The sequence below is a fragment of the Armigeres subalbatus genome, chromosome 1 (genome assembly GCF_024139115.2).
Source record: "Armigeres subalbatus isolate Guangzhou_Male chromosome 1, GZ_Asu_2, whole genome shotgun sequence".
Taxonomy (NCBI): Eukaryota; Metazoa; Arthropoda; class Insecta; order Diptera; family Culicidae; genus Armigeres; species Armigeres subalbatus.
Genome location: NC_085139.1, coordinates 27541576 through 27613664, shown reverse-complemented (window position 1 = coordinate 27613664; position 72089 = coordinate 27541576). Strand labels below are relative to the sequence as shown.

The following is a 72089-nucleotide window of genomic DNA, read 5'->3' as shown; positions in this document are numbered from 1 at the left end:
AAAAAAAATTATCTATTTTTTTTTATATGATGGGCCACCCTATTTTTTAGTAGCACCATAATGATGGCCTTACTATTTCGAACAATTTTGTAGAACAACAGTTTTTTTTCTAAAAAAATATGGTTTTGGCGTAGAATGCATCTTTCCGCGGAAATCTGTATCCTGGACCATAGTGCACTGTATCTAGAGGAAAATACTATCAATCCTATAAAATATGGCAGACTAGCAGACACATCTAGTGTGTCGGAAGAAAGAATTGTGAAAACAACAAATAATCAAGGCTGGAAATAGATTATACTTGCTGAAAAAAATGAAAAAAAGATTGTCAGTAAAAATAAAAAAATATATCCAAAAACATATTTAAAAAAAACCCTGATTAATCCACCTAGCGGTGTTGGTGCCTTTCTCGTGTTAAAAAAGTACTAAAAACATGATTGATTGCTTTTTAACGTGTTTTGCGCACAGAAAATAGTATTGGCCACAACTTCTGATCCCATAGTCCAATTTGGCCAATTCTTTATAGCAAACAATGGGACAGGATTCGTCGAATAGAACTTGTTGCGAGTATTTCCGCCAATGACTTGTTTGAAGAAATCCTAACGTGCAATTTTATGACAAATGTTTAGCATCTGATTTTTAAGAACTAAGCGTTGAATCGCACATTGGCAATTATATTACTCAAATGTCCAGGAAAAAAAAAATAATAATATAATAAATTAGCATAATTTGTCATAAATTAAAGAATTTTGTAGAACAACGACTTTTATGGGAAACAGTGTTTTTATGCACCTAAAAGCCCGAAAATCACTTTTACATGGTCGAAACGTGAACAGAACGAATCGCAATGTTCACAAGACTTGTAGAGTACACCAGAAGCTTCCGTATAGAGGTTGTTGCGATAGTTTTCGATGTTTATATCTCTCGTTAGATTTTTTTCAAAATTGAAAATAGCCCAGAAACACTAAATCAACTTGAGCACCTCGAAATTTTATCCGAATTAGATGAAAATTTGACAGGAGGCTTATTTTTGCATAATAATTGTGATTCTGGGCTGACTGGTTGAATTTTTGAAACTTTTTGAAAACATGAAGAGGTCTAATGCACACACATACATACATACACACAAACAGGGCAGCAGGGACTTTGTCCAAGGGCTTGACAACCCCTCCCCATGGCCACTGCGAGTTAGACCGGGACCATCGTCCCTAACCCCTAATCCCAAGGCGTCAAGCGACCCGTGCCGAGGGAATGCATGGCCAGGGGGGTGAAATAATAAGCTAGGCCTTTAACGGAGCCTGTGGGGTACCTGGGCACCCTCCACAGTAATTGTCCCTTACCGCGTCATGCTGGGCTCTGGCGTGGTGGACCTCTTTTCCCGAGCAACTCGTGGAACCAAAATGGAAAACCAAGTCAATTCTTCAATTAGTGGTAGTAGTGTAGGCGACAACCCCTTCGTAAGAGGTGGGTTGTTCAGGTCTCCGCCTAGGAGGCCAGAGGCAATAGTCGGCAGCTCAGTGCGCAGCGCCAGCGTGGGTCACTCAACCTTCCTCTCGGCTAGAAAAACGCCGGTAGGGGTTATTGACGGCCCATGGCTTGTGGAGGCGATGAAACGCAAACGCGATGGGCTTTCGGCCTTCGAGGTGGCGACGGAACAGCTGGACGCCATCATCGACTTTGCGTCATCGAAGCATAATATCAGCAAGGACCTCAAGAGGAGCTTGCAGAAACTTCGAAAGTCGATGCTGGACGCCAAGCTGGAGAGGGCGGTCGGGACGGCCAAGTGTAAACCCGTGAAATCGGTGGAGTCGAGGACGGTTACTACCCCGAACAAGGGTAGTGGGGCTGGGAAGCTGAACCCCGGTCAGGTACCTCCAAAACCGGGGGAGGAAGGACCTGGAAAGGTCCGTCCACTCAGGAAAGACGGTGTTAAGGGGTTACGGCAGGCTGACAGTTCTCAGCCGCACCAGACCAGGGAAATAGAAGGGGATGACGCCTCCTGGACCCTGGTCAAGAACAAGAGGAAACAGAAGACGTCAAGGGCCGAAAAGAAGGCCCAGGCGAATGAGGGTAGCAAGAAGTCTAGGGTAGGCGCCAAAAGCTCCAGGGGCGATGCCCTAGTCATCACGGCGGACGAGGGTAAGTACTCGGATGTTTTGAAGGCGATGAGGAGTGACGTCAAGCTCGATGAACTCGGCGCCGACATACGTCGAATAAGACGTACCCGGATGGGCGAGATGATACTCGAGCTGAAGCGGGGCGTCTCGCAAAAGGGCGCCGCCTACAAGAAGTTGGTGGACGAGGTCCTAGGTGAGATGGTCAAGGTGAGGGCACTCACGACGAAGGTGAATCTAAGGGTTAAAGACCTGGACGAGATCACTGAAGTCGAAGAGCTCGTCACGGCACTGCGGCGACAGTGTGAAGTGGAGACGCCCAGCGCAGCCGTTCGGCTACGGAAAGGTCCGGCAGGGACACAGGTAGCATTGGTTCGGCTATCTGCAGCGGACGCCTCCAAGGTAGTCAAGTTAGGGAGCGTCAAGGTGGGATGGTCGGTATTCCCTGTGCGCATATACGAGCAACCCGAAGTTTGCTTCAAGTGCCTGGAACCGGGGCACAAGCAATGGGACTGCAAAGGCCCTGACAGAAGCAATCTCTGCCGACGCTGCGGATTGGAGGGACATAAGACACAATGCTGCACGAACCCTCTCAATTGTTTGATTTGTTCCAGCAAAGCTGTGAACAGCAAGCACCCCATGGGGGGTTCGATGTGCCCGGCGTTTAAGCGTGCTGCAAAATCAAAGTGCAGGTAACGCAGCTGGCTTGCTCGGCCTCGCCCGAGTGTTTGATGTGCGCAGGTTTAGAGGAAACGGCGGAACACGTGTTGTTCGTGTGCTCACGTTTTCGCGCAATGCGTGACCACATGCTTGCCACATGTGGTCTGGACACTACCCCGGACAACCTAGTTCGGAGGATGTGTAAAGATGAAGTTGGCTGGAACGCCGTTTTATCGGCTATCGCCCAAATCGTCTAGGAGCTACTCAGAAGGTGGCGCGTGGACTCAAGGATGGCTAGTTCAGGCGCAAATAAGAGGTGGTCCAAGGGATCGGAGTCGGCTTGATGGGTCATACCGGTGTTCATGCTCTGTGGTCGAACTCGATCCTTTTATCGAACAAGTGGCCGCGCGAAGAACAACATGGTATCGTCGCTTTCGCGGCGTCGGTCAACCGGGCGGGTTCCGAGCCCGAGGACGGAAAGGGGTCCTCGTCAAGGCTGGGGCAAGCGTAGGCCTCGCCTACCAGTCGTGCAGAGGGAAGCAGGCGCGAAGTCGACCCTGCCCACCTTCCGAGGACATAGGGCGTGGTAAGGCCACCTGGAAAGCCGACAATGCGCTGGCACGATACCATGGTGTTCTTCTAAAAAAGCGAGTTACGATGTTCGGTGCTGCAAGGACACGCAGCTAACCTCGAGGGTGCGTTGTGCACTGGCCCCCCTTTGAAGCATTACTTTCTGGTTGTACCGAAGGGACTATGGGCTTGGCGGCAATGGAAACGGTTTAGCGGGTCGGGGATGTAGTCCTGCCTCCCTCGGTGACCCCTAACCCCGCACTTCCTGGTCAACCCAGGATGTCTGTAGAGTAGATTCCCCTGCCATTGTTTAGGAAGAAAAAAAAATACACACAAACAGACATCACCTCAATTCGTCGAGCTGAGTCGATTGGTATGTAACACTATGGGTCTCCGAGCCTTCTATCAAAAGTTTGGTTTTGGAGTGATCACATAGTCTTTACCTATACTTAGTATACGAGAAAGGCAAAACGTTTAAATCAGAGAAAAATGTTTTTTTTCGAAATTTCAGGTCCATTTCTAGATAGGTTTTCTATACGAAAAGGCCACACATATATATATATTTCCATTTTGAGGGCTTACTACACTAATTAATCCATTGCTGAGTTATCAATTGACTTTTTATACGGTATATTGGGGAAGAAAACAATAAAAAGCGGGCTTGGTAGTCATATGGCTACTGCTTCTGCCTCATACGCAGGAGGTCGTGGGATCAATCCCAGGTCCGTTCCATTCTCCTACTTTGTATCTTTCTCTTTATTTCTCATGTTCTAGCAATCGCTAGAACTGGAAATGGACTTCCATACCGTTCCCATTACTATTCCTATACCTTCAACTTGAGTATTCTAACAGTAATCTGCTAGAATTGGAAATGAACTATAGAGCTCGTTTCCTACATCCAATTAGAAATTCCATCAGTTACCTTCTCCTATCTATCACATTGGCAGCTCGTTAACCAAGACGGACCTCTGCCTCTCCAACCTAACCCAGAAATTCCAACAAATTCCGCATGAACTCGTGGCAAGTGCAGAGGTATATTCGGCTTGCAGTGGGCGAGTGATTGCATCATCATTTCCTCCCCTTCCCTACATTGACTTGCATTCTGACGTGGCAGGCGCCAGTATGACCTAACAAATGAGATCACCAGTACTTGTACATTGAAGATGTGTGCTAGTCCCAAGCAAACATCTGTTGGTTCCCTGTGCAAGAACAGCTGATCTGGTCATAATGGAGTAGCAACTACGAGCAGTCAATCAAGCTCAAGCTCAAGCTCAAGGTATATTGGGGAAGAAAACAATAAAAATCACTTCACAAAAAAAAAATCGCCGATGAAATATTTTTAAACACCCCGTACCTCATTTCTAGTGACCTTGCCTAACTTACTGTGAAAAAAAATCAGAGGTACATGAAACTTCGATAATAATCCATTTTTTTACACCGTGGAGTTTAGACAGGCTATTGGGAAGTACAGCGTACACTAGCTGACGAACGAAAACGGCATACGACTAATTGATTTCGCCGTCTCCAAGAGTATGGCCATTTGCAGCACCTACTTCCAGCACAGCCTTCCGTATCGGTACACCTGGAGATCACCACTGCAGACAGAATCACAAATCGACCACAAATCGTTCTTATGATGGACGGCACTTCTCCGACATTATCGACGTCAGGACATATAGTGGCGCTAACATCGACTCTGACCACTATCTGGTGATGGTTAAACTGCGCCCAAAACTATCCGTCTGAAGCAACCTGATGTCGCTACTGCATACGCGCAGCATCTCGAGGCAGCGTTGCCGGAAGAGGTGAGCTCGATGGGGCCCCTCTTGAGGACTGCTGGAATACAGTCAAGCAGCCATTAACGAAGCACTGGAGAACAACGTCGGGTATATGGGACGAAGTCGACGGAACGATTGGTTCGACGAAGAGTGCAGACAGATTCTGGAGGTGAAGGACGCAGCGAAACATTTGAATGGTGCTGAGAGTACAGGCAGTGAATGTCAAGGCAGCGGAGGAGATGACTACGTCAGTTCAGCGGACGATGGAAGCCAACCAGCCCCCACCTTGAGGGAAGTTAAGGAAGCCATTCAACAGCTAAAGACCAATAAAGCAGCTGGTAAGGATGGTTTCGGAGCTGAGCTCATCAAGATGGGCCTGGAAAAGCTAGCCACTTGCCTGCACAAACTGATAGTCAGAATCTGGGCAACTGAACAGCTACCAGAGAAGTGGAAGGAAGGATTTATATGCCCCATCTACAAGAAAGGCGACAAGCTGGAGTGTGAGAACTTTCGAGCGATCACAATCCGTAATGCCGCCTACAAAGTGATATACCAGATCATCCGTCGTCTGTCGCCATTAGTGAATGAGTTTGTGGGAAGTTATCAAGCCGGCTTCGTTGACGGCCGCTCGACAACGGACCAGATCTTTACTGTAAGGCAAATCCTTCAAAAATGCCGTGAATACCAAGTCCCAACGAACCATCTTCGTTGATTTCAAGGCGGCATACGACAGTATAGACCGCGTAGAGCTATGGAAAATTATGGACCAGAACAGCTTCCCTGGTACGCTTACCAGTCTTATCGAAGCAACGGTGGATGGTGAGCAAAACTGTGTGAAGATTTCGGACGAACACTCCAGTTCGTTCGAATTGCGCCGGGGACTAAGACAAGGTGATGAACTTTCGTGTCTGTTGTTCAACATTGCGCTAGAAGGTGTCATGCAGAGAGCCGGGTGTAACAGCTGGGATATGATTTTCAACAGATCCAGTCAATTTATTTGTTTCGCGGATGACATGGACATTGTCGGCCGTACATTTGCATTATGGCAGAACTGTACACCCACCTGAAACGTGAAGCAACAAATGTTGGACTGGTGGTGTATGCGTCAAAGACGAACGGAGCGCGACAGTGCCCGCCTGGGAAGCAGTGTTACGATAGACGGGGATACCTTCGAGGTGGTCGAGGAATTCATCTACCTCGGATCCTTGCTAACGGCTGATTACAATGTTAGTCGTGAAATACGAAGGAGCTCCAGAAAAAACTGCGGTCAAAAAAGATTCGCCGCTGCACCAAATGTGTCATGTACAAGACGCTAATAAGACCGGTTGTCCTCTACGGACATGAAACATGGACAATGCTCGAGGAGGATTTGCAAGCACTCGGAGTATTCGAGAGACGGTGCTTAGGACCATCTTTGGCGGTGTACAAGAAGACGGTGTGTGGCGGCAAAGAATGAACCACGAGCTCGCCCAGCTCTACGGCGAACCCAGTATCCAGAAGGTAGCTAAAGCCGGAAGGGTACGATGGGCAGGGCATGTTGCCAGAATGCCAGACAGCAACCCTGCAAAAATGGTGTTCGCTTCCGATCCGGCAGGTACGAGACAACGTGAAGCGCAGCGAGCGAGTTGGGCAGACCAGGTGCAAAACGACTTGGCGAGCGTGGGGCGCATTCGAGGATGGAGAGATGCGGCCTCAAACCGTGTATTGTGGCGTCAAATTGTTGATTCAGTGTTATCTGTTTAGATGTAGACTAAATAAATGAAATGAATTCAGGATTTTGAAAAAAAAAATGTTGTAAAGATTTTGGTGGTACATAAATTGAAGTCACACGCAGACAGCTTTCTTCCATAATACCAATGCTGGCCACAATGGTGGGGGTTAGATTGAACTTGAACAAGTTTTTTTTTGTTCGCTCAAGTTTACTCGGTAGAAGATTTGCTAGATATTTCTGCAGCGATTTCTGTGCCGACTACAGCAAGAACAACGACTTGTTAGACCAGCCCACTGGCGGTGCCAGCCATTGACATTTTATGGAACACCTCTTGGTGCAAGAACGCTGCCTTTGAGAACAAATCTAGACCAACATTTGAAAAGGGCGTAACAGCCAAAATTTGTTCCTTCGGATTCCTTATCTACATACATAGCTAAATACATAGACAAAATACGGGAGAGATCAAATTTTGGCGGTTACGCCCTTTTAAAATGTTGGTCTAGAAATGACGATGAAATAAGGGAACAAACATGATGACCGTGACTGCAGCTTCCTCGATGAATCACCGGCAATCGCAATGACCCTCGGTGAGAGTCGGCTGACTTGCCGTCCGCGTGTCTCAGCCGGTACCAACTGGTGGCGAAAATGGTATCTTGGAGGTTCAGCAACGGTCAATAATAATAAATTTTGGTATTGAAAAATAACTTTGGTGTAGTCCCTTGGTGCCCAGAGAGCTGCAGTGGTGGAGATGGCTTTTTATACTAGCTTCGTGCAAAAATCAAAGAATTCTCGAAACGGAAGTGGCTTTAAGGGAGAATCGTCGATGATAGCATATTGGTCACATTGTTCGATTCACCCAAATATGTGTTTATAATCTGTGTTGAATGTTGATTATTGACCCAAAGAAATCATCTTTTGTCCATTACGTATAATGAATCACATCGTAACAAAGAGCATAATAATTTTTCTTTTTGACTAGTCATCACGATATCGCTCTTCTTGAAACTATTTTTTTGAACCACTTTTATACACGTGGCTGCTACCTACGTGCCGCTACTACGTCACGGAATTCCTTTCTTAATGGGGGCTACCCCATTCATTCAGTTCGACGTGTAGCGAAAAGTACAATGACATCAGTTCCAACGGTCGCCGCCACTCACCTGGTTAGCACCGGTAATGCCAACAGTATCAGCTGTGACTCATCATGAATACTTACAACGATGACGGCCGGATTCATATCTCGATTCGCTCACATTTATCAATTTGTTAAATATTCATTCAATTCATTCATGTTGCGGAATTTCCCTACCCACATACATTCTTGCACCGTTTGAGGTGAGAGAATGGCGTGAAAGGTGATGGTTAGATTGTTTGATAGCGTTCATCACTGCCGTCATCGCGGTAACCATAGAGTCAAAACAAAACAAAGCAAGCTACCAACTTTGACGCAGACGTAGCCAGGATTGGGAACAACCCGGCAGACGTTGCCCTGCATAGTAGGCGAAAACGTGCGTTGTGAACTTCCCATGCAAAATTTCATACAAATCCTAATTTAAGTTTTCTTTTAACTTCTCGCGATTTTCGAATGAGGAAATATCATATAATCCCGTCGGAAACTATAACGAACGTATCAGCTGAAGATGGCACGCAAATACTGGGTAAAGCGTACCATTGGTACTTCGCGTACCTGAAGGAATAAAATAGACCCCATCTCGCGGTCCTTAGTCCCTTACCCAGCAACTCCTATCCCTACCTCCCCGTGGTGCTGGCCGGGATACGTGCAACCTTCGGGAAGATCGGGTAACCAACCCCGGTGGGAACTATGGTCGTATGCTGACAGGGAAGGGGGGTTTGCTCCTTATTGAGCGTCTGTTCTCCATGTCAGGATCGGCACACAACAGCGTCTGTTTTCCATGTTAGGGGCGGCTGATCATCGTCCGAGTGCCAGCGAGGGACTCTAAGTGAAACTGTGGTTCACCGGAAATAAGGAGGAATGGTCCTCTGGAAATTTAGGGGGTTTAGTGTCAGGCCCAGCAAGCCAGCCAAAAAAAACTCACGCAACGAACAATCAACAAGAGAGTACGGACCGGAACCATCGGCGAAGACCACTGCGACGAAAAGGGACTAGCGATTGGACACTCGGTTCGTGGAACTGCAAATCTCTCAACTTCATCGGGAGCACACACATACTCGCCGATGTGCTCAAGGACCGTGGATTCGGCATCGTAGTGCTGCAGGAGGTTTGTTGGAAGGGATCAATGGTGCGAAAGTTTAGAGGTAATCATACCATCTACCAGAGTTGCGGCAACACACACGAGCTGGGAACAGCTTTCATAGTTATGGGCGACATACAAAGGCGCGTGATCGGGTGGTGGCCAATCAACGAGAGAATGTGCAGGTTGAGGATCAAAGGCCGGTTCTTCAACTTCAGCATAATCAACGTCCATAGCCCACACTCCGGAAGCACTGATGATGATAAGGACGCATTCTACGCGCAGCTGGAACGTGAGTACTGTGTGGTACTTGCTTATATACTAGCAAACATTATAATGTTCACTGAACATGTGGAATGATTAACTTGACTATGTACATTCATCGTGAGACCAAATAAGCATCTAAGTAGCCGATGTTATACCTTGCCTCATTCAGTTTCCCAAAAGTCAAGTAAGCAAGACGCACATCAATAGTGTTTGCCCGAAGTGATTCCTTTCCACTGGTATTTGGGTTTTCACATTGGCGATCCTGCCAGGTTTTGCTTCTATTTTACGACAGCAAAACAAAACTTAGATCCTGACAATAAAATACAAACTGGAAAGGAATCACTCTGAGCTGAAGGAGTAAACTGTGTTGTTATATGTGTGACAAAATGTTGGGTATGTTTCGAAAGGACCGCACTCAAAGCGGATCGAACGGACTGTTCCAATGCCGGTTGTTTTGGATCGCGCTGGTATCTGGTCAACAGGATTGCGCTGAAAGCGGGTTTAAATAACCGCGCTGAGAGCGGGTCGAAAGGACCGCGCTAAAAGCGAGTTGAAAGAACACGCTGAAAGCGGGTCGAAGGGACCGCGCTGAGAGCGGGTTGAAACGACCACGCTGAGATCGGGTCGAAAGGACCGCGTTCAAAGCGGGTCGAAAGGATCGCGCTGAAAGCGGGTCGGAAGGATCGCGCTAAAAGCAGGTCGAAAGGACCGCGCTGAAAGCGGGTCGGAAGGACCGCGCTGGAAACGGGTCGAAAGGACCGCGCTGGAGACGGATCGAAAGGACCGCGTTGAAGCGGGTCGTAAGAACCGCGCCCAAAGCGGGTAGAAAGGACCGCGCTCAAAGCGGGTCGAAAGGACCGCGCTCAAAGCGGGTCGAAAGGACCGCGCTCAAAGCTGGTCGTTAAGTCTGCCCTTATAGCACAGAGAACAGACATGGAGGCTCGAACAAAAATTCTTGCAAAACGTGTGTAAATCTAGACCAACATTTGAAAAGGGCGTAACAGCCAAAATTTATTCTGTCTGATTCTTCGTCTACATATAAAGCTATATATGTGGACAAAGAATCAGAAGAAGTAAATTTTGTTGAAGTAGAAGAAGTGAAGAAGTAAAATGTTGGTCTAGAAATAATCAAGCCGAACCTCAACGCCAACGACGTCGACATGGCAACTCACAACCTCATTTTGACAACACGGTGGCGTTGGTATACACTTGCATGCAAAACGACACTAGCGCACAGTGGCATTTTTTGATGACGCTAGCGCTGATTCTGCAAGGGGATACGGCGACATTCCAAATTATTTTAAAATGACAGTAAAAAGTTATCACAACATAGGGAGTGCAGCTTCAACGTCTGTTCTCTGTGCTTAGAGCTAATAAAGGGCAACCCCTAATATGAGACAGTTCGTTCACTTAACTGACAAGTAGGGTTTGGTTTTCTCACTCACTCATTCCACTTGATTCGGAGTACTTACTGTGCGATAAACATCAACACCAGCGATATGGTGCGAAAATTTGTTATCCTTTTTCCCGTGTTTCGCGAAAACCATATGCCACCTAGGGATCCTATATTAAGAGATGTGCGAATGCTTTTCCAGACGATTTAGCAACGCTGTTACTTTCGTAAACAAACGCTGCCAGCACTTCCCGTGGCGCAAAATGTTGGAGCTCGAACATGACTTTGCGTATAATGGAATTTTCAGATTTCGTTATCTAACATCCAACAGTGCATCATCACTAAAATAAAAGTCAATACAAATGAACAAAGCTCCATGCACCAACTAGACTACTTCAACTTGCCAATGTAAAACAAATTGTTTATTCGACAAAACTTTTCGTAAATTATTTTTCATTACAAACGCAATACCTTTCAATCCGCAACAATAACAATGTTCATTTGGCTCAGATTCTGACAGCTCCCAATGCTCGATTGGCTCAAGATGGCCGCTTTCGCATATCTCTGAATGTAGGATCCCTAATGCCACCTTATTCGCCTATTCAAACTGATTGCATCTGACAATGCGCCAGGATAAGTATTATGATTCCAGTTGAAAATCAAATTTCGAAGTCACGAAAACCGATTTTATTCGCGTTCAACTTATAGCGCATCATTGCGCATCTGGTGCACATTGTTCGCAACCAGATGCGCTATACAGCGCACTAGATGTGCAGTAATGAAACTAGCGACTAATAGGAGAAAAATTGATTGTCGTGAATTCAAAAACTCGGTTTTGAGCTGCACATATAATAGTAGGTTCAGTACCACGGCATACAAAAAAAAAGGCAGGCTCATCACGGATGTAAACATTCAGTTTGAATGTAAACATGTGACGTCACTGCTATCTTCGCACAAGCTGGACCGAGACGATGCTCTACGGTCGCAGCATGCTTACTTTTGTTCTCCAACATGTGGCGATAAAACATGCGTCACATTCGAAGTGTCATTTTTCTAACGAGCCTACCTTGTTTTCTGTATACCGTGAGTACTAGGGTGGCTCAAAACACACTTTTTCAAATTTTTTGATGGGCCGCCCTCTTATTCGGCTCTATTTGATGCCCTGATGCTTTGGACAAAATTTCAGCCAAATCGGTCAACGTTTGGGCGGTGCTGAACTCGTTAGAAGTTTGTATGAAAAAATGTATGCAGAAACATCCAAAAACAGTGATTTGCAGTTGGACGGCACAATTTACGATCAAGAACAATGATACTTTGTCAATTCTTGAAGAATTAAATACAGAATGCTATGCTGAAAACCGCGAGAAGATTGGAGTTTATAAGGCAAAGATATTAGCATTTTACTGGAGTGTTGTATGGGTGAATTTATTTCTTTTCAAAGGTAAAAGAAACGAAAATTGCTTAAACCCCACTTCAGAAAAATGCTAATAACTTAGCCGGGCAAACTCTAATTTTCTCGCGGTTTTCTGCATAACATTCTTTATTAAATTCTTTAAGATCTGAAGGAGTATCAAAGTTCTTCATCGTAAGTTGTGCCGTCCAACTGCAATTAACTGTTTTTGGATGTTTCTACATACATTTTTGCATATAAACTTCCAACGAGTTTAGCACCGCCCAAACGTTGACCGATTTGGCTGAAATTTTGTCCAGAGCATCAGGGCATCAAATAGAACCGAATAAGAGGGCGGCCCATCAAAAAAATTGCAAAAAGTTTTTCCCATACTAATTTGAGCCACCCTATTCAGTACAGCAGTTTTTCTCTTTGCTTTCAATTAGTTCGTGTGATGGTGTAGATATAGTGGGTGCTCCAAACATTTTAAAATTGTTTGCGCTCTATTTTTTGGTTAAAATGTTTGCAAAAATTATGCGGAGAAGTGGCGAGAAGCAAGTGGCACAAAATACAATAATCCTCCAGCGATCACGAGTTTATCACCAGTTGTTCTATAAAAAACCCAGATTAATCCACCTAGCGGCGATGATGCCTTTCTCGTGAAAAAATCACATAGGAAAGGTCAAAAAAGCACTTTAGGGGATAGATCGCATATTTTCTATCATTTTGCATGTTTTTGCATTAATTACTATGCATTTCCACCATTCTTGAAAAAAAATTTTTTTTTTCGATTTTGAAATTTTTTTTCCAAGGGGGGACCCTTGGGAAAAAACAATGATTTTTCAATAATTCCGATATGCAATGTCCGATTGGGTCAATTTTCAATAGCAAACAATGGGACCGCATTCCCCGTCGAATGCAACTTGTTGCGAGTAAATCGGGTAATGCTAAGTTCAAAAAGTGTGTCTACAAAATTTGTAAACACACACAAACACACACATACATACATACATACACACTTACAGACATCACCTCAATTCGTCGAGCTGAGTCGATTGGTATATAACACTATGGGTCTCCGAGCCTTTTATCAAAAGTTTGGTTTTGGAGTGAAATTATAGCCTTTACGTATACTTAGTATACGAGAAAGGCAAAAAGTTGTTTGTGAATTTTTTGCTCACACAAGACTATGGAAAAATCGCACTCCGCTAATAGGATCAATCCAGAAAGTAGCAATTATTGTGAATCCTAAACCTTTTGTGTGTTTTTTGGATCTAAGGATTGTAACCGTTCGCAAAATCGTATGAGGTGATTTATTAACCTTGGCGGCTTGTAGCGCCACTCTCACGTGTGAGAGACCACCAGTCTGTTGTTTTGCCCGACTTTCTTGAGACAATACCTCAGGGGAAATCCTCGAACGGTTGCTGGCTGAATCTTCCAAACCACTTGCCAAACCAACGGAAACCCAAACCCGCTCCGCTTATCCCTTATTGCCCTTTCGTACTCCCTTAAGCTCGCTCAACCCAATACTCACTGACCGAAGAGGAATAGAAGTCTGAAATAACCAATCTACCAACGAAAAGACTAAAACGTACGAGAACAGTGTGTTCTAAACGGAAATGCTGCAAATAAAATCAATTGGCATCCAGATATTCTAATTCAACATATTTTATTCTCAAGGGAATTCATTCGGGTTGGACGACATGCTAAATGGGCTGACTATTTATAAGGGAAACTTCATGGCCATGATTACAAGGTTTCCACGTACCTGCGCAGGATTTTCGTAGCGATGGCGGGATTCCGGCGGGTGCCGAAGACGGAGGGCTTTCCGGCGGGGTGCCGAAGACGGATGGCTTTCCGGCGGGGTGCCGAAGACGGATGGCTTTCCAGCGGGGTGCCGAAGACGGATGGCTTTCCGGCGGGACGCCGAAGACGGATGGCTTTCCGGCGGGACGCCGAAGACGTAGGTTTCTCCGGCGGGGTGCCGAAAACGCTGGACTGTCCGACGAGGACGATGACGACTCGTTCGACCGTGCTGGTGACGTCGGTGTCTCCGGAGCGTCGAGTTACCGGCGGCTTGCCAGTGGGCTATCGCTGCTCCACAAGATGGCGGTGTGAGCTCGTGCGCAAATGGCCGAATTAAAGGTGCGGAGGGAGTGGCGGCTGGACGGAAGACTTCCGATTTACGAACCTCGAGAGCGTCCGGAATACCGTTCCCTCGAGCTAGTAGCCCACTTTCCCTTACGACCCGGCTTCACGTACCTTTCCGATTCACCGGGCGAGGACTAAAAAGAAGCCACTAACTCTTGGTTCAGGTTCGGTCCAGCGCACGATAATTAGCGACGTACGGGGACCGTGCTCTCGGAACCTGACCACCGGGGGTTGTAGCGTACGGGTGGTTCTACGACAGTTTTTGGCGACTGTCGGGTCAGTTTCGCTCGACTGACTGGCGAACTTCACTCCTCTCCGTTTAGCTACCTCGAAAGGCGGGCCTTAGCGGACACACGAGCTCGAATGGTCGCTCTGCGACCCACAACGAAAATCGGACGGGAACCCCAAAATGACTCCGCTGGTCGCTTTCAAATTTCCAGCCCGTACAAAAAAAGCGCCTACGCGCTGGAAGTCCAACGCGAATGGCGAACGTTAATCGTGTGCAAAATTAAAGTCATAAATTAGAATTACCTTTTTCTGTCTCAATATCTACTCCGACAAATGGAGAGAATCGCGAATGTGTCAGACGCACTGACCGAAATAAGCAGCTATCTGGAAGACACCAAAAGATTTTGCTTCAAGCACTTCACTTTACACCACTGTTCTCAATTATTACCTTCTGCAAACTTTGAAGGAACACGTTTCACTTTTGTAGAAATACTTTAAATTCTTCGGAACTTGGAAACCGCGATACTTCTCTTCCTCTAGTGCGAGCGAAAATGAACGAGCTTAAGGATTTCTACCTTCAAGAAACCTTGAAGGACAATTGCTGGTTATGTACAAATGTCGTTTTCGGTTATTGCTGTGTCGAACCTAGTTCTGCACCGGATCCGCTCTAACAGCTGTCAAAACGTTCGGTTATTCGTTCAGGTTGGATCGCGATCCGCACCAGATCCGACCCAAAATGAATGAGGTTCGCTCTGCCGATTTATCGAGATCAAACCTAGGTTCACCAATACATTCAAACACAAACTGTCAAACTGGTGTTTATGTTTACGCTAAAGGAAAATGAAAACGTAAAAGACACGGATGGGTATTTGATTTTGTTTGTTTCATTTGTTAAATTTATCAATTTTGTTGCTTTTCCATGCAAAAATGGATTATTTCAATTTTGTGCTGTCTTCAAGTTTCTCTGATGGTGAATCGGATTCAGATATCGACATATTTTTCGCTGATTACCTTAGATGATAGCTCCACTATAAACAAAATGAGGTTTGAAAATTTTGTTGAAAATGTGATTTATAAAATGCAGTGACTAGAAGGTAGCTGCTATTTATTCACTATTACGTTGTGTATTCGAACATATGCTTTAGGTATAATTGCTCTATCAATGGTAAAATAGCGTAGGGGAACTGGGGGTAGGACGCCCACGTTAAGGAAAATGCCATTTTTATCAATGAAAACCACCATTTCAGCAAGTTTTCATCAGCGCATACTGAAGAACAGCATATCTGCGACTGACTACCGATAACAGATATCTAATTGTCCATTTTATTGCACAGAAATTCGTCTTTTAAAAAGCCCCCGAAAAAAAATGATTTTGAAATCATGCGGGGTGATATGCCCCAGTGGATGTGTTAAAACGCGCATGTGCTTATCGTACTGATTTTCATTTTAATTGCCTACATTAAGGCAATTAACCGAATGTTTCAGCTGTTTCGGTCATACGAAATGAGCATGGGCGTAATGCCCCACATCGACCTCAGAAGTTTGAAGGCCCATAAAATTGTTTTAAAACCATTTTTGACGACGATTTCGTGTGGAACATAAAGAACACGAGTAAGCAGCATGGCTCATGGCTCAATTATTAATTTATCAATGTATAACAGCGACAGAAAGACTAAATTCCAGCGAGCTAGAATTGCATCAAAACACGCAAAAATCGTTTTTTCGAGTTTTTCATGTATAACTAGAGAAAAATCATGAAATATATGTATCCAATGGCAATATTTTTCATTGCTTTATCGTATAGACTATTGAAAATAATCAAAATGGGGATATTTAACCTTATTCAGGGGTGGCGCGTTTTAACCCCTATGGGCGTGCTACCCCCACTTCCCCTACCAGAATATCTGCCGCTATGAAGTTATTTATACCAAAATGTTCATACCATTATTTTATTCATTATTGCAGTCTGTGCATAATTTGTTCAAGGTTACGGATTTGAAGAATATAAACATAATGTATTTACCCTGGCATTAACCATTTATAAGACTTTGGCAACTATATTGCCATCAACAAATTTATTTTATTTATTTAAATATAAATGATTATTTATACATAAATTCAAATGTTTATTTAGGAACAGTATATATATATACGAATTGAGCATAATTTTTAGGTGGAAGGAAGGTTTTTAGTTGCAATTCGTTAAAAAACCGACAAAGACATATTTAATCCCATTGATATTGATTATGTTGAATCTCCTGTTTAGATTATGTAATGAAAAATTATTTGCCTCTCTTGTATATTTGGTTTTTGCAGTTTTGACGAAATCGCAATTTATCCCAAAAGGCCCCTATTTTCTTGGGAGAAAAATAGCAAAAAAAAAAAATGCAAATAACAAAAAATAATGCTGTCCAACTCTTGTACGATTTGATTCTTTGTGTAAAATAGTAGGCCCCAAATCTCAATAAATGTTGTATTGGATTTTTTACAAAGTGTTTCCATATTTTGTTGTTCTGTTCCATTTCAATGACATAATTGATAATTCAAATTTACTGTAACACAATCACTGTTACACTAATAAAAATCCACACATTTTTATTGGCAAAAATCTAAAGAAATTTCCAAATAAATTTTATGTGTGGGTTAATAACTACTCGCTATAGGGGAATCCACATAAAGGTTATTAGTTAATGACGGTTATGTGTGTTTCCACATATATGCTATGCAAATTCATAAAGCCGTTATATGGAAAATGCTGTAGTCAAAATTTATGTGTGCCACACATAATGGATATGATTGGATTTTTGTCAGTGTACCCAAAAAGCCATATAGAATCAGCATAACAGTTTATCGGGAAACACGGATTGGCATAAATTCTTTCATGGCAATCCACATTGCCGTCGTCATTCATTACAAGCTCCTAATCATATTAATTTATAAAATAATAATAGTCATTTTAGTCATTAAACAATTAACAGAAGAAACGTCTGACTTCCCCCATAATTCATAAAACAAGAAAAAAATAACACTAATAACAAAATTCAATAGATAAAATATGTCTGTTTATGCCAGCTGATAAAAATGCGAATTGAAAACAAAACAGATGATAGGGATTGAGTTCTCACTAATACCATCATACTGACTCGATCCCGATTCGTTTTTCGTTCGGTTATACTATCGACAGACATATGATTTCCGCACAATGATTTTCGTATCACGTTGTACGCGTACAGTGACAAGATGACACACATCTTTTCTTTCCAGCACCGTTGTATCTTTTTGTCAGCTTGTTTTGAAACTGTTTCTACCGCTTTCTAAAACTATATGTTTCATCAAAATGTATAGAAATCATAAACTGTTACTATAGTTTTTATGAGTATTACACAATATTTACCTATATTTTTTGAATAAATTGTGAATTCGCGTCAGCAGTTCATTCATCGATATGAAAACATAATAGTTTTCCAATTCTTCGTATAGGTATTTTAGCAGAAATATGCGAGTTCTTGTAAATATTCCGCAGGGCAATTATTTCTGCGGACGTTAGTCACTCTGTTCTATGGTTTGGGGTGATTTCAGTGCAAACGGCACTGATCGTTTAACTCATTTGGACATTTTGAAAAATAAAGCCAGCACCGTTCAATTGGCTCATAGAACCAATTTCAAATTTGTCCAAAACAACGGTAAAAAACATTCTACCCATCTAAAAAAGTAGATGCTGACTAATGGAAAATCAAAGATCCCGCGTTCTTCCCAATCCCCAGACCTCATTCCAATTAAAACCCATGGGATCCTTGCACAAAATGTTCGAAATCACACGATACAGAACTCAAACCATTGAATATCATGCAAAAGTGACATCTTCAGAGTGTAATTGGGTTGTTTAGGAGAGAAAAATATGGTTTTTATAGTCTAACATAAAGAGCATGCTTTGCTGATCTCCAACAATTTTTTATTTTGTTTGTAAACCGTTTATTTACATTTTTTACAGCAAACAATAAGCCATTTCAATCGATAGAATGACATTTGGCCCATGCAGCATAAGAACAATTTTTTAGTCCCATATAAATTTAAAATGCAAATTAAAAATAGTTCCGGGCAGCGATGCCAGATTGCTTCAACATCAATTCCGTAGATTAACTCAAAAGTTTTGGCCAGCCCTATTTCGGCGCTCATCCTCAATACAAGATAACAATACGACCACTAAACTTCAACATTTATAGTTACTGGTCTTGCTATATCCTAATTTTTATGAAAATCCAAAAACGAAAGAGATTACTAGGCACAGTGGCCTATACAGATTTCCACACTCGTCATAAAGGCAATTGGCAGTTGCTATACACAGAGTGTAAAATCGAAAATTTTTGGTGAAGTTCATTTTTCTTCATTTGTCAGTTCACTTCCGTCACATTCATAGTCGGCTCTGGACAGTCAATATTCAGTTGAATATTAGTCATTGAATATTTATGCACATTTTTCAAATTGATAAATTATCTGAAATCTGAACACGTTTCAAATGAGTAAAGTGATTTATCACATAGGACTGAATCCGATTTTCATCCGCGAGGCACTTTCAACAGTAAACATCAACATAAACAATGCTAATTATGTTTTTTTCTGCATATAGTAAACACACTCAGTGACAGTCGAATGAATGAGTCCATGGAGTAGTCGTCTGACTATGTCATTCTATGTTTTGAATATTCATGCGATGTTTGTCAAAATTCGGATCGAAGTTGCTTCATGAAGATGAATATTGTTAGCTCTGGCTATACATATTTTTGACAGTAACTATTTCCAACGCTGAGATTATCATTTCCCCATTTTATTTATAGAACTTATATTGATTTAACATAGAATCAGTTTAATATTATGGACTACCTAATTTCCAGGACAACTCCAATTCTAAAGCTGATTACTTGGCTCTTTAGTGCTAATAGGTTTGAGTATTCTTGAATATCGACCCTACATGGGAACAATCCCGAGAAAAGTTTTCCTATTTTAATGACGGAAATGCTCCGATGACAATCCGTAACTACGAAATAAGCAAGGATAGCGTTCGACCGAGCCCAACACAAAATCGCAAAGGTGTTTAAGAGTAAGACTGTACAGATAGAAAAAACTGGATCTTTTCTACTGATTACACCTGTTGGAGTGAATCCATTTGGGCTATGTAACTGGTAGTTTAGTTTTCTCAAATTCATGCAGATCTCTCTTCAGTTTAGGCAGATGATGAAGTTTTCATCACTTAGGAGATCATCTTGACCATTATAAAATAGTACTGGCGGTGCCAGAGTTGTGATAATGTTCTTTCACCAGCAATTTTGACGTAATTGTTCATTCGTAATTTGGCCAGTATAGAATTTAAACAAAACCCTATTTTGACGCTGGAATTAAGATAGCAACCAAGAAAATCGCCTAAAATATCGACATTATAATCCATATTTGGTGCAAAAATTCCTCGAAAAAAATCTTGGAATAATCATCCTGGTCTAAGGGCCAATTTCTTCACCTTCGCTTAACTCTTAAGCGGTGCTTATCCATACGTTTAAACCTGGTTTAAGGCCTAAGCGGAGGTGAAGAAATCGGCCCTAAGACGAGTTAAGTAACCTCCATTTAATTTCATCACAATTATATAATTGGTGGAATTGAATGGAGGTTACTTAACTCGTCTTAGACGGTCATCCTGGTGTTATTTCATAAATTTATCCAAAAATGCATCGGAAAGCCTTCCAGGAAATATTTAAAATAATTCTATATGAAATACTCCCAGGAATTAATTCGGTAAGCCATACACATATTTCTACCTATAACTTTTTTTTAAGGAATTCCTTCGGAATTATGTATTTCATTAAAAATTATTCCAGGAATTAATTTTAAAATTCCAACAGGACTTCTTTTAAAAAATTCTCTACAAATGAATTCAGAAATTGTTATCACTAACTTTCGAAAAATTTCTTCGGAAATTTCTACAGGAAAACCAAATCCCGCAAGGAATTCTTCTGGGAATTCGTTCAGAAATTCTAAGGATTTTTAACGGAAATCTTCCAAAAAGTCCTTTTGTAACATTTTCAGAAATTCCAACAGGAATACCTTAAGAAATAATTTCATTAATTCCCAGAGCAATCGCTACAGCGAAAATTATATTTTTTCTGAAATTTATCCAGCTGAATTCCCTCCAAATAGAAATGATTTTTTTGGGAATGGATGAAAAAATGTTAAGACGAAATTCTATGAATATCCGCACGAATTACAAAAGGAATTTCTAAAGGATTTTTGTAAAACAATTTTCGAAATTCTTAACCTTCCAGGACTCGCATGGTCCTGGATCGGTCAAGCAGTTCCGCCTCTGTTGTAAACGACACGCGAGCTTTTTTTCGGAGGTGTTGTACTTTTTACAACGATGCGAGTCCTGGAAGGTCAAATTTCTTCAAGAATTTTTTGGATGTTCAGCTAAGAGTTCTCCTCCAGAGATTTCTTTGGAGAACCCTCACGAAATTACTCCACAAAAATCCTGAGTATTCTTTGGAAATTCCTCTAGATATACATTTGAAAGTCTAATAATTTGAAAATTCTCTTAGAAATTTCTTCAGAACTGCCTCCAGCATATTTATTTTAGAAAACCTTAGGGAGTTTTATATGAATTTCTTAGAATTTTCAGAGAATTTCCCATAGAATCTTTCGAAGAACCTTTTGGAGAAATTCACAAAGGATGTTGAAAGGATGGAAGAATGTTCAATGGAAATTATTTGGAACTCCTGGTGGAGCTCCCGAAAAAATTTCTGAAGGAATTTACAAATGATTTTTAGAAAGATTTTCCAAAGAAAAACCCGAGAGATTTCTAAAGAAATTTTGGATGCAGTTTCTAAAAGAATTCCTTGTGGAACTTCCGGATGAATTGTTGAAGGGATTTTTGAAAGAATTCACGATGGAAGGTCTAATGGAATGCCTAGTTTCTCCAGATATTTCTTCGAGAATTACGTCAGGATTTCCTTCAGGAAAGTTTCATTTCCTCATCTGTGTGTTCTATATTTATAGCACTAGGTAGTTAGAATTAAATGAGGTAAAAATCATTAATAAATTAAAAATCACAGATACTCCAATTGAAATTAAAAGTGCAAAAATCCGTAGATTTCCGCATAAATTTTCAAATTTCCGTAGATTTTACCTACGGATCCGTAGATCCGTAGAAAGCACTCAATTCCGTAAATCTACGGAAATTTCCGTAGATCTGGCATCGCTGGTTCCGGGGCTTCAAAAAATCTGAAAAATTGGCTCTGTTTTTTTATACTGATTCTGATTCTACATATATATACCACTAAACAACCCAATTGTAGCAAATAATGGGCTTACGAATGATTACTTTGCCAATGTTGCGAAAATATCACCCGAATTGCAAAAACGATTTTTACTCAGTCAGCTTGCAAATGTTTGTTTTTATTTCATATATGTTAAACGGCGTTTTTGACATTTCAAACAACAAATTATGTTCTGTTTCGTACAATACAACGGTCGAAGGGCAGGGTACGGAAATCATCGTGCTATCGTGATACCAGCGTGATTCTGGGTGACAGACATATGATTTTATGCTGTACAGTGATATTGGTATCATATATGTGTCACAAGTATTATTCAGAGTCGGGGTCGGACCTGACCCAGGTTTAAAACCGAAAACGACAAAAGATTCAAATGGCGATATCAATTTGGCGCCTTCCCAGGATCGAGCAAATGGTTGAAAAAGAGCTATCTAGTTTCAGGAGCCATTACTGCACTCACTGAAACAGTATACCACTTTGCTTAGCCGAGACGCAAACCGCTCGAAATATTTCCTCACCCAAGACAGTCAAATAGTCGGGCAAATACTAATAATATTATGGTCTCGCTTTGGACGGTGAATCGTCAAGCCGACTTGACGAATTCAAGCATTATTTTGCTTAAAAAGATAAAAACGTCCAAAGCTAAATTAATTCAAATGAAATAAAATATATACAGAAAAGAACAAAAATAATTAATTTACAATAATTAAGCTTTAATTCAATCTAAATATTATTCTCTTTAATTTAATTACAATATTAAAACTAATTTCAAAATTTATTTACAATTGATTTTGCTTAAAAAGATAAAAACGTCTAAAGCTTTTGAATTTCTTTTAAATTTAATTCAAAATATCCGTCGAACGTTACAGGATATCAGGCAACTATTGCAAATTTTGCGCCGTGTTCGACTCCCATGCAAAAAATATTGTCCCACCACAATATGTTCCCACCAGTTTCTCCATATATGGATGACGTCTCCACTGCAAGAAAGAGCTGTTTGGGGTGTGAGAAAAGGTGCAAGAATGATGTTTTGGATTGTGCTTTCGCTAATTTCTATACAATTTGACGTGTGAGCATTAGTTTTGGTACTTCGACAAATTTGCACGGTAGTCTATTCTGCGGTGAGGAAAGCAATACCCAATTACCATCTTCAGACATCTTTTGAAGTTTGGTGTGATCGTATTTGTGAGTTTTGCGCCATCCTAGAAACCCGTCGTCAGTTTGTTACCGTTGTCGGCTTATTAAGATCGATTCACCAAACACTGGTAGTCTAAGATGCGCTGCTAAGTCAGCTATTTCTCCACAAACTCGTTATTGTAGTCCAAGAAGTAAGAGCATGACCAGACGGGGTCGAATCCTCAACCGATCCGTAGCAGAAATGAAAGAACGTTGAAAAGTATATAGAGTGGACACAGCACAAGGAAAAGGCTACTGTAAGTTAGAGAAGAGAAGAAATGAAGCTTGCATACGGGGAAAACCACCCTCCAACATAAGACAGAATCATAGCATAAGTTTTTACTATTTACTATTTATTTATTCCACACATCGTTGGCTTTGGATAGATCCGTTCGTATTAACGATCTCATAGTGAGCGGCATACCATTCGTGGTTGGAGAAGACTTGATGTGTTATTTTCACACATGGTGTAAAACGTTCGGATATTCTCAGAGCGAATTTCCACTCGTCGACGTCCGTCGACTTCACAAGGGAACGTTCACGGCTGGAAATGTTTACACGATCCTGGTACAATTTGCCATCACTGGTCAGCGCAATGATTTCTACACTCGATACCTTCGCTCTCGTTCGCTGTCGCTTTTGGGACTTGGCTTTTCAACGGATAAACGTATTTTCATCAACGAAAACCTCGGACCAGCCGTCAGAAATCTACGATCCAAGGCACTCCAGCTGAAGAAGGATGGTAAACTGCGGGGGGTGTTTACACGGAACGGTATTCTATTTGTGAAGAAGATTGGCGACGAAAAAGAGATTGCTGTTTCAACCGAAAATGATTTACAACGTTAACCTTTTCCTAATAAGATATTGTTTGTCCTTCCTCGCCTTTCCCAGTATTCCATGATTCCTCTCCTAAAAGTTTGTTCGAGATGCTGTGATGCTGCTGCTGCGCTATTGGTGATGGACACGATATGATGGAGATACAAGATATGGTTTTTGTTTTCTGTTTGCGCCAGATAGATAGATAGATTAGTTCATAAAAATATTATTTTGATGAAGAATGTTATTTTAAATGAAATGCTCTTTTATCATCCTCTTTTAATTGCTAACTATTTTTATTTTTCCAATGGCTAGTAATCCAAATTTCTACACCTCGACAAGCTGGTGCATTCCAGGTACTGTGATGAAGTCCGTACTATTTGAAAATAAGCTTTCTGTATGTTGTGTGAATTGTCAAAGTATTTGTGCTCGTAAACTCTGCAAAATTGAGGAACTACGTCAGATCATTAGAATTAGTAACGTTGACATCGTATGTGTAAGTGAAACGTGGTTGAATGAAAGTGTTAATAATTCGGTTTTAGCTATTGACGGTTATGAAATAGTAAGGCATGATAGAGTGGGTCGTCTAGGAGGAGGAGTAATGATGTATATTAAAGAAGGAATTCCATTCAACTTTATTACCAAGTCACGCAATCTAAGTGGTGTTTCTAATACAGAATTCATCACAATTGAAATAATTCTACATAATGAAAAACTATTATTAACTGGTCTTTACAATCCACCTGGAATTGAATGCACTGAATCTTTGGAATGTTTGTTGTCATCGTATGGAGCTAATTACAGCCACTTTTACTTTTTAGGCGATTTCAACACAAATATGTTGATAAGAAAATTATTTTGAGCTTTTTAGTGGAATGTTTTCACCTGTCATAAGACGAGTTTAAACAATCCCATTGAATTCCACCACTTAATTGTATCCTGACAGATACGTATTTCGACCTCAACAGTAAGGCCGTCTTCAGTGTCTTGTACTTGACTCGACTTTCGATGAAAGTCGAGTCAAGTACAAGACACTGAAGACGGCCTTTCTGTTGAGGTCGAAATACGTATCTGTCAGGATACAATTAAGTGGTGGAATTCAATGGGATTGTTTAAACTCGTCTTATGACAGGTGACAAATATGTTGATAAACTCCTCAAAATCAGAAAGGTTGCGTAACGTCTTATCTACACTATCTGTGCAATGTTTAGGTAGTGAACCAACGTTTTTTTATAACAATGGAGCCTCGCAATTAGATTTAATTTTAACTAATGATACCTCTAAAGTGTTGAGATTTAGTCAGATAGAAGTCCCTGTATTGTCTAATCACGATCTGGTGTTTGCATCTCTTGATTTCGATCTCAAAATACATCCAAAAATGTTAGAGTTTCGTGATTACAACGCATTACAGGTAGACGGGCTGGTAAATGCTTTTTATTCAGCAGATTGGAGCATATTTTACAATTCCATTGATTCCAATCAGCAGCTAGAGTTTATTACTACTTTGTTGATAGCATTACATAATACTTTTGTGCCTATTCGTAGCATTTCATCCAATAAAAGAAGAAATCTTTGGTTCAATCACACGATTAGTAAAGCAATTGTTGATCGAGATTTGCTGTATAAAAAATGGAAATATTTCAAAAATCCTTCAGACCTTGTTGGATTTAAAAAAGCTAGAAACATTGTAAATAAGCTTATTCGATCTGCAAAACGAGACTATTTTGCTTCTAAGCTGGATCTTAGCCTCCCGACTAAAGATTTGTGGAAAAACATTAGGAAGTTAGGAATAACGACAAACGAAAGACAGACGTTTATCAATTATTCGGCTAATGAAATCAACACACATTTCTGTAACAGTTTCACAAATGATATTAGAACTAACGATCATATTACTGAATCAATTGTTGCAGAACGTGATCTTTTCTACTTCAATAGAATTAATCAAGAAGATGTGATTTTTGCAATGAATTCCATCAAATCAAACGCCATCGGACTTGACATGTTACCGATAAAGTTTTTGAAAGCTATTTGTCCAATATTGATTGAACCCTTCACTTTCCTCTTCAATTCCATTGTTACTACCAGTGTTTTTCCGGAATCATGGAAAAAGTCGAAAATATTACCAATAAGGAAAAAAACAAATTTATCCTCTATGGAAAACCTCAGACCGATCAGTATCCTTTGTGCAATATCGAAGGTGTTTGAAAAAATTATTAAAACTGACATTTGCAATTTCATAGCCAGACATAACCTTCTGAATCAATTTCAATCGGGATACCGTTCAAAACATAGCACTAAAACGGCGATGATTAAAATACTCGACGATATTGGTTTTGTGATCGACAACGGACGTCCAGTTGTTCTCATTCTTTTAGATTTCTCAAAAGCATTCGATACCATCTCTCACAGTATATTATGTCGCAAATTGAAAACACAATTCGCTTTTTCGGATCATGCTGTTGCCCTAATTAAATCTTATTTAAGTGCAAGATCCCAGGCTGTCTTTCATGATGGTTTCTTGTCAAATTTTTGTCCTATAATATCAGGAGTTCCTCAAGGATCCATATTAGGGCCAATTTTGTTCTCACTGTATATTAACGATCTACCGTGCATAGTAAAGCACTGCAAAATCCATCTGTTTGCGGATGATGCACAGATATATTACGCATGTTTGAAAAAGTCAGCTGCAGATATCGCTGAGGATATTACCACCGATTTACAACAAATTCACGAATGGTCTAAACGTAATATGCTATCATTAAATGCTAGTAAAACAAAAGCTATTTTCATTTCGAATAGCTCTTTCCATAATTCGATTAAACCGTTATTGAAACTGAACGACGACGTTATTGAGTTTGTTGATAATGCAACAAGTTTAGGTATCCGCGTTGATTCAAAATTTGAATGGGACAAACACGTTATGATACAATGTGGGAAAATTTACGCTTGTTTAAGAACGCTGTACAGATTATCAACATTTTTAACTTCCGCTATAAAATTAAAATTATTCAAAAGCCTTATGCTTCCTTACTTCATTGGTTGCGATTTCCTACTAGATTCCATTTCAGTTTTTACGTTTAATAAGTTGAAGGTTGCTTTAAATTCATGTATTAGATATATTTACAACATAAATAGGTTCACAAGCGTTTCTCAACTGCAGTTCTTATTAGTAGGGTGCCTACAAGAAAGGCGACAAGCTGGAGTGTGAGAACTTTCGAGCGATCACCATCCTTAATGCCGCCTACAAAGTGATATCCCAGATCATCTTCCGTCGTCTGTCACCATTAGTGAATGAGTTCGTGGGAAGTTATCAAGTCGGCTTCGTTGACGGCCGCTCGAAAACGAACCAGATCTTCACTGTACGGCAAATCCTTCAAAAATGCGTGAATACCAGGTCTCAACGCACCATCTGTTCGTTGATTTCAAGGCGGCATACGACAGTATAGACCGCGTAGAGCCATGGAAAATTATGGACGAGAACAGCTTCTTTGGGAAGCTTACTAGACTGATCAAAGCAACGGTGGATGGTGTGCAAAACTGTGTGAAGATTTCGGGCGAACACTCCAGTTCGTTCGAATCGCGCTGGGGACTCAGACAAGGTGATGGACTTTCGTGCCTGTTGTTCAACATTACGCTAGAAGGTGTCATGCGGAGAGCCGGGGTACGATTTTCAACAGATCCAGTCAATTTATTTGTTTCGCGGATGACATGGACATTGTCGGCCGAACATTTGCAAAGGTGGCAGAAATGTACACCCGCCTGAAACGTGAAGCAACAAAAGTTGGACTGGTGGTGAATGCGTCGAAGACAAAGTACATGCTTGTGGGCAAAACCGAGCGCGACAAGGCCCGCCTGGGAAGCAGTGTTACGATAGACGGGGATACCTTCGAGGTGGTCGAGGAATTCGGCTACCTCGGATCCTTGCTAACGGCTGATAACAATGTCAGTCGTTAAATACAAAGGCGCATCATCTGTGGAAGTCGGGCCTACTACGGGCTCCAGAAGAAACTGCGGTCAAAAAAGATTCGCCACCGCACCAAATGTTTCATGTACAAGACGCTAATAACACCGGTTGTCCTCTGAGAATATGAAACATGGGCAATTCTCGAGGAGGACTTGCAAGCACTCGGAGTATTCGAGAGACGGGTTCTTAGGACCATTTTTGGCGGTGTGCAAGAAGACGGTGTGTGGCGGAGAAGAATGAACCATGAGAAGGTAGCTAAAGCCGGAAGGGTACGATGGGTAGGGCATGTTGCAAGAATGCCGGACAGCAACCCTGCAAAGATGGTGTTCGCTTCCGATCCGGCAGGTACGAGACGACGTGGAGCGCAGCGAGCGAGATGTGCAGAACGACTTGGCGAGCGTGGGGCGTATTCGAGGATGGAGAGATGCAGCCTCGAACCGTGTATTGTGGCGTCTAATTGTTGATTCAGTGTTATCTGTTTAGATGTAGACTAAATAAATGAATCGCATTTTTTCTATAATTTTGCATATGTTTGCATTAATTACTATGTTTTGCCACCATAGTTTAGATTTTTTGTTTTTGTTTTCAATATTTTTTCAGGAAGAAAAACAATGATTTTTGAATAATTCCAAAATGCAATGTCCGATCGGTCAAATTTTCAATAGCAGACAATGAGACTGCATTCCCCATCGAATCCAACTTTTTGCTAGTAAATCGGGTAATGCTAAGTTCGAAAAAGGGTGTCAACAAAATTTGTACATGACCTTCCGAGCGACTTTGTAGAACAACATTTTTTCAGAAATATATTTAATCGCTTCACAGTACCAGCTCAAAAACTGATTAGGAATACAATAAAAAACATTATTTGCATGAATTGCAATTGCCCCTTTACGCTTCGCTACGTTTACGCACTTAAAACTCGCATAGCAAACGGTTTATTTACAATCAGATAAAATATGTATCAATACTTCGCTTACGCAAAACAAAGTAACACAATTCTACCACACATTCATAAAATGTTTCATTGCATTCGTCTTAGCTCCATTCAATAATCGTATGTACATATAATCATAAATGAATCACCGCCAAACTGATCGGATGAACTGGAGAACCACTTGAACGAATGAACACGTGTTCGCTCTCATGCGCGCGCTCAAGTCCCAGCTGTGTCGCACACGCGATGACTTCGAATAGCGAAGAATCAGAAGTTCCGCGACCGCTACTGGACGAGGACGCGTTTATCGGCGCGCGAGTGAGCCCGCAAATCATAAAACAATAATAGCCGGAGTCGTTTCGTTCGCATTTGCATAAGTCAAGAAGACGAGAAGTCGCAGACGAGAGAAATACAAACAAATCCCGGAAAACAAGTTTATTAGTCATCTAGTTGGACCCGTATATTTGCCATCATCATCTGCGACGGAACAGCCAGAATATTGTTATTCGCACATCAATTTCAACCACATCGACCAATATTTGTGATTTGTGGGCCTAACGGACAAGGCAAGCATCGCCACTCGTTGTCATAATCGCGCATTCATAGAAAACAGAGGCGATCGGTGCTAATAATTTATCATTTTGCTCTGAAGAGCAATATTTGGTTGGGATGAGATGAGTCTACTGCTGCTGCGATCTCAAGTGTTCAAGTGATCTTAACGGGCTGTGTTTTAAAGTGGTTGTTCGACGTAGGACTACGTCCAATTGTTTCGATCGCAATCAGTGGGAATGATAAAGCGAGCAATGCTATTTCAAACGAGTGCCTTCACCATAAGCGTAGTAACCTTAACGGCTGTGATAATTGTGGTTTGCGGTAGCGACAGTGCCGAATCAGGAAGCGGAAACCTAGGTAGGTCACTATCAACCACTGAGTTTAAAATATTAAATTGCTGGTAAAAATCCAAATTGTAATAACAGTGTTTGCGATGATTTAGATTTGAATCACTTGGGGAAATATACAGAAATTTAAGGTAATTAACCTAAGCAGCAACATCGACATCAATCAAGAGTACATAAAACTCTGATGATTATAATAAAACTGGATCTAACCAAATAGTAGCTGATATTTGGTATTATGATTGAGGTTTGCAATTAATGTCTCAATTTAAATGAAATACGGCACTGAAAACTACTCTGTTGCCGTGAATCAAAAGTTAGTCCGAATTAATCATTACAGTCGCCCATTCGACGGTTCCAAATCGATCATCAATTCTCGATTCAAAGACTCCGGATGCCGTTCCAAGAATTGCCACCACATTCCACCGAACAAATCCATTCGTCCGCTCGATGATTCGTGTTGGAGCGTGCCGCACTCGACAGTGTTTTGATGAATCATTAGAGTTTCCTCTCCGACGGTCGTCGCGTTGCTGGTCGGTTGCGTCCGTCCCGCCGTTGTCGTCGTCGTCGCCGTCGTAGGGGACCCAAATCTGACAGAGTAATACACAGTCAACCCAGTCATCCATCCAGTCAGCATTATAGGAGAAAGAGTGAATGCGAATGTTCCAAACGCTCTGGAGTTGTAAAAGGAACCGTAGAAGCTGCCGGTTTGTCCGCAGCGAGCCAAATACAGTGGTTACCGGATATATTGATATTGATTGCAGTGTTTGGAGTATCTTTAATTTATTGTATTCTGGAAATGGCAATCATTCAATTGGTAAGTTAGCATCTGTGCTTTCCTTACCGATAGGAGCTTTTTAATGCTAAGCATGTTTGAATAAATGGTTTTATATCAGCGTTCGAGACTGTAACGAGAAACAAGCAAAATATTCTCGCTGCGGTATTAAGTATTGTAGGGGAACTGTTCCGTTTTCCATCTCACTGAACATATATTCATCTTATCGCAAAACAGAGAAATACAGCATTGATCTTGTCGGTCGCTTCTTTTTGCTAACATGCGTCCTCACTGCTGAAAAAAATCACAAAAATAAGTAACAAATCAAATACCTTTTCATTGTTTTGTTTTTGATGGGATGGAAATGGGAGCAATAAGATGAAGTGCCAAACCGTTCCCTTATTAAGCCCATGAACGATTTAAGATCCCGAAATATCGTACTTACCTTAGCTTGATTGACTATCCACATCGTAGTTGCTAGTCGTGATTTTCCGAGAAACAACAAATAATGCACAGCTCACCAATAGAATAATTTTCTCGGGACTAGAAAGCTACTCTCACTGTACATGCTTCGGAGTTTCTTTAATTCAAGACGAATAACGATGCCGGCCACGTCCTTACAGTCAATTAGGATAAGGGGAGGAAAATTAGTTCGACACTCGTTGCTACAAGAGACCGAGGAATTCTCTGCATCTCCATGAGCGCACTGGAAAGGAATAGTATATTAGTTGGGAAGGAAATATATTGGAAATCACCTTGGTAAGCGACTAATTATTTCATTTTAACGACGCCATATAATACCAAAACGGAAAAACTACTCGTGTCTTACGTATTTTCCCGAAGACTGATTCAATATCTTAACTACTTCGCGACGACTAAAACACGCACTGAACTGATAAACTTTATTACCGGCCGCACAAAGCAGAACACAATATTTCGGCAGATCGCGCGATCGTTCTGCTGTCCGAAACAAGAGAAAACACACACTGAACTCTTTTACGATCCCGAAATCGTACTGCATAGAAAGCTGGTCAAGTTATTTATTTGATATCAGCAAAAATGCAAAAAAAATCACGCTTAGTATCATTGCGGCATAACTGCATTGATCGATGTCTTTCCGTCAACATGATCTTCATGTCATTGCAATGAAATGAAGCAGTTTGCTAAAGATTTTATGTTGGTGTAATAAAGGATGATCGCAGCTTGTTCCAGAAGCAACGATCACCTTCTGATCTAGTTAACAAAAAGGAAAATAATTAAATAAGCACGAGAAATGTATGTTATCCCATAATAATTGTCATACAAAATACAGATAGCGGGACCGTATTCAATCGGGCGTAGTTTCAGCACAGTTGTTCGAAATTCCCAATGGTTCAGAAAAACCCTTGATTTAAAAAAAATGCTCATAATGCTCCACTCTACCTCTACGTATGACTTGGAATCTTCCGAGCCTCTACTGTTTGCAAGTTTTTTTTTTAAATCATCGAGCACTTTATATTGAAGTATTGGGAATCACAAGCAATCTATGACTGATACTCCTACCAGTAACTGAAACTCTTCTTCCAGGTATATACACAGAATAAGCAACAGTATTTACTTAATCTAACAAAGACAATTTATCATGGTTTCTCTTGGACCAATCAACATTTTCCGTTCAAATGACCCCACTCCAAAGTTTGTACATCAACTTTTCTCAACTGCAAAATTTATGGTTAGAGGCTCATGTTGATCATTCCTTATCGACCGTTCCGACCTCCAATGAATTCTGTGCAGCGCTACACAATACTTATGCGGCCAACCCTTACATCCAATTCTATGCTCCCGACACGACGTCTTATGCAGCTAATCCATTCCCAGTTCCCGTTCCCAGTATCAGCGTTTCCCTCAACATCATTGAAAAACTTTTTAGAATTCAAACTTACTGGTGGGCCAGAAAATATTCGGTAGATAATGTTTAAAATATTTTCAAAATAATCATTTTTTTTTATTTTTCTAGAAAACCTCAACACGATTGTATCGCGATAAAATGTTTTTTGTTTATTTTGTTTTCGTCTTTGCATAAAAGATCCATTTAAAACTGTAAGTTAGGGTTTAGCTTACGAATGTAGAACATGCGACTCACCTTTTGGACTCATCCCAGGGGCAATCTAGCTTTCCTAGCCGAGTGGAAATTTCAACGATGGGAGAAGGGCTTCTCCTTTCTGCCGCCTTCCGTTGTAACCGTGTCACTCCGCACTATCGATCGAACTCGACCCGTTCACGTGTTACTTCCTTGGACGGGGAGGTATTCCGAAAACGAGGGATCACGAAATTTCACAATTTCACGACAGTTTTGCACTACGGGAGATGTATAGAGGGAATCTTCACTCGCGATTGTTATAGAGGTTTTTGGCACTGCCTCGTGGATCTTCAACCACGCCCTATGGACCAGTCTCTTCCACGATCGCGTGGGGGGTTTTTGCGTTAGTCACTACACTCGTCCGACGAAACCCCTGGTTTTGGACAATTCGCGAATAAGAGGGCTCTTCACTTTTAGGGAACGCCACGTCGGTCACGAAACGGAACGATCTCACCAGTAACTTTTGAGGATACTCGACCACTTTTCCGAGATTTTTAGAAGTTACACGTCTTATCGCACTGACGACTCGAACAGAAGAGACTGAACTTCGTTCGCTTGATCCACCAGAACCCCCCTTGTAGACCGAGTTTCATTCGTTCGGGCGGAAGACACCTCCCGAACATTTTTGGCATTGCGTTTTTCGGCAATTTCGTGGGAGTGGGATGTCGGTGGCGGCGATACCAAATAACAATTTTTTAACAATAATAACAGTTTCCTAACTCCTAACGAATAAATTTTATAATAGGTTTTAGATAATTTTAAGTTTGTTATTATGGGACATTTGTTGAAGTGTAACAAAACATTCCATCTTTCCTTGTCATAAGACGAGTTTGTACAATCCTATTGAATTCCACCACTTAATTGTATCTTGACAGATACGTATTTCGACCTCAACAGTAAGGCCGTCTTCAGTGTCTCGTACTTGACTTGACTTGACGTACGAGACACTGAAGACGGCCTTACTGTTGAGGTCGAAATACGTATCTGTCAAGATACAATTAAGTGGTGGAATTCAATAGGATTGTACAAACTCGTCTTATGACAAGTGAAGACATTCCACTAAAAAGCTCAAAATAATTTTCTTAACAATTCCATCTTTATTTTACCAGCAAATTGAACAGGTTTGCATGAACTGTTCGAGATGATGAAATGAGGATGAGATCAATGTACCAGATTTAAGCAACCCAATGTGCCAGATTGCTTTATGTATATCGATTCTTTTGGTGAATATGCAATGACAGGAAAATACTGCCATACCTATGTTATTGCTTTGCCTTCCTTAGAATTGACACAACGCCATTGTTCTTTCCTGTCATTGCTGGTGCTCCATCAATAAGGTCACTTAAGTCACTACCCTGCGGGCAGCAGGGACTATGTCCAAGGGTTTAACGATTCATCCCCAGGCCATCTGCGGGTTATGGGGCTTGCCTAGGATGTGGTGGGGTTTGACAGTGGGCCCTGTTAAATTCCTATAAAAAGCTGCATGTATACGCAAGTAGGCCCCACCAAAGCGACCGTGTGCCGCTCAAAGCGCACAAGCCCAAGTCCTGGTGTTAGGTGGGACGCTAAACAGCCCTGACACGACGGTCCTCCGACGAGACAGGAGGTTTGCGCAGGCCCAATAAGGCGCCTGGAAAACCAATAATTACGAACAATATAAAAGATAATGCGACTCGATATAATCGGCAAAGACCGACGAATAAAGGATCACGATTGGAAGCTTGGAACATGGAACTGCAAGTCGCTAGGTTTCGCAGGATGCGACAGAATGATCTACGATGAATTTCATCCCCGCAACTTCGACGTCGTGGCGCTGCAGGAGATTTGCTGGAGAGGACAGAAAGTGTGGAAAAGCGGGCATCGAGCGGGTACCTTCTACCAAAGCTGTGGCACCACCAACGAGCTGGGAACTGGCTTCATAGTGTGTTACCGGCTGATCGGAACAATTTGGAAACACGGTAGTCAACTCATGAAATAGGAGCCAGGATGTTAGACAGGATTGATGTTAGTTCAGCACGGTAGGAAGTTAGTAACGTTAGGGACGCCAAAATACGTATCAGTTAGGCACTATTGTTACATTTATAGAAGATTTGCTAGTTTCTTGCATAAAAAAATAGTTACCCCTTTTGTCGAAATAATCCCTACTACAACACTGTAAATAAGAAAGGTAGCAGTCTTATCCCTCGTGAAGTATAGAGAAGTCTTGAACACTAAAGAGGTGGTACCCCTGATATTAGTTCCGGTTAACTATGGGTGAGAAGAGGTGCGAGAGGAGAGAAGGAAGGTAAGGGGAGAAATGAAGGAACGACCGAGACGACGAGGACTGAAGGGAGAAAGTCGAGAGAACGCAACGTAAACGGTCGATCGGAACAGTTTCTCTGAAAAAGGGCTTTTTTTTATAGATTCCCGCGTGTGGAAGTGGTGTCCAGATAAGTGGTCGTGATAAAATCACCCAGACCCCGAAAGACGCCGTGTAGTGAAGCCAAGAAGATCGACTAGAAGCCGTGTGGGAATCCCACTGTTTCTGCGTATTTGGGACCCCGAGATGAAAATCATCTGGCGAGCCCATCGCTGGTGGCCAACGATCCACGATATCGTTGATCCACACGACACGGTCGACGGTAGCCCTCGTTTTGGCGGTGAGAGCGATAGTGAGGTCCGGCGGGTTCGGCCCCGCTCATTATTGCTCAAAATCCTATGGGCTACTATCGGTGACCAAAGTTGCCCAACCAAACATCGGATCGTTAGCAGACGAACTCGAACAAGGTTAATCCAGCACAGCAACAGCACACCTTGAGGGTACGAAGGATATCCGGGACCGTACCAGACCATACCCCCCCTTTCGTAACATGCCACGTGAGCCACGACTTGGAAATTGGCCCCAGGCACGAAGAGCATCAAGGACCGTACCAGACTAAACGCAACCCGTCGTAACACGCCACGTGAGCGACGGTCTGGAATCCGAGTAGACACTCCTAGGAAGTCGAAACGTAACCGCTTGACCAAGAAGCATGACACCTGGCAAGTAAAGCAACCTCTCTCTCTCACTCATTCCCGCATGGGCCCCAACGGTACCACCGGCCGGCCGCAACGAACCCCCCCCCCACCCTTTTCTATCAACGTACAAAAATCTAAATAAATAATGTTCAAGTCTATTTGAGTGTGTGTTGTGCTATATTCTTTCTATGGAAAACAGCCTTGGTTTCCCTATCAGTGGGTCTGCTTCTATCGTGATTTGTCCACTTTGAATTTGGTCAGCCAGGTGAAGGTAAGTGATTCTCCTGTAGCAAGCAGACGCCGACCCTGAGAGGGTGTAGCCGTGGGGCTAGCCGTAATTACAAGTGCTGGGTAAGATGCGCCATCATGTGATTTAGTGACAGCCAATCAACGCAAGGATGTGCAAGCTTACACACTTAACTCATTTCACCGTATTCGGTAAATTTTACCGAAATCTCAACAGCAGAACTGTTCGGTAATTCATTTTACAGATTTTTTGTATTTTTCCATTGCTCAACTGTCAAAATCACCGAAAATCAGTTAAATTATTTACCGAATAGTTCTGCTGTTGAGATTTCGGTAAAATTTTACCGAATTCGGCGATTTATTTTAAGTGTGTAGGATTAAAGGCCGATTCTTCATCATTAACGTGCACTGCCCACACGAAGGGAGACCCGACGACGAGAAAGAAGCGTTCTACGCACAGCTGGAGCAGACATACGATGGATGCCCACTGCGGGACGTCAAAATCGTCATCCGTGACATGAACGCACAGGTAGGAAGGGAGGAAATGTACACACTTAAAATAAATCGCCGAGTTCGGTAAAATTTTACCGAAATCTCAACAGCAGAACTGTTCGGTAAGTAATTTAACTGATTTTGACAGTTGAGCAATGGAAAAAATTACAAAAAATCTGTAAAATAAATTACCGAACAGTTCTGCTGTTGAGATTTCGGTAAAATTTACCGAATACGGTGAAATGAGTTAAGTGTGTATAGACGATGCATAAACTTCGCAGCCTCCTGCGGAATGATAGTCCTAAGCACCTTCTTTCCCCGCAAAAATATCCACAAGGCCACATGGAGATCACCTAACCAAGAAACGGAAAACCAAATCGACCACGTTCTAATCGACGGTAAATTCTTCTCCGACATCACGAACGTCCGCACTTACCGCAGTGCGAATATCGAATCCGACCACTACCTCGTTGCAGTATGCCTGCGCTCAAAACTCTCGACGGTGTAAAACACGCGTCGAAGTCGGACGCCGCGGCTTAACATTGGGCGGCTACAAGACGGTAGACTAGCCCAAGAATACGCACAGCAGCTGGAAGCGGCACTTCCAACGGAAGAGCAGTTAGGCGCAGCGTCTCTTGAAGATGGCTGGAGAGATATTCGTACCGCCATTGGTAGCACCGCAACCGCTGCACTTGGCACGGTGCCCCCGGATCAGAGAAACGACTGGTATGACGGCGAATGTGAGCAGTTAGTGGAAGAGAAGAATGCAGCATGGGCGAGATTGCTGCAACACCGCACGAGGGCGAACGAGGCACGATATAAACAGGCGCGGAACAGACAAAACTCGATTTTTTGGAGGAAAAAGCGCCAGCAGGAAGATCGAGACCAAGATGAATATACCATTAGGTGTTCCAATCTGTCAAATTCATGATTCAGCCATCTTGGATTTTAGTATGGGAGAGCCAGCCGGTTTGTTTATGTTTTGCACCGAAAATGAATTTTTCACCCCCGCCTTCTCCTCGTCCATAAATTGAGCACATTGAAACACCTAGCTGTGTATTCATCTTGATCGAGACTGTGAAGAGACGGAGCAACAGTACCGCGCTAATAACACACGAAAGTTCTATGAGAAGTTAATCCGTTCACGTAAGGACCACGTGCCACAGCCTGATATGTGTAAGGACATAAACGGGAACCTTCTCACGAACGAGCGTGAGGTGATCCAAAGGTGGCGGCAGCACTACGAAGAACACCTGAATGGCGATGTGGCAGACGAAGATAATGGTATGGTGATGGACCTGGGAGAACGCTCGCAGGGCATAATTTTACCGGCTCCGGATCTCCAGGAAATCCAGGAGGAGATTGGCCGGCTGAAGAACAACAAAGCCTCTGGGGTTGACCAACTACCAGGAGAGCTATTTAAACACGGTGGTGAGGCACTGGCTAGAGCGCTGCACTGGGTCATTACCAAGATTTGGGAGGAGGAAGTTTTGCCGCAGGAGTGGATGGAAGGTGTCGTGTGTCCCATCTACAAAAAGGGCGATAAGCTGGATTGTAGCAACTACCACACAATCACATTGCTGAACGCCGCCTACAAGGTACCCGAGCAAAGTCTGAAAACATAATGAGAGCATATAGAAAACATATTTTGATATTGATATCAAATCGAAATCATAATTTGTTTTCAAATATGAATCATCATGACTGATTACATATTTTGATCTCATTTTGCTGTTGATTTCTAAATTGTATGATCTGACATCAAACTGTGTACTTATTTTGTTATCGGAACCAATATCAAAATTAGTTTTCGATTTGCTCTCATCGACAGCAGGAATAGTTTTCGATTTGATGTCACAGTAAGATTTTTCTGCTGTAGATTTTGATCTTTTAACCGTTAAAACGACCAAAAGGATATCAACCTGAGTTATCAAAATTAGGCGATTCCACAACAACAAAATTAGTTATCGATTTGCTCTCAAGCTTTGCTCGGGTACTCTCCCAAATTTTATGCCGTCGACTAGCAGCAATTGCAAAGGAGTTCGTGGGGCAGTACCAGGCGGGTTTTATGGGCGAACGCTCCACCACGGACCAGGTGTTCGCCATTCGCCAAGTACTGCAGAAAAGCCGCGAATACAACGTGCCCACACATCATCTATTCATCGACTTCAAAGCCGCATATGATACAATCGGTCAGGACCAGCTATGGCAGCTAATGCACGAATACGGATTTCCGGATAAACGGGTGATGTGCGTAGTTCGAGTTTCAGGGGCATTCTCGAGTCCCTTCGAAACGCGCAGAGGGTTACGGTTACGACGACATAGGTATTATGGTTCGTAACTTTGAAAGGATGAAGTAAGCTTACATTAGACTGAAGAGGGAAGCCAAGCTGATCGGACTAGTCATCAACACGTCGAAGACGAAGTACATGATAGGAAGAGGCTCAAGAGAAGACAATGTGAGCCACCCACCGCGAGTTTGCATCGGTGATGACGAATTCGAGGTGGTAGAAGAATTTGTGCACTTGGTCACCAGTGAGACTGCCGAAAATGATACCAGCAGAGAAATTCGGAGACGCATAGTGGATGGAAATCGTACGTACTTTGGACTCCGAAAAACGCTCCGATCGAATAGAGTTCGATGCCGTACCAAACTGACAATCTATAAAACGCTCATTAGACCGGTAGTCCTCTACGGACACGAGAACTGGACGATGCTCGTGGAGAACCAACGCGCACTTGTAGTTTTCGAAAGGATGGTGGTGTGCAGATGGCGGGTAGTATGTGGAGGAGGCGAATGAACCATGAGTTGCGTCAGCTGTTGGGAGAACCATCCATCGTTCACACCGTGAAAATCGGACGACTGCGGAGGGCCGGGCACGTAGCCAGAATGTCGGACAGTAACCCGGTGAAAGTGGTTCTCGACATCGATCCGACGGGCACAAGAAGGCGAGGTGCGCAGCGGGCAAGGTGGATCGATCAGGTGGAAGATGACTTGCGGACTCTCCGTAGACTGCGTGGTTGGCGACGTGTAGCCATGGACCGAGCCGAATGGAGAAGACCCTCATATACCGCACAGGCCACTTCGGCCTTAGTTTGAATAAATAATAATAAATACTATGATCTGTCAGGAACAGAGGTATGATGTGTTGTGAAAGTAAAACAACGATGAATATTGTTATTTTCTGAATGCATTGCATAATGCATTGATTTCTGTTCCTCTATTCGTACCGTTACCAATTGTAAAAAGAGTAGTCTTCATGGAACAAACAACCTAATTCCTACATGCAGTCAATGAGGTGGTATGTCTATAGTGTCCCCATCCCATCGTTATTTTTGTTGATGTTCTAGGTTCGAATCCCGCTGCGGTTATGAAATTTTTGTAATTGCTTACCGAAAATTTTCACGAAAAGTGAGTTATGCGTAGAAGTGATGAAACGAAAAAAGAAATTCATCAAGTCTCTGGTACCTATTCAAAAGAATGTATGTGATTTTATAAACAAAGATTCAAACGTCGATTTGTGAAATCTGACAGCACTTCCACCCAAACCATCACATACCACATACAAGTAGGGGAAGGCTTCGGCTATACCTGTTTGTGGTGTTTGTTTGCGTGGGAGTGCCATCAGATTGGACAAATCGACGTATGAATTTTTGTTTACAAAATCACACGTCCTTTTGAACAAGTACCAGAAAAGTAGGCATTATTTTCGCTTATCTTCTAGGTTCGCTCTAGATAAAAGAGGAGTCGAAGAAAGATGTTTTTCACTACAAACTCCGAGAAAAGATTCTTTTCCGACCCGAAAATTTCTTGATTTCATCTCATCGAAACGAAAAGTACTAACACTGGCATACGTGTTCTTACACTTTAACAACAACAGCTCGGGCACAATTGGGACGGCGTGGCCACCTGGCACGGTTTTACGGGACGGAAGGCAGCCACTCGGCTTTTCTCAAAGAGTAGAATGACAAAACTGTCAGCCCTTGACCCATTGTATCCATCTCGATTTCCGCTCGTGTCCGTTGACGTTGCCGTATAGTCGGAGATAGATTATTTTAGGCTGGGATGACAAATGAATCATTTGTTTGAGAAACTGCGTGTATATATTATACACATTTTCGAGAAAACAACAAAACACTATTTTTGAACAAATTGGCAACGAATCTTTCAATTTCTTCAATACAGATCAATAATGTTTAGCAAAATTCAACACCATGGGGTACTTCCGGTGGGAAAACTGTAAGCAGTACTCCATTACTGCTCTTCAAAGTGCGTGCACATATGTAGTTTTTCAAAAAATCGAAAAAAATCATGCCTTCCAAAACAATTTTTTTCGTATTTTTTGCCAGTATACGTGTTTTGGATGAGGAATATATAAAAATCTAATTTTGGCCAAAAATGCTACATATGCAGTTTCTCAAACAAACGATTCAAATATGTCCTCAATCTAATCGCTAGGAATCGAGATTTTGGTCCTCAAACATGACCATTTTGTATGGAAATCAGCGAATGCCTTATAATTATTTCTGGGAGTGTATTTCATAAAACTGAAAGCCGACACAATTTATTTGCCATACTGTCAGTTCCTCTCTGATAACGATAGTCAGTGGCCCCTCATTCAGTTTATATAATGTACCATACCTGTCTTTATTCCTGCACTTTGCTTCACCGAAATCCGGTAGTGTGCAATATTTGTCACCTTCTTCAACTTCCAGTCCACTTGAAACGTGTACGATGGAGTATGACCTTTTCTTAAGTGAGTTAGGAATGGAAAACTTGATTCCTACATATTATGAAATCATCACCAATCGCTAATAGTTGCTGCAAATTCAAGTTTAAGAAATCGCACACAGAGTAAAATTATTCTTCGATATTTCTAATCATTGAGTAAAAATTCCACCATCTATATAGGTCATTAATATTTCAATAATATTCAAATAAATCCGTCTTCAATCTGAATGCTGTTTATTTGGTAGGTATCCACTAAATCTCCTAAATCATCGCTGCTTGTTTACTTCGGTTTGTTCATCACTGTACCGCTTCATTGTAAAAAGCGCACGCTCCGTAATGATTCTCCTAACGTACGCGCCCATATCGTATCGTTTGTGATTCATTCATACCGTCACGTCCCCGCATCGGTTCCGCGGTCTGTTAATCCACCACCAACGTTTTCCCTTCTCATTGTCTCCTTCTCCCACCTTCCAGTAGGTATGTGCCACTTACTACCAAGTCGAGACTGCCGTTTAGCCCGGTGATACCATCTCTGAAGCGACGACATACCTGTGTTACCTACCTCCCTCTGTCAGCTGAGTACGCGATGCTCAATCAGGCGCACTTTACTACCGTGCTAGCGGCTGTGCTGCTCTACAACTATCGGGCACGTTTTGAATTTGTTTAGAAAATTCATTGCACTGAGGGGGGCAAACCTCAGAACGGCTCACCCTCATCGGATTGACAACACACGTGACGATGCTCAGCTCCAAATCCGCTACATTTTACACCCTCTTTTCTTGCCGCGGCGCGCTTCGGTGGTGTACCAAAGTAGGCTTCGAACCGTAAAATGAATGTCGAGGTTCATCGCCGTTTCACTTACTGCCTACTGAGGTACTAAGGTCGCCCCAAATGCTCCAGATTCTCACGCTTGGATTGAGAGCGGCGGACGCCGAGTCGTTCACTTCCACCTGTTGCTCTGCCGATTCGTTCATCGCCGCTTCCGAGAATTTCTCCATTTCTCTTTCGGTGGTTTCCACATTGACCGGGTTTTCCCCAGGACTGTTACACGCGTCTACCGCCCGGTGGATTATCGCCGGTATCAAGCTTGTCTTCGTATTTAAATAATTCTAGGAACTTTTTTCAAATAGGCGTAACTGTATTTGACCTTGAAATTTGAAACGGTTAGTATTCTCTCAATTCAGCACATTTCGTTTAACAAACGTTACTACCAGATAGTTCGGAATTTATTCTTTCTGTTAGGCACATAAGTTCACCAAAATGGTATTATTGAAGAGCACAGTCGCCGTTCCAAAAATCAAGGTCAGAATCATGTACGCCCATTTGAAAAAAGTTCCTAGAATTGATTAAACGTTGCTACATGAGCCTTCAGCCACGCTTGCCTCCCATGCTTTACTTGGCTATATAACGTAATTTGTGGTTTGTTCTTTTATTGCAGGGAATTTGGAACGATATGCTCGGATTTTCCCAACCTTTTGGAACGGTCAAAATGAGGTGATACCTTTCGGCGAAAGTCACCATCGACTGGAGCAGTTGAGCGTGAGTTTCCTCATGGGCGGGGAAAATGTGACGCTAGATCTGTGGCTGAACGATGCGCTGCTACCGGCGGAGCACTTTGTCAGCGTTCAAGAGCGGGGCGAGGATCGCGTTCGGAAAGTCCAGGAGCACGAGGTGCCAATGTGTCACTATCACGTAAGTTTGGTTAGCAATTCACATGTGTTTTATTTTTGTATGTCGATTCATGAGTGTCGAGGAATTATTCATCATCGACGTCATACGTGATGGCGCTAAAGAGATTACAATCTCTGATATGACGTAATAACAGATTGTCATTGCCAAAGAGAGATGGTTTATATCCTGTATGAGAAATCATAATTTCAAACTATGAGTTCAAAGTTGATGTAACAACCATATAAAATTTCTGCGAATTTGACTTACTACGCATTTACTGAGGTAACTCAATCGCTGAAACATCGACACGTTGCACGGAACAAACCTCATTTGAGTGTTAATGGATTTAAATGCATTAAATTTATGATGTTTGTCCTCAAATCATTACTTTGGGTAACATCTTGGATTAGGAAAATGAGTTTGCCCATGTTTCATACATTTTTCGTTGATTTTTAGCCCATAAATGGGCATTTAAAGCATAAGCAGTTATAGCATTTAAAGCATCGTAAGCATTTAGCGTAAAGGGGGAGGGTACTGTGAAACTACTACAGAAAACTGTGCAAAGAGGATTTTATTTTCCTATATACAATATACATATACTATATACTATACACAAAAAGAACCAAACCAATTACTTTTTTGACACTTTTAAACTGCAGATATTTCTTTCATAAGTCACAGAAAATTCACGGGGAAGGACCGTTTGGCCGAATACCGTTAGACCGAAAGTCATGACATTTTCGGCCAAATGTCCTATTCAGCTAAATGTCCTATTCGGCCAAATGTTCTATTCGGCCTAATGTCCTATTCGGCCAAATGTCCTATTTGGCCAAATGTCCTATTCCGCCAAATGTCCTATTCGGCACAAATGTCCTATTTGACCAAATGTCCTATTGGCCAAATGTGCTATTGGCCAAAAGTTCTATTCGGCCAAACGTCCTATTCGGGCAAATGTCCTATTCGACCAAATGTCTTATTTGGTCAAATGTCCTATTCGGCCAAATGACTTATTTGGCTAAATGTCCTATTGGCCACATGTCCTATTGGCCAAATGACTTTAATAGCACTATATAGTTGTGTTGTGCGGGAAGAACTGGCGGCACCAGATTACTAGCAATGGTGCGGTAATAATCGAATAAGAATACTGTGATGATGGAACGACTGTAATCTCTGTAATCTCTGAATTCCAGAGTCAAAATTGAGACTTACTAAATGTCCGGACAGCAGTAAAACAAAATTCTGAACACTAAGTTTTTCTTCTTCGACCTCGGCAAAATCGGGCACCGCTGTAGCTCAGTAAATTTAAAAACTGAATCTCGGCAGAAAATTTCGTTTCGTTGAGTCTGCATGCTAAGAAAAACACCCAAAATATAGTGAGTACATTCGATCCATCATCACATCATACTTCTACGGATATTCTTAGGAATTCCTTTAGTATTTACTTCAGATGTTTTTTCGGATATTCCTTCAGATATTTTAAGAATATTTATCATGGTGTAATTTCAGAAATATATCCAGGAATTCTTTCGGAGAATCCTCCAGACATTTCATTTGTAAATTCCTTGAATAATTCTTCAAATTCCTCCAGTATTTTTTTTCTATTTTTTTTTGAACTTTGTTGAGGTGCTTTTTGATCCATTATTTAGTTTCTCCGTGCATAGTTTAGTTATCATTATATTTTCCTCGTTCATTTTTCCCTATATGCTGTCTATAGTTCAGGTGCAGCGCTGTTGTTTGGAAAATTTGAAATGTGATTTGAAAACTAGCCTTTGATGTATTGTGGAGTGTGTCTTTATTTTTAAAGCACTTTATTTGAGAAAAACATCCCGAGAGATTTTTTTTTGAAATTCCTAAAATTATTTGTTTTATTTAGAAACAGAAATTTTAAGACGCTTTTCAGACCAAATTTTAATCTCTCAAGTGTAGGAAATTATAGTGTCGTGCAAAGTTGATAGCGTCTTAATTTTTTTATACTTGATTATTTTTTTTCAGTGTGGGAAAACATTTTGTCATAGAATAGAGCAAATCGCTACCTCTTCATTTTGAGGAGCCACATCAGTTTGCTCTTTCAAGACAACATGTTTTGTTTTCCGGTGGGCACTTAAATAAATATCCCCATAAAAAATTTGACAGCTCCGAAATTTCACGATCATCCGACGAAATCGGGTGCCTACCAAATCGTCCTATTTTTACACCGACGACGTCGATTGTCGTAGGCTACATATTTTCGTCGTCAGATTCATTGAACGATTATAACGTGAGCAATCGGTTGCCTATTTCATCGGTAAAATAATCGATTGATTGTGTATTTGGTGCTAATTTTGATAGATTCATGAACAGACGAAATCGAATCCCCATGTTCATAAACATAGAGTGAAAAAAAGTAAGTATTTGATATTTAATAAAGTGAAGATGACCTTTTTTCTAACATTTTCGTGACGTGACATTTTCCGGAACATCCTGGAAGGCTGGAAGGAAGGTTCTTCGCGAGGTTCTTCGGCAGTAAGCGATTAATAAAGGTAAGTGATCACTTTTGATCAATATTAACATATGTTTCTGATTCCCAGAAGAATTGAAATGCTAGAATACAAATCATTTTCAAAATCAACAAATATGCAAATGCTACAAATATGCAATTTTGAGCTTGTTTTAAAATATCTTGTCATTTAAGTGTTCATAGACATGGCCATGGCTTCGTGGATGGCCGCGTACACAATTACTTTTTGCAGTTGAAGAAGACCTGAGGGCGCTCAATGTTCAGGGCGACTGGAAGCGATTGGCCCAGGGGACCGTTCAAAAATTACGTCCAAGGTTTCAGGGGGGGAGGGGGGTCAGAGTTTTGTGACAGTTTGTGACAGGGGGAGGGAGGGGGGTTCGTCTTATGTGACGTCCATCCACAAGAAAAAAATACTGAAAGCATTTTAAGAACAACTTGCATTTTAAAAACATATTCAAACTGTTAGTAAGGGACATAACTCATTATGTTATTGTAAAAATATTGTACGAAAAAGAGAAACCAAAATAATCTCCAAAATAAAAATGACACATGTACGTACAGGGGGGGGGGGGTCAATGATTTGTGACAGTTTGTGACAGGAGGGGGGGGAGGGGGGTTGAAAATGCCGAAAAACGATGGACGTAATTTTTGAACGATCCCCAGGATCGAGTCCAGTGGAGAAGGATACTCCATTCGGCGTAGGTTCATCGAAGAGCTGTAGGCCTTCAAGTAACAAGTAAGTAAACATGGTCTCAAACAATTTCCGCCGGATTTCAATTCCCTTTTATTTTAAATGATGCCTGAGTATTGATTTTCCGTGATGAAGAATTCGTGTATCTCGCCACTTTGAAAATACATGAGGATAAGATCCGCGTACCAATTGAGACTATTCCAATCCAGAAATATCCTCAGATAATACCATAATTTATGCTTTTTTACAGAATCATGAAGTTCCTGCGATGACACATATGCCACCCGATTTGATAAACCAAATAATCCCCCTATTTCGTCGGATTCCATTATTTTCCACATAGACGAATTTATAGATTTAATCTAATTTGCTTAAAAATAAAATAAAATAAACCGATTAAACACCATTTTTCGTCTGATTTTATTATTTAAAAAACCGATCAATTCACAGATTTAATATGATCTATGATGAAATGTATTAACCCGATTAAATACCCTATTTCATCATGATTTAATTATTTTCCGCACCGATCAATCTATAGACTTAATCTAATTTACTCCATAATTTAATTTAATAATTCGACTAATCACCCTATTTCGTCTGATTTCAATAGTTTCCATACCGATAAATCTATAGATTAAGTCTGGTTTGCTGTATAATAATATTTAAAAACTCGATTAATCACTCAATTTCGTCTGGTTTCGTCACACATCATTGAAATCGAAATTGACCTATTATTCACTCGATATAGTAGACGTTAGTCTACCGATTTCGTTTGGCGTCGCGTCGGTTGTAACCCCTGTAAAAATCCCATAAGGCTCGGTGAAACAATTTATAAATTCGTCGGGAATAAAATAGGTCGATCCTACCGACGAGAACCGATTTAGTCTGGGGGAAAATCGGGAGGATTTTTTATGGGGATGTTTTAGGAAAAATCAAAACACAAAACAAAAAGGTTACAACAAATAAATTATTATCAAGCAGGGACTGACCTTGCATCACTATCACTTAGTTCACTTAAGAGATAGAAATTTGGTGTCTTCGAAAAATTTGGATTGCCATTTATAGAATATCTCTAAAAAAGATAAACAACTTGAGAAATAAGGCCGATACAAATATAAAAAAATATGTCCTCCGCACCACCCCTTCCAGTTTGGACTTATTGCACGGAAACAATATTTTGAGAGACAACTGAAAATTTTTGGGAATTTGGAAAACACTGTTTAGCAAATCCCAGGAGTTTTTCGGAAAATCCAAGACGAAAAATTTAACGAGGAAAAAAGAATGATAACTAAATTTTGCACGGAGAATCTAAATGATGGACCAGAAAGCTGATGCATTTCGTGGAATATTTTTTGGATCCACTTAGACCCACCAAACATTTATATATGTAACAAAAGAGTAAGAGTTACTGAAACTAGTTTCTTGAAATTGTCATTTCTACAATATCTCCAAACAATATAAATAATCTTAGCAATAAACAAAAAAAAGTCATTTCTTTTTACTCCTCAAATAAAGTGCTCTAAAAATAAAGACAGTCTCCAGAAGATATTAAAAGATATACAGTTTCGCCCTGGGTAGTGCGGATCACGGATCACGGTATCTATGGGGAAACATTATTTTTCAAAAACTAGTATCTATGAAATATCCACCACGTGAAAGTAGATGCTCTCCTCTTTCATATAGTGGGTAAACTAAAATGTTCTATCGGGGGATCTAGAACAATTTTTATTTTTTTCAGTATTTTTGATACAAATTCCATAGAAATCTCAAATGACAGCCGATTTAACTCCCCCAAAAATGTATGGAAAAATGACCCCCGATAGAACATTTAAAAAATGCACCTACGTGAAAGAGGAAAACCTATACTTTCGTGTAGTGAGTGTTTTAGAGATACTGATTTTTTGAAAATAAACCTCTTCGGACAAACACACCGTGGGATAGAATCGATTTGGTTGTCAAACTGAAGCCAAAATTTTCTATTGTGCCGGAGCCAAACATTGAAGATTGTGGTTATGTTCGTTTTAGATCTTATATTGAGAAGTATTGTTATTATTTGGGGAAAAAATAAAAATAAACTTAGTTTGAGTTTTGCATTCTTTGTAACAAATATATTCACATTATATTTCGTTACGAGATTTCACGAGATTCAGCAGCTGATTGGAGCAGGAATGTATGTAGGGGTATCGTAAAGGTATGTAGAGCAGTGTTGAGAAATGAGTGAGCAGTGCTTGAAACCTACTCACTCACTCACGAGTTTGAGTATTCAGTTTCAAACTCACTGCGAGTATACTCACGCGTGAGTTGGGGTTTCAATACTCAAACTCACGAGTGAGTATGACCAATTACATTACTCACTCGTGAGTAATTTTTACTCACACGGAATAATATTTTATTACATTCATAAGCTAGTTATTTTAGTTATAACCAATAATGTCAAAGATTTATAGAATATTGAAACACTAAAGGTTGTTATTTTGATGAATCAGCAATGTGTAACATTATTGATAAATTAAAACAGTACAATAATGATGTTGAAGAGTTTAATACTTTTTAGTATGTATGCCAAATAGAAATCTACACACAAAAAAACAAACATGGATCTATGAATGTTAAACACTTGAAAGCTAAACACTTTTTTTAAAATGAGTTGAAGTCAAAACTTAGTCAAAGTATTTTTTCATTTGAAAGTTGAATTACCATCGTTCTCAGTGTGAAATCAAAAGTTCACCAATATTCAACCGGAAAGTTGTAACTCTGTCAAAGCAATCCATGATCACGAAGAAATTGGAAATACTCAGAAGTGGGTGTTTTTACACCCATCTTCGAGATAACTGGACTGGACTAACCCACAGAAAGAAAATTCATTAATAACATTAAAAAACGTTGGTGATTTTGGAAAGTTGCGTTGGTTATTTTTCGTAGAGAGTTCAGAGCGAAGCAGAATGGATACGTTTGCGTGCGTTTTAACAGTTTTCCCATGGCAAAACGCACGCAAATGTATCTATTCTGCTCAGCTCTTCCGCATCTTCAAAGTACGCAAACTTTTGCAACAACCTTGATCCAAAAGTTGCATGTCACTCGACTGAAATTAAAAGTTTGAACATTCAAAATCAAATTGTAGAACTGTTAAATGAAAATCTTTATACTGTAAAAAATAGAGCGAATTATTCTCATTCCAACCATATACCTCCCTCCTCTCCTCGTACCCTTCAACTATCTTTCCATCCTAAAATTAAATAATCAAATCACAATGAATACCTATCATTTACTTTTTATAATTTATAATTCTCAACATTTTTTTAACTAGTTTGGCGTTACAAGCTGCAGCATCTCCCATAACACATCAAAACTCCAGCCTCCTGATTAGGATGGAGGTGCGCTTGGTAATTATCTGATTTCCTGTCGATGCTTATTATGTCGGTATATCTAAAAATACATAAGAAAAGGAAGAGAAATCTGGCATATCAACCAGGCCAACCAGCTCCAGTATTTAGGTACTTGGACTTATAATTCAAGACAAAATTTTCAAAACGACTTATCTTTTGTAAACAAAGATTCAAACGACATATTTTGGTTTATTTAGGTCATATTTTTTACGATTTAAAAAGAGTGCATACTAGAGCTCCCAAATTAATAATCATCGAAAACAGCGCTCTGTTCTGGTGCTTCAATGAGCAGAATTCAAAACAAAATTTTCAAAACGACTTATCTGCTTTTGTAAACAAAGATTCAAACAACGATTTGACGAATCTGATAGCTCTCATACGCAAACCAACACCATCAACAGGTAGCGGAAACCTTCACCTACCTATTGATGGTGTTAGTTTGCGTGGGAGAGCTATCAGGTTCGTCAAATCGTTGTTTGAATCTTTGTTTACAAAAGCAGATAAGTCGTTTTGAAAATTTTGTTTTGAATTCTGCTCATTGAAGCACCAGAACAGAGCGCTGTTTTCGATGATTATTAATTTGGGAGCTCTAGTATGCACTCTTTTTAAATCGTAAAAAATATGACCTACCTTTGTATTCCAAGATTATCAGTTCCTTGAATTTTCCGGTTCAACACCATTTTTCGGCCATACAAAAAATACAGTTTCCTTTTGCTTTTCCGCAACCTTTGCAGGAGAGAATTTTTTTTCACACTGTTAGTACTGTTCAGTACGAGACACTGAAGACGGCCTTACTTTTGAGGTCGAAATACGTATCTGTCAAGATACAATTAAGTGGTGGAATTCAATGGGATTGTATAAACTCGTCTTATGACAGGCCAAAATCTACGTAAAAATAGATGAGTTAAATAAAAAACGCGCATGAGAAAACCCAAATGCATTTAACTAAAACACATGGAAACATCAAAGTAATTTATTATCGAATATTCGAATCCTTCTTTAGCTTTAAATTATTTAGCTCAAAATTGGATCTGTGGCATACACTCGAATAAACATAAAACTTATAATTTGTGTCGTAACAATATCTCAATTTACAAAACATGTCGTATCGGCATAATGTTTTAATCGGTTGCAACTGCTCAATAAATAATATTGCTTTTTGAAGTCATTGAGCACTATTTGCTTGTTTATAAATTAACTGCCAATTCATGCCCTGAAGGATGCCTTTCCAACAGGCAACATGCTACACGCAGATGAAATTACTCTTATAGCCTATTCAGATTACGCCATTAATGACATAATAATTGGTGTTTCAGGGTAAATACGCTTTATGATGTCATTATTTACGTAATATTCCATACATTTTGCGCTGTCAAAAGATACCCGCTAAAAGAATTTATTACGAACAATTATTACGAGAGAGCTTTCGTTCTATCTGGGATGCAGGGAGAAATTCAACAAAACAAAACTGTCAAGCGTCACGCTCTCTTTGCCAGAGAGAAAATTCTCTCTGTTTTCATTTCGTTTCGTAGTTGACAGTCATGCTCTTTCTGTCGCACCAGGGTCGAATGCATGTTAGATGGAAATCTTCTGAGCGCTGAAGAATAACTCGGATTGTGATGGTTTTGTGGAAAGCATTTTATATGATGAAAAATAATGATGATAATTATTTATTCTCCACTTATTCAACATGAATTGTTTAAAAAACAGATCCTCTCTAGAATTAACATGAAGTATTTAACTTAAAACTAGATTTGACTGAACAAATCGAATAAATTTTCAAAGTTCAAGGACCAATGCGGAAGACAATTTAAAACGTAGGAATGGTTGTAAAACGAATATATTTGATGAATAAACATGATTTCATAAATTGTTTCAATTCTGCTCCTTGAATGGCTTAATATACTTTGGATTTCAACATTTTCCACGTGGGACAACTGTATGATTTGAATGGGATGTATATATAAAGTAGAATAACCTTAAATAAAACATGGATTGGTAATGCATTAATTCATCCAAAATCCAGTTCAAATTATATCACATTCACACGATTCGATTTTGTTAGAAGCTGTATCATTGATTGTCGAGTAGAACGCAATGGTTCAGTTTCCATTTTTGAAAAAAAAATTAAATTGCTGAGTTGCCCTTCATACATGGAAATACATTTTAGTTCGATAATATTTCTTGAAAATTGGTACAATCGTCCTTTTTTTATTTATTTGTGAGAATTCCCAAAAGTATCTATTTTTTTCTATCAAATCTCCGTTCGATCATAGTACAGAATCAAAATACTTTTTAAACTTAAGAATAAATTGAGGAATAGTCTGATTCCCCGAAGAACGGCGCACCCAACTAATGAATGTAGCTTCGCTCCTTAATAAGAGCTTCAAATATTCTTCGAAAATCCCTTTTCATATTTTTTTTTCGTAGAAACTTTGTTCAGAAAAAAATGTTCGATTGTCGCCACACAAATGCTTGATTTCGCAAATTAAATTTTAAAACTCTCCTTGAATTCAACCCTGTATTAGCGTGCAAATGAGGAAACATGGAAACGTCAAGATATATTATCTTGCTGCAGTCTGAACACCTCGTAATAATTGGATACCCTCTCACTTAACAAAGTCATAAATAGCCCAATCTGAATAGGCTATTATTCTCTCTGTTTACACCAGGGGTCTGCGAAGCGGCCATGTTTCTGTTGTCAGCATCAAAATCATCGATTAATTTAATACGAAGGCGTAATCATAATCGTTGAAACCAGCCATTGAAAATGTATTTTGAATATCGTGATATTTTGGTGAAGTAGAGCGCTTGGTGTCGATTGAAATATGAAAATTTATTAAAGGCATCACTATTGTTGTTGAAATAGCACCTCGCATTCATACTTTCGCACAAGTTCTTGAAAAATGATGAAAAATAATTACGTCTATTTGGAAAAAATCACTTCGGAATAGTGGTTTGTTTACAAAATAGAATTGTCAGTGGGAAACCCAATTTCAATAGAACAATGGGAAACTCAAAGATGTTGGCTATTGTCAAACGTAATGGGTAGGATTGGGGTTGCCAGATACCTGGTTTACACACATTCGCCATGCGCTGAAGGTTGTCTCTCCAGCGGGCGGCATAGTAAACACGGAGACAGCCATCTCTTATTCTCTCTGTTTACATTTCGTTTGACAGAACATACTCGATTGAACTAGTTCAGCACCATTCGAATTCTTGTACTGCGACTGAATGAAGTCGAACGAAATACATAATGCCGCAATTTTTTCGAAACGAATCCAAAAACTTACGAATCGAGTGATTCGATTCGAGATGCGCAATGTCACCCCAGGTTGTAGAAAAATGCGATAGAATCAGGGATTTGGGAATTATCTTAGACTCCAAACTAACGTTCATCGACCACTACAACGCCGTTATTCATAAAGCAAATAATATGATGGGTTTTATAAAACGTTTCTGCTATAACTTTCATGGCCCACACACAATTAAAACATTCTATATTGCTTAGGGGCCCTCCTTAGCCGTGCGGTAATACGCGCAGCTACAATGCAAGACCATGCTGAGGGTGGCTGGGTTCGATTGGAATGTAATGCCAACAAGAAGAAGAAGAAGATATTGCTTATGTAAGGTCGATACTGGAATATTGCAGCATTGCATGGTCTCCATTTTCAATTACACACGAAGAAAGATTAGAATCAGTACAAAAACAATTCCTATTATTTGCTCTTCGTAAATTAGGCTGAACAACATTCCTATTTCCATCATACGAGGCACCAAATATATTATATTGTAGTGGACCTTTTGGGACCCGTGTCACCAAGAACAAATAATGTGTTGATCAATGTATGGTTAGAACAATAATGATTTTATTAGCGATTCTCAAATACAATTTTACCTACGGGAGACAGTCGAAGCCAGTGTAATTAGAGAAGGCCATTGGAGACAGCACAACTTAGTAAGTGGCACTAAAAATGTGTGCATTGCAATTTGAGGTCTCGGACTAAAATTGCTGAGACTTCATTGACGTCAACGAACGGCTTTGAGCGTTCGTTGTACATCGATTGAAAGTGTGAGAAATTATTAAAGGGTATGATGACATGTGTTATGCACATGCCACACCATCCCCCTATGGAAATGAATGGCTTCGATTATCTCGCACAAAAGTATGGGTACAGAATATCAATAGCAAAACCATGTTTGATTAAAATATATTTTATAAAAACGAATTATGCATTAGTTAACTATATATAGAAGGGAACTTCTATGATCTATCATTCCTCCCCCCTAGGCAATTTTTTTCACAAAATTGTAACAACCTTATCAGATACTAGCTGAATCAGATTGACATCTCATTTTTTTTTTTCATTATATTTGTTTTCTTGATTTTTTTTCTGTTTGTGAAGTTTTTATAATATTTTTGTGTACTACTTTTATTTAAATTTTAATTCTATTTAATATAAATCTAGATTGTACAATGGTACTTATTGCTAAATTCAAATAACGTATAAGTTTCAATTCAAATAAGTTTTGTTGAATGTTTGGTGTTGTGTTACAAAAGGAACAAGAGAATCAAAGCCATTCACGCTATTGCTTAATGATGTTTTTGATTTCTGTTTCATTTAAGACTTCAATTGGGTTTTTATAAATTATTATGGCAGTCTTCCTAAGTATTGTAAAGTCGTTTTGATTTGGGTATTTTTATCAATGTATGAAAAAATATGCCATTTGTTTGAATTGCAAGCTACTTTATATGTCTATGTTTTGAAGCTAAGTATTTTTTTTTTTATTTGTTGGGTGTAGTTAAAAACATCATCATTATAACCTGGTAACTGTAATTATTCAAACTGGTAACTGGATTATTCAGAACAAAAATATTATTCTTTGTATTTATCTATTGATTTGGAGAAGGCTATTAATTATTTGGAATCAACGTCAATGCTAATAGTCCTATACGTAGACATTTTGGCTTCTATATAATTATATATAAGTCCGAAATAAGATAAGAGAAATGCTTTTCCATTTGTAACTGCTTCGTACACTTGAAGTTGATCAGGCTTCTGTGTTTGAACGTTGCAATGAATAACATTTTCTTGTTTTTAAAGAATTGAACTGGTAATTAAATCAATTTAAGCGTCTCAATATGATTTTTTATAAAGCATCTGGAGAAATTCAATCGACGTTTATCATAATCATTAGGATTAGGAAGGTTCTCATAAATTTTATTCGATTTTTTTTTCTTGTGTAGAATTCGTAACGTCTTACGAAATATACAATAGAAAGATTTATTTTGTTATGAACAAAATAATATAATTAAGGACAGATGTGTCCGAATTCAATCATAGTTAATAAATATACAAGGACATTTAAATTTGTTTTATAACACGCTATCAGTGACAAAATTACTTTTGCCGATAAATAAATTTTCCTACACTCTATGACGTCCTTCTGCTCTTCATTATGCAGGCATCCGGGTAATAATAAAAAAATTGCGTGCGCAGTCTAATCTGGTCGCTTTTCCAATAAATTTAGGCTTCAAACATTAGAGCTTGGCCATTACTTCTTCCGGGCATCCGGTATCCTTTTGATCCGGGCATCTGGGGCAATATTAAAAATTCATCAATAAATATATAAGTGGGTGCAGGCCTGCAAACCCTTTTTTCTACTATTCTTAAGCACCCAGGCATTCCTTGCCATGGATTTTAAGCCTTTTCGCATAGCTAAGGAGAATATAAATATTGTATTTACTAATTCTAGCAACCTCCTGGGGATTTTAAGCCTATTCGCCCAAGGGTTGAGTTAAAACCCATAATAAAACTTAATGGGTTTTTGATTTTTTTTTCGAATTTCTGGGGATTTTTAGCCTTTTCACCCATGAGTTTATAGGAAATAATAGATAATGCAATAGAACGGTTAGACGAAATGTATTATGAATGTACATCGATAATAATAAAATGACATATAAACGAGATGAACCCGCCTCGGGCTGAAATTTTCAATAATAATGAGTAATAATAATAATAAAGGACATATAATTTACGTTGTGCATCAATATATATTTGTTGTTTGAGTCACTTCCTCTGATTTGTTTTATTTTGGTTCATATTATTTCTATTAAATATTTTGTTGTTTAAATTTATAATTTATTTTTTTTATTCACATATTTATTTTAAAATTGATATTGTTTTTTTTTATTTTCATATTACTCTCACAACGCCACAGTCACTAAGTTATCAATCATCATTTTATCTCGCACACATTATTCAAAATTATTTTGTAACTATTGTTTTATCCTTTTTCTTTTAGTTATTTACTTTCGCTGTTGTTCAGTTTAACAATTTCTCTTGTTATTTTTTTTTAGTATTAAAGTTTGATTAAAATAAAAATTAAGAAAGGTAGCTTTCGCAAATGTGCTTAGTACACTTATCATGTTTTGTTTGAAACTATTTTTGTCTTTCTCGTATATTTTTTTTGCTCTACTGAAAAAAAAAGATTCAAATTTTGAGCGATATTCTGATATGATGCAAAAGCAAAAGAATTAAATTGAAAGTTTTATTGGTCTTTACATTTTTAAGGAAGAAGGGAAAATGATTAAAAATTATTAGAATACTATCGAATTGTTCTATGCAAAACGCTGAAATAATTTCATCTTTATTTTACTGAAATTGAGATTTTTGTTATAAATTTTGTTTAGAGTTATCATTATTTGTTATATTTGTAGAGTATTGTAGATATTTTTTGTAGTTAAGAATTTTATTTAAATGTGTAATATGTTTAATAAGATGGATACTAATTTATCCCATTTTGAATTGAAAGATTTAGTCCAATGTTTTTTTTAATTTTTTTATCACTGCAATGCTAATGAAAAATTATTAAAAATTATCTTTATAACAAAATTGTTTAGTAAAACAATAAATCATTATATATATCTTGGAAGGGTTTTGTTACTTTAATTTGAATGTATAATTTATAACAGTGATAAGTAATAACTATTTAACTAACATAAAAAAATCAAAGGGAAAGGTGTAGTGAAACGTATTTAGAAATTCATATATTTTAAAAAGTGATTCATTAAGTAATGATTTTATTATTAGAAAGAAAAAATCACTTAAATAAGCATTAGTATAAAAAGATGTTTCAGCCAAGTGCTGCGAACCAATGTAATAATGTGTAAAAGATTATAAGGGAGTATAAGAAAACAATTAGTTATCTAAATAACTTCTTTTTGCTAAATATTTGCAACATGGGAGCTATGAGATGAAGAACAGTTACCCTGTGTATTTTTTTTGTTTTGGTTTTGGATTATTGTAAATATTTTTCATACGTTTTATGTTTTATTCAATTTATATATATGTATTTTTTTTTGCGTTACATATTTAATATTTCATTCTGTTATTTTAGTTATATTTTATGAGAAATACAAACATATTATTTTTGCCCTCAAGAAGACACCAACCCCGTGTCGAAACGTTGGACAAATAAAATCTTGTTCCACTGCGTAGCCAGAAGTTGAAATAAGAAATTACAAAAAAGGAAAAACAATCTGTTTTTACCTCGTTATATGTAGAAATGCAAAGGTGAAAATAAAAATTAGGAGTGTAAAAAGTTTACACATTTTGAAAACAAATGAAAATATAAGATGAGGAAATATGTGCTTTTCAGGTCAGGAAATTATACATTGCTTATGCCTGGTCTGTTTTATAATATTATAGTACTAGTTTATTTGTGTAGTTTGGTCACCATTTTTAAGTACACACAGGCAACGGAAGACACGTTGTTTTATTATTGATATTCAAAACATGGATAATAGGATGTGGAATAACATTATTGGTGAATAATTGGTAGCAGATGAAATCAATTCAACTGTTAATATATTTTTACACAGCATCGTCAAATCTAAATAGAAACAGTATTTTTGCAATTGATAAGATGTACGAATACGTCTTGACCTCAAAAGTGTAGATTTTTATAAGTGCACTAAAACCATTTTTTTATTATGAAAATACTAATATATATACGATTTTTTTTAGCAGACTTTCTTTTCAGCTAAATTTATTTTAGAAATGTTGGGGATAAAGATCCAAGAAAAATTAAATTTTGAAAATGCACACTATGAAAACTTATGAAAAACTATGGAAATGATGAAATAGTAAATTATTGATAACTTTCAAAGAAAGAACAGAATATTGCAACAGTATTTTGAATTATTGTTTATTTATTTTGTTATTTTTATGCAAATAGCATTTGAAGGCATTTTTTTTCATCTAATAAAAATATCACACGACGGTTAGAAGATAGAAGAAGACATACTTATCATATCTACTATAAATACGCGTTTGGTATCCTAACGAAGTCGAAGTTACCAGAAACTTTATCCAAGGATGCTCGCAGGTTTCACGAGTCTTCCTCGCGTGCTGTAACTCATTCTTCCGCCAGCAGCTGGACGTATCCCCGCGACGCCGACACTCAATCAGAGTATTCCCAGGTGAACCATATTTCGTCTCGAATGCACTTGTGTCTTCCGTGTGTCCAGTGCCAGCGAATCCGGTGAACCCGAAGCCATTTTGCACTGTTCGATACACTTACTCAGCACTTAATTAAAATATCATCGATGCATGCACTCACTCGCTGTTGGGGCCGCTCCTGGTTGCCGGATAGCCCTTTGTTGGGGCCGCTCCAGGTTGCCGTTCAGCCCTTTATAGATCAATCACCACGGGGACGACTTCATATACCATCTTTGGCAACAATTCTTAATGTATTTTCCACTAAACGCGCGATCTTTAATGTCTGATTTCCATTTTTCAGCTTAACATTTTCGATAGTTTTTATCTTCTGCGGTCTATTTGATTACACTGCCATTATAATAGATTAAAATCACTGAAATAGGTGAAATTCGCCAAACTGATTTGCCAACTGTTTTTCTCCCAAATTATACTTTTTTTACTGCACACACGAATCACGATCACCAGCATCTTAAAGGAAGCTTTTTCTACGTAGGCTTTATTTTCTACAATTTATAGTGGCCGACGGGGCGTCAGACCCCGCCGGCTCACTGGTCTTCAGTAACGTTCCACACTTTTTTTCGACACACTGCTGTGATCACTTTTGATATGTTTTTTTCACCTGTTAGTTTTAATGACTGCCGTATTCGGCCACTTGCTCACGTGTCGCCATGTAGTGGAACTTTTGGGACCCGTGTCACCAAGAACAAATAATGTGTTGATCAATGTATGGTTAGAACAATAATGATTTTATTAGCGATTCTCAAATACAATTTTACCTACGGGAGACAGTCGAAGCCAGTGTAATTAGAGAAGGCCATTGGAGACAGCACAACTTAGTAAGTGGCACTAAAAATGTGTGCATTGCAATTTGAGGTCTCGGACTAAAATTGCTGAGACTTCATTGATGTCAACGAACGGCTTTGAGCGTTCGTTGTACATCGATTGAAAGTGTGAGAAATTATTAAAGGGTATGATGACATGTGTTATGCACATGCCACAATATTAACAATATGGTTCACTTCGAGCTTTTCCATACATCATAACATGATGTATGATAACATCATCTAGCGTGCAAAGAGGAATCTAAAGGTGTTTTCTTCTTGTTCGTTCTAGCAAATCTTCCTGCCAATTTACAGTGACAGTCATACTGTTGAAAAGTTTTCATACGACAGTGCAGGGATGTCCATACTTTTTTGAATAAATCGATCATCAACAGATCTTTTTTTTTTCTTTTACACTTATTTCGATAATACAGAAAAATAAATTTTGATCCGACTGCTCCAATAGAAGCTGTTCCGCATACAAGAAAATGCTTGCGGCGCGTTAGAAAATATTGATTCAATTTCTTTTGGGTCGAAAATAATTGCAAGCATTAGCTAGTTTTTCGCAAGATTTTTTATCCATAGTTGCCAGCATCCAGGTGCTAACATATATGCGTGGAAAGCATTATTTAGTTTTCAGTAAACCACCAGAAAGTTTGCATCACATGCGGGTGTTCTCAACAGTTCTTACTTTTCTCGAAAAATGTATTTGATGTTAGTTAAGCAGGAAGGTATTCGCAGCTTCACCTACCAAATATTTTTTACTAAATTTGTTTCATTTTAATAATATAATCAATATATGTTATCGTAATATTGATTCCAGAACTAATATTTCTATTGCCTTTCATTTAAATGCTTAAATTTCCTTTTGAGTTAGAATTTCATTTTTATATCTATGGATGGATTTGTATCCATGCTTTCACCGAAGGCAAAATTAATAAAAATTAGTCGAGCTTTTCTCTGCATCATCTGCAGTGATTTAACGGATTTGCAAGATTTTTCGCGATTAATTTGTCACAGGCCTAGCGGCTTCCCAATCATCAATTAGCAGTGAATCCAACAAGAATGTGACTTAAAATCTTGATCTTCTCCGGTATCCAAGGATGTTATCGATCATTTAATTATATGTTTTTGATCATTTAGTAGTTTGTCAATAACTCATTCCAGAGGCTTTATTTCAATATATAATTACGTGATGGCCCACCCGACACCGACCAACCAGCACCGACCAAACCGATAGATCAACAATAAAGGAGTCAGACCACACGAGCAAAGTCCAATGACCAGCGGCCCAGATGTGATATGCCCCATCAGCAGTTTTAGTATACAAATAGCCGGGTCGAACCCCCGATCAATCTCTTTTTAGTTCAGGTACTTGAGGTAATAGGTATTTTGTAAGAAGTGTTGAGATGTTATTAAGTGAAAATCGATAGAATAATTATTTTTTTAATGAAACGTTGAGTGTAAACTTATTATTATATGTTATATGGTGGACTTCCAGAGCAAAGGTTTATCTACAACTCTGCCTAACAGTTCGTTCAATTAATTTCACTTATAACGGAGCTATTATAGCTCTAGTAGTAGTAACTTATACTTAATGATTGAAATTTTGGATTGAAATTTTTTATCATTCAGTATAAGTTACTGCTACTAGCGCTATAGCTCCGTTATAAGTTAAATTCAAACATCGACTTGTTAGATGTAGAAAAACCTTCGCACTAGAAGTCCACCATACAACACATTTTGAAATTTAGCCTCTGGAGTAAGTTATTGACAAACTAATAAGTGATCGAACGCAGATTACTAAAAGATCGATAACATCCTTGCCGGTATTCTGTGCTTTGAACATAACTTTTCCAAAACAAGATGAGTTTTCTTTTCGAACCATGGCAGAACCAAAGAAATCTATTGATATTTCACATAGTTATGGTCATTTGAATTTTGATAAAGTGTTGCTTCCACCCCCCCCCTTTTTTTGTTCAACTCTTGTATGGCATAATAAAGTGCAATTTTTTTTTGCAGATGAGATAGCCATATTGATAATGAGATCAGGTCCACAATATTGCATACCACAACAAAAGGATGTTATAGCTTTATATTTTGACGTGGTGAACAAATTAGGCCGTTACAAATATTTAATTAACATTTTGTCCTGCTGGTCTCCGAAAGGTCAAGGGGGGCGGGGGGATTATAAAAAAATTAATATTAAAATGAAAAAAATCAAAAAACTCCTCGGATTTGCTCAAGAATGTTTTAAAAACCTCAAAGTTATCCGAATTTTATTTTGTTGCCCCCTGAAATTATTATTTTTTGGCAAAAAAAATCCGAGGGGGGGGGGAGACAAAATAGTCCTTAAATATTTGTAATGGCCTCAAAAGAAATCACATTGACTCGGTGGCCAAACTTAGTTTCATTTACATATTGCATTATTTACTGCAATTGTAGCAATTTGGAGGGCTTTGGTTCTTAACTGTTCAATCTGATCTATTTTTTTGGGAAAAAATGCTTTTTCGGGATTGGTCATGTTAGGCACTTAGTTGGCCAAAACCGGTACACTTACCCTCTATAAAAATCAATTTGATTCATAGACGAATTCCCCCCAGAAGTACTTGAATTATTTTCTACGTTCGTATATGTTTAAACAAAAGATATTTTAGTTACTAGATAAATATTGTCGCTGTCGTCGCTGTCCGGAACATCTTTTGCTGGCGAGGATAGGGGAGATAAATGTCAAAGAAGGAAAATCCATACGATTTGACAGGTACAATGTACCACACATGTTTCGGACAGCAGAACAAAGGGAACCGAAGCGACAATCTTTATCTAGTAACTAAAATATCTTTTGTTTAAACCGTGTGATCAATTTGGTTGACTGCAAACTGAATAGCTAGTTTGCAGTCAATCAAATTCCGAATTTTCATATTGCGTTTTAGACCTAGCCTCGTTAGTTTCATGAACCCGTCTTTACTCAAAATTTCCATTTAGGTTTTACTGTCCTACTGTCAGCTGGATTACTGCCACATCCTAAATAAATTTGAGTGCGATTGTGTTGGTTTTTCACGGCTGTTGTATTTTGTGTTCATATCCTACCATGATTCAGTCAGAAAAACAATCTTTGAAATGTGAGTTAAATAGTGACAAGTGATATTTCAAATAATTTTGTGAATAAACCAGGCCTATGCTAAGAGCTCATGTTTAGCGTAGCCAACACCAACACCAACGCCGAGCAACGTACGTCAAATCTAAAAAAGTTTAACATCATAAAACATCCAAATTCAGCTTTCTTCAATATGCAACTTTAATCGGGAATATGCATTAAATATGACTAATGAGTTTAATTGATTCAAAACTTATCTACATGATCAATTTTGATTTTACTTACATGGAGAACAACAATTTGTCTTTTATTTCACCGTGAAAAGCTTGAGCAGGATTTAAAAATAAATCCTGCTCTTTTATTGTTGTGGATATTTTTAATTATCAAGCTACAATCATTGGTGTTGTTGACGATTGTTGACATCTCATGCAACTGACAGCGGTCTATCTGCACACTGTGCCCGGGACATGGTGGCTATTTTTAGGCTAAGGGAGTTAGATAGGGATGTCTATAGCCTGGAATAAACAGATGAATAAATAGATTCAAAATGTTTCATATTTGAAAATTTATTGAGTATTTTCAGAGCGTGATGTCATTTTTTCTCAGTAAAAATTAATAATAAATAATTATTTTCTTCGCTTGTCACTAAGTTAACCAAATATTCATCGGGAGTTGATAAACGGATGATAAGCCGTGCAGATAAAATGTCATTCGACTATCATGATAACACTACCTTTGTCAGTAGTTAGAAAATTTTGTTTTCGACGCGTGAAATGTCAGCAAGAAAATAAAAAGACATGACACAAGCTCGTTATCTGAACTAAATGCTCGCAAAATCCATATATGCAAATAGTAAAAATGCATGAGCTCCTGTACGATATAATATAAAAATGTCTTTTTCAAATTGATACTTCCCAAAAGTATAACCAGGGACAGAAAAAGTCATTTTAAGGCTCAAATTACCGTCATCCAGTCATTGACGAAAAAGACAGCCACGTGCTCGTACCACCCCCCAGTAATAAAACCACCCACCGAGGAGAAAAAGAAGTCTCCAGGTGAATGGGGGGTGTATTTTTGTTTCAAAACTACATCATCCAATAGCGAAGACATAACTATATCGGGTGGATGCTTCATTTGGTAGTATTTTACTTTATTTTAGAAAAAAAAACTGCCTTTTGCAACATTTTTTCCCAAGAGGAGAAATCGACGATTTACTCTATCGCTCTCTTATATGTTAGGGAGCGTGAGAGTAAATCGTCGATTTCCCCTCTTGGGAAAAAATGTTGCAAAAGGCAGTTTTTTTCAAAACTAAAGTAAAATACAACCAAATGAAGCATCCACCCGATATAGTTATGTCTTCGCTATTGGATGATGTAGTTTTGAAACAAAAATACATCCCCCATTCAGTTGGAGACTGCTTTTCTCCTCGGTTGGTGGTTTTATTACTGGGGGTGGTACAAGCACGTGGCTGCTTTGACTGAATGACGGTAACTTGAGCCTTAACTACACTCAAATAGTTGACATCCAACACACAATCTAGTTGCCAGTATTTCACAAATTTGAATGTGCGAATGAATAGGACGGTATGTACACGAACAGCAGGAAGCGTCGAATCTCGGTGTCAGCGTTGTTTTGTGCGGTGTCAAAATCAATCTTCAGTTTAGTACATTGATATTCAATTTGAAATCTCAAAATATGAATATCATTTCATACTGCAGTGCATGGATTTAACATTTTGAAGTCAGATTCTTAAAAGATATGAATCTGTTTAGTATATAAAGTAAAATAATAATCATTCATCGGTGCAAATCAACCGCAATTCCAAAGATTCATTTTAACCCCGGTAGATATTCATTTTTTACGTTCGATTATCAATCGGCTTTTAAGGATCGGGCGGATAATTTGGTATGGAAGTTTGACAGCATGCTGCGAGATATTCGTGCCTGCATTGTCGAGCGTCTGATCAAAACGTCTATGCAACTGATAGTAAAACGAAGATTTCCGTCCTTGAGTATAACATTGTTTTTTCTCTGAGTCGATTCTTTGACTTTTTTATTGTCAAATTTTCCAAAATACCATATTATTTGAAGCCTCTAAATATTTTTAAAATTAAAACAACAAAAAATTAAAAATATATGGCAACCAAAGCTGCAGAATTGGGCCAATGTAAGATAAAAACCGGAAAAAAGTGTGAGAACAGAGAGCGAGTATAAAACGAGATGTGAATGCAGAATATTAAGTATTAACTTCAACAGCAACCTCTTAGCTTTCCAAATGTTTCACCGTGTATCGATATGGTGCACCGGCGGTTCAACGCGCAGCATCTAATTTGTTATACATATTAGTAAAAAAATGTCTACCACAATTTTGCTACACTCTGAGAAAAATAAATACTAAATAGAATTAATGTTACGCTAAACCGATACTCGCCTGGTTTACCCCATGTTAGATTAAGTGGCAACTATACCCGCTTAGTATAACTTTGATTTATTTGGCTTTAGCATAGTATGGCTTTATAATGAATAGTTTATTTTAGCTCCCGGTTTGAATTGGTCGTAGCAGGATTCTGCTTCAGTGTTTATAACTCTTGATAATTGATGATCAGAAACAAATAATGACGGAAACAGAAAAAAAAAACATTTTAATTTCTAAGAGAATAACAATTATATAAATGTACTGCTGTAGTTATTGATGTCGAATATACAATCTGCCTTTCTATCGATAACCAAAATTTTGTTCAGACTCTTAGCGGTACCATCCGTAGAAATAATTTTCTCCATATTAAAGCCTGGATGTATCTTCGGGAAAAAAGCCTTCTTTGATCAGGATCAGGAATTGTCGCATCACATCACAAATCACATGGGACGGCCACCATCGCAGACGGTACTGGTACTTGGCAGTTGGCTTACCGGGATGTGTGTGGCAGACTGCAAAAGTTTCACTTGGCTGATAGACATAATATTCAAGCTTCTTGTAGCTCAATTTTTCAAAGATTAGGGTCCTAAAATAAAGAGCGATTCAATAATTTATATAGTTCCTGGTTCATGTATCACAACTTACATCTTCTAAATATTCCTCACTGCCGTTTGAATGTTTAATAACATCTACTTGATTTGAAGAGGCTGGAGCCTTTTAGCTGCCATTACAACCTTTTCTTTCAACTTAATAGTTGTTGAGTTCATCATTTAGCTATAAATATCCAGAATCACGATGTAGCGAGGAAGTGTGTGCTTGGTCCTGCTGCCAGAATCACAACGAGCGGGATCGGAATTTTGTTCACTTGTTCCTACAAATACGACAAATTCGATGTCGGAGCATCGTTAACTTTCTAACTTTATTTTAGCACTGAAACTTTTGTTTAGCTTAGCAGAGTAAAGGAAATAAGGCAACCCAAAATCGACTGCAAATTTTACGAAGGACTGCGAAAATGTGGTGATAAAGTTGTTGACTTGAAAAATGGTTGTTTGATTAATCAATGAAAATATATCATCAAGATATGCTGAGATAGGTTAAATTAAAAACATCAATAGTATACTTCTATATACTAGATTTGTTAAACAATCGTTTATGACTAAATAGTTTAAGTTTTAATCTAAATACGTTTAACTTTGTTTCTGAGTGTACAACATTTGATTTTCCGTTGGTATTCGATTAACTTTAATCGATTATGTGCACAAAAAACATAAGACATCCCTATTTTTTGTTGTGATGACTAAAGACACTATAAACAAAGACGGGAAATGTTCCAATTGGAATTCAAAATTTACTGTCAGTGTCATTCCAATCGAGCAAGAGACCTGTCATTCCAAAATATCGCGCGCAACATTTGGCAAGGGTTCATTCCAACCAGCACGAATAAATATGTTTATATTATTATTTGAATATTTTTTGATGGATTTAGGTAAAAATGTGTTCGTATGTGGTTGAAAATCAATCAAACATGTTTATAGTGATATGTGGCTTTTTATTGGGTGGTTGAAGACGATACAAATAAAATATTTTTGAATTATGAAATTCGTATAGACCAATGTGGAAAGTATATCCAGCATCAGCAGTGTTGCGCACGCAGAGTTGCCTGGTGATTTATTTGTTCAGGGATCAGACTTCCCGTCTTTGTATAACGTGTCTTTAGTGATGACATTTTGAAGTGTGTGTTTACCGATCCTCATATTTTGGGTAGTTTCGTTTCAGCGTGTATCGATCCTTTTGGGCACGGATGGCGCCACACGCGGTGTCGCCAAAATTTCGTGCGAGTGAATCATATTTTTAGTATAGTATATTTGGAGGCACGCTGCTTATAAACATTTAATCTTTGAAAGAGCGGCGTGAAACTGCGATGGTTTCATTTATTAACGATATAGTTTCGCTGCGTATTGATTCATATCATCTCGACAACTGTGTCATCGATATACATTTTCAATAAATCACTGTCGTACAAATAATGCAAAATTAGGACCTCTCAATCAGATGATGACCATCTATAATCAACACTGTAAAACTATTCTCTTTACTAAGTCTCGGCAGAACCTAAAAAAATGTTTTGTCACAATTCGAAACCTAGGGTAAATGTTATATTTTCGACATGTATATATTTTGGACAAGCCTGAGCTTCTTCGATCAATTTTAGATAATGTGTAGGAAAATTTTTATCGAAAGTATGATCATTGCATACTTTTACCTCAACTCTAGCGGCTCCTGATGAGAATTCACAAATCAACTATTATTTATCTTTAAAATTATCTAAAATGTAAAGCTATCTACCAAAGTGCCTGCTGGACGCCAGTATGCAGGAGAATATGCATTATAAGACTCTTCGTAACATGCACCTGAAACACGTTTAAATTGGTTCAAACGGCAATCTTGAGGTCCTGCGGCCAAAGTTTGATTGTAATTGATATAACATATTTCAATCGCTTAACATGAACTGGAGACGGATGAAAAAGGAGTGACCAAAATGAAGTTTTGTTTTTATTCATCAGACATTTATTGGTCACCCCATGTACAGTACATGGATGAACCATTAATTGCCAACTTCCAGGCTGTTTTCAATGATATCGATAAGATTGCGAAACAATGTTAATTTCTGGTTTAATCTATGTCAGTTAAGCAAATAAATGCATTTAAATGAATGTGGATACGTGTAGGTAAGTCATACCATTGAGATCTGTAAGTGGCCATTTTCAAATTAGGAGAAAATGACTCTGTCCAAAATATATGCATTTTCCATGTCGAAATTATATATTTTATGTCCAAAAAGAAAATATTTCAGCTCGCAGTATATCACAGTTTACACCTAGTAAACGTAATTTACTCAAAAATTGGGCAATGGAGACACAAGACTAATCATAGGTTATGAATTTGGATGAACCTAGTGGTTTTCAATTGTTTTATACTATTCAATCTCGATATATTTTCTAATGAAGGTCCTGCGTTTGTCCAAGATACATCATTTACCCTACACATCTAAAATTACATTAAACCGCAAAATTAAACACCACTTAACCAATCTATTTTTATTTTTAAACACTATAATACCGTATTTATAGCATTAAGAAAATAAAAAAAACATGTATTAGTACATCTACGTCGGTTGACGAAATGAATAAATTAGAGAACCAAAACTTATATCAAACTGATGTTCGTGTTAGAGATGCATAGTTGGCTCAGAAATTTCTACTGATTTAAAATTTTCAACAGTTCAACGTTTATTATAAAACAATTAAAAAAAAATTGGCAAATTGTTGGAAAGTTTCCGAGTATTATGTATAAACCTCTAAAATCCATCAAAACTTAACGTTCAAAATCTCACATAATTTCGTGACAGCCCCAATTTTGAAATATTGATTTTACACCCTGTATCAGATCCTTCCCCTAAGACGTAGTTTCTGCCAAAAAAGGTGCAGTCTCTACACAACAGGCATACGATAACAACCATCATAAGATTGTAACATGAACACTGGTTTAAATCATAAATGATTCAATTATGTCTGATAGGAAAATAGGATGAGTCAACTTCTCAAACGTCAAAACTGGATTACTAATTCGACTAATAGCGACTAATAAATGATAAGCCTCGAATCAGGCTCAGAGATGGGTTGTTCAATTCTGAGATACAAGTATTTTTATTTTATTTGGAGATTTGTCGCTGCCAGAAGAAAAAGAAAGAGTTTTCAAACAAAAAAAAATCACTGTGAAGGATATAAGGATAGTTTAGAAGAGATTCTCTCCCTAAAAGATTTTTTTAATACGATATGCAGACGTTTGTAAAATAATGCAAATGCAAAAATTCGGTATGTCAAGATTTTATCAGCGATATAAAGTCATTTGATTCACACATGATGAACATCCAGCTTCGAACAGAAAACTCTTTACTGTTAACTTAGAATACTTTGATACGTATTTTGATACGTTTGATACGTATTTTTATAGGTTTAGAAGCATCTTCTTCCTGTTCTTCTTATTCATGCAAAGTTAAATAAATAAATACGTTTCCCGACTAGTACATGCATTACTGGTCTAATGCCTGCACTTATTGCACTTCCGTGCCTTCATAGTTTCGTTTATTATTCTATGTCAAAGAGCGTCAAGCGAAGTTCCAAACACGTAGCGACATGTGTTGCTTATAGTCTAACGTTGGTTCCAGAATAACTTCTCGCGAATGCTTATCACTATTTCACACTTCCCCGCACAAGGCACGTTCAAACGTGTATTAAAGACAATTCCCGATCGAAATTTCACAACCATGTCCAACTAACTAACGTCGTCGCATTTGTTTCCTGTTGTTTCAGGGTACCGTCCGTAATCGACCGGAAGTATCGCAGGTGGCCATTTCCATCTGTGATGGTATTCGCGGAGTAATATATGATGAAGACGATACTTATCTGTTGGATACGGAAGACAATGATCTCAATGAGAAGGAAATCTACGTGTACAGGCGACCTAGGAATGAATCGCAAACCAATCGGGTAGGTAATCTACGACATACATAGCTAGTCTTATTTAACAACAACGAAATCTTTTTCTAGGTCAAACGAGCCTTGGAAACATCCCCAACTGCCCCGGTGGATTCCATACGTTCGGCGTACAAGTCCAACGCCGCATCTAACTACGTCGAACTGGTTCTGGTGATCGATAATATGCTCCATCGCAACATCAGGAACGATCAGCAAATTCACCGATACTGTCTGGACTTGGTGAACGTGATGAACGCCATCTACCGACCGCTCAACATCTACATCGCTCTGGTAGGGGTGGTGATCTGGTCCGACAAGGACCAGATCGAGATCAGTTCGGACTCGAAGAAAACGTTAGAAGCTTTCCTGAGCTACCGGAGAAACACCCTGCTGAAGATGATTGCGCACGACAACGCACACCTGCTAACAGGAATACACTTTTCCGATAGTGTCGTGGGTAAGGCGGAAATGGGATCGATGTGTACGTACGCCGGATCCGGAGGAGTTGAAGTGGTGGACACGAAGTTCGTAGCCCTTCAGGCCAGCACGATTGCACACGAGATGGGTCACAACTTCAACATCGATCACGACGGGTCGGATTGTCACTGCCCAAATGGTAACTGCGTTATGGCGTCCAGGACAGTACGCACTCAGGCCGCTCCCAGTCAGTGGAGTTCGTGCAGTGTGAGAGATTTGGAGACTTCCTTCCGGCACGGTTTGAATTCGTGCCTGAAGAACAAACCACCGAAAATGTTCGTGAAAAGTACCTGCGGCAATGGACTACTGGAGGCAGGGGAAGAGTGCGACTGTGGTTTGCCCCACGTTTGCGATACAAAATGCTGCGATGCAATGACCTGCCGATTGACAGTGAACGCGACTTGTGCCAGCGGGGAGTGCTGTGATCTGGAGAGCTGTCTACCGAAGTCTGCGGGAACCAAGTGTAGAGCGGAAGTGGGTGAATGCGATTTGGCAGAACATTGCGACGGAAAGTCTCCACTATGTCCACGGGATGTTTTCTTGAGGGATACAGAGCCTTGTGCGGGCGGAAAGGCGTATTGTTACAAAGGAATGTGTCGAACAAGAGACAGTCAGTGCAAAGTTCTCTGGGGATCCACTGCGAAATCAATCGACGAATACTGCTATCAAACGAATAGAAACGGAACGATTTTTGGGAACTGCGGCAACAATTTGCTTACCGGAGAATACACTAAATGTATCCAGGAGGACATGTTGTGTGGACTGTTGCACTGTAGCCATCGAAACGAAAAGCTGGACTTTGGCATTCAGGCGTACTCAAAGCTAACCACAACCAAATTTAGTCACTATGGTCCGAGAGGGACTGTGAGGGAAACAATTTGTAATACTGCTATTGTAGATCTGGGACTGGAAGTCATCAACCCCGGTTTGGTTCCGGATGGTGCTAAATGTGGGGCAGGAAAGATGTGTTGGAATCAAAAGTGCGTATCTTTGTCTCATTTGCAAGAGAATGACGTGGGTGAAGATTGCGCAGATGGCTGCAATGGCCATGGAGTGTGCAACAGCGAAGGGAACTGCCATTGTGAGGTGGGTTATGGAGGACAGTTCTGTGAGAAGTCGGGTGAAGGAGGCTCTATTGATAGTGGGCCGATTGTCGATCCAGAAGATTCATTCAATACGTTCTGGTCATTCTTCGTGCCGTCTATTTTGCTATCGTTTGCAATCATAGCTGGAGCTTATTTCTATCGAGATATCATCACTGAAATGCTTAGAAAAATACTTTTGAAACTTCGAATGCGAAAGTACGGCCACATGGTTCCGCCAGCTTCTCCAACTGCCACAGCGCCACCAAAGCCACCAAGAGTCGAGATTTCTGCACCAACGTTCAGCACATCTACCTTCAACACACTACAATTTCCAAAGAAAATCGATACCCTTCCGATTCGCTCTGCTCCCGCTCCTCCATCAACTAACCCCGAACCAGCGCAACACTTCATCAAAGTAAACATCAACAACAACGGAAAGATTACCATTGAGAACAAGGTAATTAGCTCACCCTTCATGTTGTCTTCGACACTTTTGGATGCTCACGAGGCCATACATGAGATCAAAGCCAAAGGTCCTCCAGCAATTCTCGAGCAACGCTCCATAAGCGTAGACTCTGACAGCCCTCTCTTGAACCCCATTACCCAGCAGCCCGCCATAGACACCCCACCCAACCCTGGAACCCCTGAACCCGATCTCGGCATGCTCATCAGTCAAGTCAAGCTCAAAAAAGTACACGATTTTCAATCCCATCGGTCAAAAAGTGACGAGAAACCTGCACGCCGATTGCCCCAACTGCCCCGGCAGAAAACCATCGGCGAATTCCAGAGCGTCGTCGCCGAAGTTCATCCCAAGCGAAGTCCCGCCACAGAAGAGCCACCCTCGCCGAGCCCCTTCGCCGAGGTTCAGCTGAAGAAAATCAAACCTCGTACCCCAAATCTCCAGTCCCGAACGGACCTAGATGAGATCATCGAGGAACAACCGAATGCCCCCTCGATTGCCGGCACAGCAGCCGCCAAACAGCGACCGACTGTTGCGGTGAAGCCATTCCTCAAACCTAGTCTACCTCAGAAACCACAGCAAGACAATCTATCGAAACCAGCTAGGAAGCTGCCACAGATTCCGCCCGCAATAGTGACGAAGAAGCCCACGACGATTGGAGCGACGTCGTCGGGCAGTGATGGTAGTAGTAATAGTAGCAGTAGCAACGTTAGTAGTGTTGCAGCGCTGAAAGCGAAACTAAATCTCGAACAGATTGCTTCCGCCGGCGGAATCAAGCGGTGATTTTAGGTTAGTAGTTTGGAACTAATTTAATTCGAACTTGTAGACAATTTTGTAGAAATGTTGTATTTGAAAGCAATTTTTGTAAAATTTATTTGTAATCTTGAAACAAGATTTAACGAAACAATTGTGATTTGACGAAACAACAATCGATTACGACGAAATGGTGGAATAAGTACTTAGCATATCAGCATTAGTGGTAGGAGTAATTGTACATAGGTACATTGTTCTAAAGAAGTATTTTTAACTAGACTGCTTACCAATATCAAGGTTAGGTGCTTAAAGTCACATATCAAATAATAATAAACGACTAGTCAATTAGGGTTACTCTATTTTAAGGATTGTGTATATAATGATTTGAAATGTTGTGATGACAGTCATTATATTTTATCATCGTTTCACTTTTTTGTCGAGAAATCATTTCAAAAGACGTGTGGGAACCAGCCCCCTGAAACGGCTGTCATCTGCATACAATGTGATTGAAGCCGAAAACTTGGTGCTAAACTTGGTGCTAGCTGTCAAGCGATGGCTTTAAGCACGGGACACAGTGACGCATGCGACAATATCGCTCGAGGGCAGATTTAATTCGAATAAAAAACAAAATAAACAGTTTTTTTTATTTTAGGCTCGATTTTAAGATGTTGTTAAAAGAAAAAGCGCACCATCTAAAATATGTTTCAAAACTTTATTGCTATTATCTCTATAGCTGATTCGTTCATTTCAGAT

At 39.5% G+C, this 72089-nt stretch overlaps 1 protein-coding gene across 1 annotated transcript; it reads left to right on the top strand.

Moving 5' to 3' along the window:
- The first annotated feature begins 28966 nt into the window (after nt 1-28966).
- Nucleotides 28967-71716, top strand: LOC134223006 (disintegrin and metalloproteinase domain-containing protein 9-like). The gene is made up of 4 exons (XM_062702147.1): nt 28967-29590; nt 42377-42630; nt 68397-68573; nt 68634-71716. The coding sequence occupies exons 1-4, from the start codon at nt 29470-29472 to the stop codon at nt 71364-71366; spliced, it is 3285 nt and encodes a 1094-aa protein (XP_062558131.1). The 5' UTR covers nt 28967-29469; the 3' UTR covers nt 71367-71716.
- Nucleotides 71717-72089: the final 373 nt, after the last annotated feature.

Excerpts from the sequence above, each read along its gene's own strand:
- LOC134223006 (XM_062702147.1), top strand. The coding sequence starts at position 29,470 with ATGATAAAGCGAGCAATGCTATTTCAAACGAGTGCCTTCACCATAAGC. Across the intron at positions 29,591-42,376 it reads ATCAGGAAGCGGAAACCTAG|GGAATTTGGAACGATATGCT; the intron begins GTAGGTCACTAT and ends CTTTTATTGCAG. Across the intron at positions 42,631-68,396 it reads TGCCAATGTGTCACTATCAC|GGTACCGTCCGTAATCGACC; the intron begins GTAAGTTTGGTT and ends CTGTTGTTTCAG.